Source organism: Erigeron canadensis, chromosome 5, assembly GCF_010389155.1.
Source record: "Erigeron canadensis isolate Cc75 chromosome 5, C_canadensis_v1, whole genome shotgun sequence".
In the NCBI taxonomy this organism is placed as follows: domain Eukaryota; kingdom Viridiplantae; phylum Streptophyta; class Magnoliopsida; order Asterales; family Asteraceae; genus Erigeron; species Erigeron canadensis.
In genome coordinates, this window is record NC_057765.1 from 30,732,222 (window position 1) to 30,791,987 (window position 59,766).

At 33.4% G+C, this 59,766-nt stretch overlaps 7 protein-coding genes across 12 annotated transcripts; 5 read left to right on the top strand and 2 right to left on the bottom strand.

Moving 5' to 3' along the window:
- Nucleotides 1-4,017: 4,017 nt before the first annotated feature.
- On the top strand, nucleotides 4,018-8,468 carry LOC122599581 (uncharacterized protein At2g24330-like). Its single transcript, XM_043772109.1, has 6 exons — nucleotides 4,018-4,240; nucleotides 4,351-4,601; nucleotides 5,360-5,504; nucleotides 5,667-5,776; nucleotides 6,639-7,035; nucleotides 7,799-8,468. The coding sequence occupies exons 2-6, from the start codon at nucleotides 4,368-4,370 to the stop codon at nucleotides 8,221-8,223; spliced, it is 1,311 nt and encodes a 436-aa protein (XP_043628044.1). The 5' UTR covers nucleotides 4,018-4,240; nucleotides 4,351-4,367; the 3' UTR covers nucleotides 8,224-8,468.
- A 1,643-nt stretch (nucleotides 8,469-10,111) lies between these two features.
- Nucleotides 10,112-12,833, top strand: LOC122599233 (transcription factor IIIA-like). 3 transcript variants are annotated; one of them, XM_043771710.1, is made up of 6 exons: nucleotides 10,112-10,306; nucleotides 10,641-10,778; nucleotides 11,348-11,624; nucleotides 11,720-11,955; nucleotides 12,231-12,374; nucleotides 12,452-12,640. In XM_043771710.1, the coding sequence occupies exons 1-6, from the start codon at nucleotides 10,169-10,171 to the stop codon at nucleotides 12,479-12,481; spliced, it is 963 nt and encodes a 320-aa protein (XP_043627645.1). In that variant the 5' UTR covers nucleotides 10,112-10,168; the 3' UTR covers nucleotides 12,482-12,640. The 3 variants fall into 3 exon arrangements, with proteins under 3 accessions (XP_043627645.1, XP_043627644.1, XP_043627646.1); XM_043771709.1 differs by having other exon boundaries at nucleotides 10,122-10,306; nucleotides 12,468-12,833; XM_043771711.1 differs by lacking the exons at nucleotides 10,112-10,306; nucleotides 10,641-10,778 and adding an exon at nucleotides 10,961-11,244 and having other exon boundaries at nucleotides 12,468-12,833.
- Nucleotides 12,834-12,957: 124 nt separating this feature from the next.
- Nucleotides 12,958-19,512, bottom strand: LOC122600141 (increased DNA methylation 1-like). 2 transcript variants are annotated; one of them, XM_043772808.1, is made up of 9 exons: nucleotides 19,293-19,512; nucleotides 16,570-17,977; nucleotides 16,120-16,240; nucleotides 15,845-15,927; nucleotides 15,229-15,473; nucleotides 15,063-15,149; nucleotides 14,722-14,821; nucleotides 14,137-14,326; nucleotides 12,958-13,483 (listed from the first exon to the last, which is right to left on the bottom strand). In XM_043772808.1, the coding sequence occupies exons 2-9, from the start codon at nucleotides 17,926-17,928 to the stop codon at nucleotides 13,182-13,184; spliced, it is 2,487 nt and encodes an 828-aa protein (XP_043628743.1). In that variant the 5' UTR covers nucleotides 17,929-17,977; nucleotides 19,293-19,512; the 3' UTR covers nucleotides 12,958-13,181. The 2 variants fall into 2 exon arrangements, with proteins under 2 accessions (XP_043628743.1, XP_043628742.1); XM_043772807.1 differs by having other exon boundaries at nucleotides 12,958-13,531.
- Nucleotides 19,513-21,746: 2,234 nt separating this feature from the next.
- Nucleotides 21,747-26,770, top strand: LOC122599493 (protein DJ-1 homolog B). Its single transcript, XM_043772018.1, has 8 exons — nucleotides 21,747-21,941; nucleotides 22,019-22,219; nucleotides 23,732-23,881; nucleotides 23,961-24,143; nucleotides 24,280-24,360; nucleotides 24,480-24,680; nucleotides 24,762-24,902; nucleotides 26,378-26,770. Exons 1-8 carry the CDS (start codon nucleotides 21,810-21,812, stop codon nucleotides 26,576-26,578), a joined length of 1,290 nt encoding a protein of 429 aa, XP_043627953.1. The 5' UTR covers nucleotides 21,747-21,809; the 3' UTR covers nucleotides 26,579-26,770.
- Nucleotides 26,771-29,304: 2,534 nt separating this feature from the next.
- On the bottom strand, nucleotides 29,305-31,113 carry LOC122598820 (ABC transporter G family member 10). The gene is made up of 2 exons (XM_043771308.1): nucleotides 29,502-31,113; nucleotides 29,305-29,441 (listed from the first exon to the last, which is right to left on the bottom strand). Exons 1-2 carry the CDS (start codon nucleotides 31,111-31,113, stop codon nucleotides 29,305-29,307), a joined length of 1,749 nt encoding a protein of 582 aa, XP_043627243.1.
- A 5,023-nt stretch (nucleotides 31,114-36,136) lies between these two features.
- On the top strand, nucleotides 36,137-40,096 carry LOC122600819. The gene is made up of 5 exons (XM_043773590.1): nucleotides 36,137-36,240; nucleotides 37,142-37,331; nucleotides 37,456-38,725; nucleotides 39,135-39,283; nucleotides 39,792-40,096. The coding sequence occupies exons 2-5, from the start codon at nucleotides 37,245-37,247 to the stop codon at nucleotides 39,957-39,959; spliced, it is 1,674 nt and encodes a 557-aa protein (XP_043629525.1). The 5' UTR covers nucleotides 36,137-36,240; nucleotides 37,142-37,244; the 3' UTR covers nucleotides 39,960-40,096.
- An 8,664-nt stretch (nucleotides 40,097-48,760) lies between these two features.
- Nucleotides 48,761-55,324, top strand: LOC122599571 (tRNA dimethylallyltransferase 9). Of its 3 annotated transcripts, XR_006323928.1 has the most exons (12): nucleotides 48,774-49,110; nucleotides 51,774-51,827; nucleotides 51,956-51,998; nucleotides 52,072-52,180; nucleotides 52,265-52,463; nucleotides 53,081-53,300; nucleotides 53,438-53,532; nucleotides 53,999-54,093; nucleotides 54,202-54,277; nucleotides 54,364-54,503; nucleotides 54,821-55,123; nucleotides 55,219-55,324. XR_006323928.1 is itself a non-coding variant. In XM_043772093.1 (11 exons), exons 1-11 carry the CDS (start codon nucleotides 48,826-48,828, stop codon nucleotides 54,906-54,908), a joined length of 1,404 nt encoding a protein of 467 aa, XP_043628028.1. In that variant the 5' UTR covers nucleotides 48,774-48,825; the 3' UTR covers nucleotides 54,909-55,324. The 3 variants fall into 3 exon arrangements, 1 of the variants encoding a protein (XP_043628028.1); XM_043772093.1 differs by having other exon boundaries at nucleotides 54,821-55,324; XR_006323929.1 differs by lacking the exons at nucleotides 54,821-55,123; nucleotides 55,219-55,324 and having other exon boundaries at nucleotides 48,761-49,110; nucleotides 54,194-54,277.
- The last annotated feature ends 4,442 nt before the right edge of the window (nucleotides 55,325-59,766 follow it).

Below are 59,766 nucleotides of genomic sequence, written 5' to 3' on the forward strand. Positions count from 1 at the left end.
GGAGGTAAAAGGATATGTAAGGACGTTTGTATGGTTGCAGATAAAATTATAAAATTTGAAGGATTTGTAAAGATGTATAAGGATTTGTAAGGATGTATAAGGATTTGTAAGAATATGATGTGGCAGCTCAAGGACGCCTAAGAGAGTTCATAACATTGTAGATAGCCTTAGTATTGGTAGTGATTGATCATACTCTCTAAGGTACTTACAGGTGTGCATACACAGAATTTCACATATATTTATTTATAGTTTTATATTTATATACTAGATTTTAGACTCGTGTCAAATACACAGGGCTTACAACATAATTATTAGATGTTACATATATATACTTAATTATTATTAGATCAATGGGGTTGGTGGCCCATTGGTAAGATATTTGACCTAGAGAGTATCTACTTTGGTTCAAGTCCCACTTCCGACATTTGTCGGGGTGGATTAACAGAGGATTTTTCAAAAATCCTGATTTTCATATATACTTGTAATTTAGGAGTAGCAGTAGAATAAAATGTTGTTAAAAAAAACCTTAATTATTATTAGATGTTAATTTAAACTTTATTATTATTATTATTATTATTATATGTTAATTTACAACATTATTTTAGGGTTGCGTATTTTTAAAATTTAGTTTACTTATAATATTTTTTATTCTATTGGATATCCTCATCTATTATATTGGAATTATTATCGGTTAAAATGTATAAATTTGTAATAGAAATTAAAAAAAAAAATTATTCTATTAGATATATTAGAGGTGCATAAAAAAATCGGTTAACCTTATCGACTGGTTCAAAATCCGGTTAACCTAACCGGTTACTAACCGATTTGTACTGTACCGGTTATAGGTTATTATAAACCGTAGGTTAGTAACCGATCATCACTTTCAAAACAAGAATCGGTTATTGACTAGTTAACCATTAACCGATTTTTTTCCAGTAAAATTAACCTATAACCGGTTAACTTATAGATTATTAATAATATTTATATTATTTATACTATTAATTAATGTTTATGCTACTAAGTATTTATTTGTTAGGATATTAATATCATGCAAGTTGAAGTATTATTTCATGCAAGTTTGTTGCCTGTTGTGAAATTGCACAATATATGTTGGATAGCTATCATAACTATATAGGTTGTTCTGTTTTTATGTTGTGATCCATAAGACCATAACTATTTCAGGTATTGTTATGTTTATGTTTGGATGATATCTAGATGATATCTTTTTAAGCTCCTCATTTGTCTTATATATTTTTATGTTTATGCTAAAAGTCTATTGCGATAATATACAGGCATTTGTTCATGTTTTCTTGCATAGGTTAATAAAAACCGAAAACAGGTTAACCTGTTTCGGTTAACCGGTTTATAATAACCATAATCGGTTACATAGGTTAAGGTTTTTTCCTCCAATAACCGGTTATTAACCGATATAGGTTAATTGTAACCAATTAAATTATAAAAAAAACCAGTTTCGATTATCGCAAATTATTAGCCTAACGGGTTAACCGATTGTTGCACCTCTAAGATATATATTGGTTATTATTATTTATTTATTATATTAGAATTATTATTGATTAAAAAGTATAAATTAAAGTCAAAATTAAAAATAAAAGTCAAACTTTAAAATATCGAAAGTTGTGATTGGTTGATTAGTTATTAAACCAACCTTGTTTTAGTATACTAAAAGAATTAAAATTGATACAGATTAAGATAAGATAAAAATAAATACAATAATAATTTACTTTTCGTTTCACACACAAACACACACACACATACACACATATATATATAGGGTAACACTCCGGTGAGAACACTCTTAAAATAAGAACGGTGAGAACACATTAAAATATATATATATATATATATATTATATATATATATATATATATATATATATATATATATATATATATATATAATATAGTGTTTAGATAGGACATGATTTTTTAAGGCTCGTAAGTTTACATATTAATTTATTTATATATTACGACTCATTATCGATTTTTTTATTAATAGATAATATGCAATTTTGTCACATGTTTAATAACTTAATTTAAAAAAATTAATTGAAAATTATGATTGGTTAATTGAAGTTAGATTAATTATCTTTTAATATATATTAAGATATCGAAAAGTTTTTTTAAGTTAAAACAAGTAAAGGGAAGAACTTTTCCATGGTTACTTGGCCATGACCTTTTCTGAACATTTCAGACTTTTTTTTTTTTTTTTTTTGACCACTCTCAAAATGTTTGCTTTGATAGACATGATGCTTAACCCATTATGACAGCTTGGTGGTGGTTATTGTTAATTTTAAATTAAAGTATTGAATTTTGATTGCATCTGTCCATCTGGATAATGAACAATAACAGGGCCCAAATGATAAGCCCAGGTTCTGGTCTTATAGTCCAAAATCGTAACTACAAGAAAAGTCCGTCAGCACTCAGCAGTCAGCACTAGCCTGAAAAAAATTAAAATTCTATATCCAAAAAATGTATACTTTATGTAAAATTGTTTAAGAAAAATTTAAGAGGATTTTGTTAGCCATATTTTCTAATTACGGTTAATATGCAGAAAGAACTACACAATAGCAAAATTAAATAGAATTCAATACTATTTTGGCTACAATAATATAAAATCAGATTAGATAAGCGTATGCGTATGAATGTATGATGTTCTGGTTGAATTTGATATTTTGTCCTTTCGAGAAGTACAGATTGAAGACTACATATTTGAGTTTAATTAGTGTCAACGGTCAAGTTACGGAATGTATTACATTCCTGCATTATAAATAGAGATTATTACCCATGGATGTAACTAACTATGACAAAATGTCTATGTTATGTAAATATCTTATTAAATGTCTATATAATGTAATGAACTTTCAAATTTTGGTTATTGGATATATCCGGGTATATTTGTCAACCATATAATCTGTCACGTATAAGTTTTTGATTCGTCATGTACATCTAATAACCAAAATTTGAAAGTTCATTACATGACATAGACATCTTATAACATAACATAAACATTTGGTCATAGTTAATTACATTCATTGGTAATAATCCCTTATAAATAACACAAATCACTTTCATGTTTAATTAATGAGATTGTAAGACTTGAGAAATTAAAACGAGCAGTTGTACGAATTATGAATATAAATATATAATAAAAACTAGTTTGAACAACATATTGGATTTTTTTAGCATGTAAGCTCCATTTGCTATTACACCATATCATCTTGAGTTCTTAACAACACTATTTATAATAAATGATTTTTCTAATGACACTCTTTAAAATTGTCATTAATTTGCGTCAACAAATTAATTTTTTATATCAAATCCTCAGCCATTGAATTTGATAATAAGAGTACAACTATGATCACATTTTGACATATTTTGAACTTATTGGAGCCCTGTTTGCCATGCCTACAATGGTAGAAATTATCTCCAACTGCTCAAAGTCGACAAAAAGTGTATTTGAACAAAACTTGAGTTAAAAATTATGTTAGCAAAGGGTGGAAAAATCTAAATTAGAAGTGTATTCATGTAATGCGTGATAAAATATTAAAAAAGGAAAAACCCGAAATGTTATGTAGAAATTATTTTTTAGGTTTTCATTTTTAATTTTCTAAAAAATGAAAAATGTTTTTATTTCATAGAAAATAAATAAAAATTTTAAAAACGCGTTCTAATTAAAATACTAAAAATCATGTTAGAGATGTGAGGGGAGGGGAAGGGAGAAAATAGAAAATGGAAAACAAGAAAAAGATGTTTTCAAGTTTTTTACTGCAAAGTCGAAAACATTGTTTTTTGTTTTCTTAGAAAACATTTTTCAAAAAAAATTTGATTAGATAGCGTTTTTTGTTTTGTATTTTTTAAAAACAAAAAAAAATGAAAAACAAAATGTGTTTTCTGCAACCAAACGCAACTTACATTTTACGCACGGGAAACAACTAACGTCACCGAATTTGCAAATCGGAATACTTGCAAAGTAAGAGACGTACATACGCGTTTAGACACCGTGCTTCTATATCTAATTATATCTATATACTCTTTTTTTTCCGACCATCACAACTCATCTCACCACCACTATTACCTCCATTTCACCGCTCATTATTATAAGCTCCCCTACCACCTAACTCATATAATTTTATTATTTTATCTTTTACCAATTCTGGATTAAATAATAATAATAATATTAGAAGTCACACGGATTTTACATTCATTGGCGCCAATTTCAGGTACGTAACCGCAACAAATATACACTTGTTTTAATTTCCTAGGGTTTTATACAATATCGATTGATTATATATATTTGATTATAATTGAGTAATTATTGTTATAATTATAGTTATTATATAAATAAAAATGGCGGAAGAAAAAGTAGATATAGATGAAGAAAAGAAGAATAAAAGAGGAGGAAGTATTTGGTCAAGAGTATGGAATGGAATATTTAGGTTAAAAAATAATGGTGATGATTTTGAGAAACGCTTGAAATATATATCTAAAGAAGAAGCTACACTTTTAGCTCGAATGAAAAGGCGATCCTCTACTTGGCGATCAACCGCCCGGAATCTAATCCTTTTCTCCGTTTTACTCGAGGTATATATATGTATTCTCTCTACCTTTGTTGAGAATTGTTTATATAATTGTAGGATTTTATGTAGAATTGATGTTATTTAATCGTCGATACTTGCGTTTGATCTGCATTGTCGAATACTGCGTGCGTGCTTTTGTTATTGTATGTATTCTATGATGATTTTTGCTTTTGTGTGTGTAAAGTATTTTTTTAATTTTTGCCGCTTGATGTATGTGATGTTTTATGGCTGTTTTGATGGTTTGGCAACTTATATGCTGTCAAAGTGTCGAGTTAAAATTATAGTGGTTCATAATGAAGATGTCGCTAGATACATATAATAGTAGTGAAGTAGAAGTTCGATGCATAAGAAAGCAAGTTTTTTAATGTCTCCCAGTCTTGTTTGAATTTCTCGTAATAGTTTTTATTAAGTGGACTTATTGAAATAAAGTTTGTTTCTAACTTGTCTATTGTTAATATTGCTCGATAAATGTGTTTTGGAGACACCAAAGCTCTTTATACAAAGCAGTTTCATGTGTTGATTGTATTTGAACCGCGCAAGTTATTGTAAAGGTGATTATACATCATTTCAAAGTTTGGTAGAAGGTGCTTTTAGATGATGCGAAATGCGATTTTTTTGTGTTAACTTAGGTTTGAATTGTATCAGTAAAGATGTGAGGAACGCAGTCCAAGGATTAGCAAGAAAAAATTGTTAGGTTCAATTGCTTTGTGAAAATGGTGAGTATTTATAACATATTAACATGTTGACTTTCTGTGGTTACAGTTCGTGGTATTGGCTTATGCTATAATTACAACAAGAACGGTGGGCTTGGACTGGCAAATGAGGGCATTGCGAGTTCTACCTATATTTCTTTTGCCTGCTGTATCATCGCTTTTGTACTGGGCACTATTTAGATTCACAAGAATGCGTAAGTTCCCAAACTTGTGACCTAGATTACCATAAAGAAGTTTTGTAATCTTATATTGTTTAATTCAATTATTTTACATCAATCTATGTGATGCGTTGTAAAGTTTGATCATGGTGCTAAATGACCATTTCATAATCAATTTTCTTCTAATCACCACTGTAGGCGATGGCAGGGATCAGAAAACTTTAGATAGGCTTCGGGCTGAAAGGCAAGCGAAAATTGATGAACTTAAAGAAAGAACTAATTATTATACTACTCAGCAACTCATTCAGGTATTTGCTTAGAGCTGCTTATTAGCATTACTTTTCTTATTCTCGATAATCCACTAGTATGCAAAATCAAAAATAAGATGTTCAAAATTAGTTTAATGTTCGTTGCAGTTTGAATTCCCTTTGTATTTGAGTATCTGGAAAATAGTTCTTCGGATAACTCGATGTTTTTAATTACCAAATTATGTATAGGCTGTGGCTTCCTGCCTTCCTGTTAATATTATCATTTACACATAATTGATGTATCATGGGACATCACCCTAGCATTATGAATTTATGTCTTTACCTGACTTGTTAAGTGATAAACGGGGAAAAGATTAAGAACCAGTGTTCAACTATTTAGAGCTTCTTTTCTTGCTCAACCATATGCATTGTTCACTGCTAAGTATTTTTGGTGGATATTGGTGTCATTTGGGCATTTTGATGTGTGTGTGCTCTAGTGGTGACATAAGGGGCGGGTTAGGATTCACAAGGATCGGGTAATAGGCCAAAACAAATTAGGCCATGCTGATTGCTGACTTGAATACTTTTTTGGTCCATATTATTATTTTTTTAAATTTATGCCTTATTTGTATATTGACAAAAGTTATATACCTTGAGTTAAGTGATTTAGAATCTGTATGCATGCATTTCAAATACAAAGAACCAAATACATTTGGCAACTTTTTAAACCCCTCTGACCTGTATGACTGTATCTTGTTTAATCCATATGACCTGTTAGAGTGTTAGAGAAAAAAACTGAGTTGAACCATGAAGAATCAAATAGGTTGGGATATGCCACCTCTTGTTTATATCCAACTTCCTTGAGAGACTGGCTGTCTTATTTGCTATTATTCCTTAATGACAATACCACATTTTCTTGCAGAAATATGACCCTGACCCAGCTGCGAAGGCAGCTGCTGCATCTGTACTTGCATCCAAATTGGGTGCAGATTCAGGGCCTAAAGTGTTTCTAGGAGATGAATCGCCACATTCTCCTGAAGCTACAGGGAAGAGCCATGATGTTGAGCCTTTGAAATCAAGTGGTCTTAGGAAACGAAATACATCAGAAGCCACATTTAAAGGAGGCAATGACATGGAAATGCTTTCGTATGTGGAAGATGAGGTATCTCCACATGGTCAGGTTGTCGTTGAACATCACAACCCTGCTGCTTTTGGATCTCAAGATGGGGGTTGGCTTGCTCGACTTGCTCAATTGCTTGTAGGGGAGGACCCCTCACAATCTTATGCACTTATATGTGGCAATTGCCATATGCATAATGGTAGGTACATCTCCTCTCTATGTTATGCCCTCCTGTTATCTAAGGAATTACGTAGTAATCGCATAAATCATGGCTACTATTGTAGTCTAATAGTTTTTGTTTTAGAATGTTGCATGAAGTTTGCAAGATGTCCATGTTAGAGAAGTTTTGCTGTTCAAAATTCTTTTCCTATTTTTTTTCCTGAAAACTTCAAATGCTGATTCGAATAGGTGGCAGTTACTCTTGTATGGAGTTGTCTGGGTTATGTTATATCTTGAATGGGTTAAATAGAAAAATAGATCTCAAAAGGAAATGGGTCAAATGGATCAAGTGAAAGTGAATTTCTAATGCATGTAAGTGTAAAACATTGTAAATTTTTTGTTTAGTACTGTGTATCATCATTGAAATAGTATAGATTTTTAACATTTTTTCACACCAGCTATTTGGAATAATATCAGTTTTTTTTGGCGTCAAGTATATTGGGTCTTAACCCAACCTGTACCAAGAAAGGACCCATTAAGAATGTATCCGATTCTGTTTTGACTTTTGCCACCTCTACTGATTTAGTATACAAAATTTGGATATCTCGTCATTGTTGACCAATACATTCATAGCATGATCTTTTACAAATCCTAAGCTGCAGTTTTCAAAGGAGGTGCGTGTTTTTGTTGTCTCAATATTACCCTATACCACACACTAGGTAGAAGAAAATGTGATCTAGTCCTTTCCTGTGTAACGAGGATTCACCATAATGATGGTTAAAGATGATATGTGTTATTTACAGGTCTTGCAAGGAAAGAGGATTTCCCATTCATTACATACTATTGTCCCCGGTGTCATGCTCTGAACAGACCAAGAAACTCAGTCCCCAGTTCTCCAAATACCAATACCCATGTTGTTACGTCTCCAAATACCACCACCCATGCTGTTACATCTCCAACAATGGAAGGATCGGATGTTAGTTTGATTAAACAAAATAGCGGATCAATGAAAACATCCCCTATTAGCAGTCCCGTAGCAGAAGCCCTGTATATGAGTGAGAAATTATCTGCTACCAACAGTCTCGTATCAGAAGTCGTACATATGAGTCAGAAAGTATCTGCAACCAGCACTCCCGTGGCAGATGACGTGCACATGAGTGACAAAGTATCTGCCTCTAGCAGTCTCACGGGTGAGATGGAAGCAAGCGAGAAAATAGTTGCTGTGTAGTAAATAGGGTATAAGTGGGGGTGCTCTCTCTTTTTTAGAGTTATGTCCTTGTTATGGGTGTCGTGGTGTGTGAAAGTGTTTGTATTGAGGGTTTTATTCTTTCTTTATATTAATTTTTGTGAATTTTGTAAGATACATCTTTGTGGGAGGACTTGGAGAGGAACAGAGGGCACTGTTGATATGCACGAGTCACACACGTGAATCTATTTTCTGTTAATGGATTGATATCACAAGTTTTGAGCAAATAGTTTTGGTATATGAATCAGGATATCTTTGAATATCCCCTGCCTCAAGTTACAATTTTTACACCCCTGGTTTATAGCGCGAGAGCTACGATACATATAAGTTTGGGCTCGTTTGATTTTACAGGCTAGTTCTTGGTAACTTAGTCGAGGTCCAAAAAGTCTTAACAATGGTTCTGTCCTTTTCTTCTCCCGTTGTAACTCGATTGTCGGTGGGTTGACAACAAAGTACTCAACTAGGAACTTTATTGTTTTGAAAATGATGCACTATCGACATGAATTGTTTCCTCGTTTTTACTTTGAGTTTTTCTAACGATATATCCTAATGAATTATTAGAGCAAGCATTACAATTAAATTAGGAACATCATAGTTGTATGTTTGATGTCGGTAAGTTCTCTGCACTTATCCCTCTAATTCACCCACAGACCCACTATAGTTATACAAATTAAGACTAGATTCGCCTCTGGATTTCTCTAGAGATTCATGATAGTTTTAGTTTCAGTTAATGCAATTTCTAAGAGAAATTTAAATAGAACAATTTGCACAATAAACAAAGACACAAATATTTAGGGAGGCCTAGTCCACAGCAGGAAGCCAAGAAGGATTTTATTAACAAATATGTCTTATTGAGGTCACATTGCATCTCTCACAACCTAGGGTCCGAAAATACCCTTGATAAGTATTGGGACACTCGACTAGATTTAGTCACTACCTCACTAGTATATAATTTCATAAGACAATCCTATAGACCTATACTACATGTTTCTTTCAACTATTACAAGAGCTTTTTATACTCTTTCTTGTTTTTGGGTCAGATTAATTCTTGTGATTTGTAGAGGAGAAATATAAATCCAAGTTGATTTTAAAGTCTATTCTTTAACAACTAAGCAATACAACTGACTTAAATTGGTTAATAGCTAAGCAAAACTAGAAACTTTCTGGCCGTCTTTATTGACCACTGTGAGAAATAAAGTTCAACTTGGATGCCAACTAAAAAAAAAAAAAAATTAAAACTTGACATTATCTCCAAGAAACAAAACTCAACTTGGACTCTTCAAACTAGCTGTCAGTTTAAACTTTGCAATCCACATATGATAGTCATTCTTTTTCCGCTAGTAAGATGACATCTAGAGTCCTTATTTGATTTCTATTTCAAATCCTTATATCTCATCGTTACCATAGTTTTCACAAATTTAGGATTCACATTACTGCTTAAATGACACTTTAGTTTTGATACATAAAAAATTCGAGAAATTAATATAAACTTTAAAGTTTGTAAGATGAGTCTTGTCTTTTGTACATTAGTATGATAAAATAGTTTAAGATTTGATCTACGCTAAATTAATGTAAACATGACCTGAGAGGTGAATGATTGCTTAGATTTTACGATAAGAGCATGTCGAAATTTATTTATGCATTTTTTTTTTAAAATTTATGTTTGATTCAATTACGCCATGACGTCATTTCCACATAATTCAAGCTTTAAAGTAAACACATTAAAACATTCAATACACATACAAGGCCCAAGGGCTAACATGATGGTTCAATTATTTATGGCCCAATAGTAAAGGCCCAGTTATTCGGTCTCATATTGAAAACCCTAGCACGCAATATTTAAGCTGAGCAACTTTGTTAAAATATCCAGCTGCCGCTGCTGCTATTTCTCCTCCACAAATCTTAGCAAAAGATAAAAAAAATAAAAATGGGGGAAGAAACAGAAATAGAGAAGAAGAATAGAGTAGTAATATTTAGAGATATAAGAAGATATAGTTGTGAATACTGCGGTATTGTTCGCTCTAAAAAATCTATTATTACTTCTCACATCCTTTCTCATCATCAGGTACTCACTCACTCTTCATTTTATTTTAACCTACTTTATATATATATATCTATATATCTGTATCTATCTATATATATACATAATTCTTTCAATCAGATTTTAGGTTACTACTAGTAATTCAATTGTATTTGGATCTTAGCTGTATATTATGTATAATATATATATGTATTTGATTATGTGTCTATATGTATTATATACTTATGCATACTTGTAATGATTTATAACTTGTGATGTGATTTGATGGTTTAGCTACTTATTATTAAGTAAGTATATAGAGGATAAGTAGGGGCGATTGTTCATGTATTTAGTATTGAAATATTGTTGATTTATATAGGATAAAATTGAAGAGCAAAAAGGCGATGAAGAAGAGTTGGAAAAAAAGGGTGGGAAGATGAATGTTTGTGAGGAATGTGGAGCTTCATTTCGAAAGCCGGCTCATTTGAGGCAACATATGTCAAGCCATTCATTTGAGGTATTTTTCAAAACTTACTTGTATGCTTTTAGTATATATATATATATATATATTTATCTTGTTATTGTTATTAGTTTTGTTATTAATGCATATTATTTTTCTGACTTAATAAAATGCATGTGATTGTTAAATTGCTTAACTTTTCTTAGTCTTGACACTTTTGCAGGGTTTAATAGGTATATATTAGGTATTTGATTTAGTGAAAAGAATGGATTTTTGTTGCGTGAGGCATTGGATCCCAACAGAGAACTCCAAAATGCGAGACCTTGATTGGATTAGTATCAGGATGGGGGACCTCCTGAGAAGCTCTATCAAGTGAACCTCAGTCACGCCCTTGATTGAATATTGTTGCGTGAGGCATTGGATCCCGCCAAAGAACTCCAAAATGCGAGACTTTGATTGGATTAGTATCAGGAAGGGGGACCTCCTGAGAAGCTCCATCAAGTGGTCTCCATCACGCTCTGAAGTATGAGGTTTACATATTTAATTGAAATATATTTCATTATTATATTTCTTACATATGTTAATTGAAGCGTTATTCTCATTAGTAAACGCTCTTTGTACTGCAGAGGCCCTTTACTTGTCAGGTTGACGGCTGCAACTCTAGTTATCGTAGAAAGGATCATTTGAATCGCCATATTGTCCAACACCATGGGGAAAGTTCTGATTCTCCTACTAAAAAATGCAAGAGCAAATCTTCTGTTCAAGGGGACAAAACAGAGCATGCGAGAAAAACACATGATGATTCTAACACGAACGATCATAAGCAACATGTATGTTTGGAACCTGGGTGTGGAAAAGCTTTTAAGTATGCATCACAGTTAAGAAAGCATGAAGGCTCTCATGGTAAGTGTTTGGCTTTTTGTTGCCAAGTTAATTTATCTTTCTTTTCTGATCATTAATAATTTCATTTTGATGGATTTATTTGTTAAATATTGCAGTTAGATTGGAAACAGTAGAGGTGTTATGTGGGGAGCCTGGCTGTATGAAATATTTTGCCAATGACCAATGTCTAAAGGCTCACTTCCAGACCTGTCATCAGCACATTAACTGTGAGATATGTGGCTGCAAGCAACTCAGGAAGAGTATTAAACGCCATCTCCGAACACATGAGAAAGCAGTTCCTAAGGAGAGGATCAAATGCAGTTTTGATGGATGTGACCTTACCTTCTCAACTGTAAGAATTATATTCGCTACCTGTGTTAAAATGGACATGTCTATGTGGTTGGGTTTGGTGGGCTTACAATGCTTTAAATAGAATGATTTAGGATGTGTTATGCATTAAAAGCAAGGCTCTCGATCTTTTTGATTTGAAATCATAACAAGAATTGCCCCTTTTGTAAGTGACTGGGCCGAAATTGTAGACTCTAGTCCTGTGCATTATTTCCTGTAATAAGTTGTCTATTAAACAGAGAAAAAGATGTGAACTTAAAAAGCCTCTGAAAATTGCAGGGTTCGAATCTTCAACAGCATATAAAAGCTGCACATCTTCAACAGAAACCATTTGTATGTAGCTTTTCTGACTGTGGTATGAGATTTTCATACAAACATGTGAGAGATAAGCATGAGAAAACCAGTCGTCATGTTTACACAGTGGTAAGGGCTCTATGCTTGAATTACATTAGAAGCTTATAATCGTTCACCTATTTTCCATCATCATCTGTTATGACCAGATTGTTGTTCTTTTAGGGAGATTTTGTTGATTCCGATGAGCAATTTCAGTCAAGGCCAAGAGGTGGTATGAAGAGGAAATTGCCACCCATGATAGACATCCTTATGAGAAAGAGAATAGCTCCGCCTGCCCAATCTGATCAATTACATGGCTCTGACTACATCTCTTGGTTACTTGGGGGAGATGAAGATTAATGGACATTTAGTATATTTTTGCTTATCTAGGACTTGTGATGTTCTGTAGTCTCAGTTCCTTGTAACGATGTCCATATGACAATCAGTATTTTGCATCTATTTTGTATTCCTGTGTTGGTTGTAAGTCGCTGAATATATATAATGTTATCTTAAATTTTACTCGGCTAATGAATTACCAGTCTGATCAAATATTTTCGTTTTTTGAATTCTGCTCTAATACTGGGACTTTTTGTATATGAAGTTATCAACATTCCTCTAATTCTCCAGGTGACATTCCTCAACGAAAATAGATATATTATCTGGTGCTTCTCAGTTCTCAATGCTGCTCCAAGCTTTTAATTCATATCTTATGTTGAATGTGTTTATATGACTTGATTGTTAGTGAACCCACATTAGAGTTTTTGATCAAACTGCAAAACTTGGCCTACGCCATTGGTGCACATTCAATTTATAAAAAAAAAAGAGAATATATACAACCTATCAGCTCATGTTTGTAGCTTAATCTATTTTTCTGACGTGGCTAACACAAGTTAGTGATCAGTTTACGCCACAAACCATTTCACTGGAAATTCTCTCAAATCTAGAATGTTCTTCCCTTGAGAGCTTCAAATCATCGTTTTGGTTTCGATCATCTCTAAACAACTCCTTGCAGCTAGTTTGCATCATCTTATCTTCACGCGAGAGCTTCAAATCATCATTTTGGTTTCGATCAATTTGAAACAACCCTTTGCAACTGGTCTGCATTATCCTATCTCCTTCACTCGAGAGCTTCAAATCATCATTTTGGTTTTGATCAATTTGAAACAACCCCTTGCAGCTGGGCTGCATCATCCTATATTCTTCATGATCAAAATTGTGATGTGAAGCTATGGTCTTCTTTGGAATACCTCCATGAAGAAGATTATAGCTTTAATATAACATAGCATACCTTTTGTTTTGAGAAAATCGATGGAGGGAATGGAGGGCAATCTCAAAGCATTTATGCGAAAATCGGTTATATATTAGATTATAATAATATAATTTGGTTACTAATGGATCAAATAGGTAAAGTTAAATACGAAATGTGCCAAACAGTCGAGTAACTAAAATCATACTAAATGGTTTATGAATTGGTATTCGTGGCTCTCGGGTTTCTAGCTAGAGTATGACCTACTGTGACAAAAACAAAATTTGGATGCATACCTAAATATTCTTTGGATTAGCCACCGACTCTAAAAGTAGTTTTTCTAAAGATATTTTATGAGTATTCTATTAATTATATTCAAAATAAAAAACTGAATATAAATCATGGTGGGTTAACCATGTTGGTGAGTGAACATGTGAAGATTCCAATGTCTGGATATATATTTGAATACTGTAGTATCACTTTCCGAAAACAATAAATCGGCCCTATATTAAGCTGGGTTACATTAACCATTACCCAAACCATCCAGGCCACCCATTTTGCAAGATACAGAAGTGGGTTATTAAAGGACGGTCATAAATAACTTACTCTGGAACGACCCTTGGTAGATGGGCTTCTTGAGCCATACTGTTCCTGGGAACACCATCATGTTGGTTTTGCTCAATGTTTTCTTTTCTTCAACTTCCAAGTGCATGAAACCAAAACTATTTGTCCATGTGTCAACTAAACTAGGGATGGCGGACAGCACCAGCTTCTCGATCTTTAAGGATTTTAGCAGCTACAAACAGCAAAGCAGAAGATGATCAGTCAAACATACAAATAGACAGGCTGGCCATTGGCAAATAAGAACATGTACAAGAAATGAAGTGCATGAGAACCAGACTCGGTTGGAAACACTCAAAAGCTGGATATTAATCATCTAACGTGAAAGAACAATTGTAATACTAGGCACTAGCTACACGTGCCGATTTGCCCTATTTACTTATGAATGGGTCAATCCGGGTTATGTTTTATCTCTAATACGTTGAATGGGTCAAACAGAAAATCTTAGCTTAGAATTAGACCAGTCACGAGTTAGATGTCACCAAAATTAGCCACTTTGACCCGTTACCTAGCTTCCTCAACCTGCCCATTTTGACACATCAAGTCCGATGACTAAGATAAAACGACTACCTCTTCAATAGCATTCATGAGACGCCTACACATTCCTTGGCGCTGATATTTGCTGCATGTTGCAATGAGGGGCAACTCTGCAACTCCTATCCCATGGATCCTGTATGAAAAAGCAAACATATCTTAAAGTGGAAATTGATCATATGGACTAAAGTAAATAATAGACGAGACGATCTGGCTCATGATCTATCTATAGATCAGTTAGCCAATGTGATCCAAATACTGAGATACCTACATGACAACAATACTATATCCATATTGGGATTCATGAAAATCACAACTCAAATTAATTGAAGCACTAAAACAGTTAGATTGTAATGATAACTTGATTGACGAGGTACCTTATGGATGCTACACTTAGTAGCAAGTCATCTTTTTCCAAGATCATTGTGTAGAATCCCTCATAATCAAGACGTGTGACTTCTGATCTGCATATAAATTAGGAAAGTATTCATGTTAGAATCTTGGTAATGTAAGGAAGCAATCAGAAAAGAAAAATTTACTCACCCTAGGTTGTATAGTACATGCGATATCATATCGATGCCAGTTCTATGATCCACCATGGGAAGAAAGCACTCTTCCATGATTGTGAGGGCAACAGCTAGTTTCAAATTGCATTCCACCTTGAGAGAAACAAAATGTTGAGCAGAAAGAGCCTTTTGGTCTCCATGAGTGCACCTTAAAAGCGTCCATGAGTAGCCATCAGAGATGGTATTCATAATTCCAACCCGTGAATCAAGTCCTAAGTGAACCTGTAAAAGATGAATGTAAAAGACAACCCCAAATGAATGTCCGAATGAATTCTGCCATTATTCGTAGATTTTAGAGGTGGCAATTTTGATTTGACACTAAAAAAACTGGTTGATTTGGGTACTGTCCTATTTCATGCGGGTCATATAAACTTCTTTAGCTCAAAGGAGAACAAGTCAAATTGGTAAATCGGATTGAAATGTGGTTTATTTTGAATGCATACATCCTCTTCAAACTTTGTTCAATAAATGATTAATATTAACCACAATATATTGTTTTTATCCATAATTAATGTACAAAAAATATTTGCGGGTCAACTCAACCCTGTTATCTTGCTACCTCTAGTGAATCAATTAAATATTACATACTGTACCTCCTTACAACTTTCACCACAAAACCAAGTAGAAGGTATTGTTCCAGTTCCAAGCTCCTTCATCCTCACACAGTTCTCGTGGTCTGTTTACAGGCACATAATTGTCAGCAAAACACATGGATTAATACAACAAAAATAAAGATATGTATACATTCTGAAAATTGTAGGCAATAGATACAACAAAATGACAAATTTAAGATCAGTTAAATTGCAACAAAAAATACAATTCAAAACGTAATAATACAAACTCTAGTGGCTAAGTGAAGAAAAGTTACATTTATGCCTGCACTGCAAACATTTCAGAACACCCAAGATTGAGGCTTCAGTATTCACAACCAAATCCCCACAACTCCAGCAAGAGCAACTTGAACAATACCAATCCCCTTCAGGTATATCCTAGAGAAGCAAAATCATAGACAAAATTAAGATGTAGAAAAATGCCAATCACATAAATAGGACTACTGGTTGTAACATGAATGAGTCATGACCCAAAACACTTTTTGTCTTATATTATGACTAATTAAGTGATAAATATGGTTAGAAACGTTATATAATCAAATATTTACTATAACAATCTAACTTCTAAATAATACTATCTAGATGGCCAGATGCCTTTAAATGCACTTTAGGTGAACTTCCGACACACTTCCATTTTTTAGCTAATTGTGACATGTTACCCATATGACCCGTTTGAGATAAAACATGCGTAATTAATTGCAGCAAACCTGCACAGCCAAGCACGCTTGATGAAAGGTTGATGGGCAGTTATCACAGCATATCAGCAAACCTCCATCCCCACACAGCCCACAACTATCATCATTTTTGTCAATGTCTTCAATATGTACAGGGTGTTTGATTCCTTTTTTGACTTCATATTCGGTTGACCAAGCTTCCAACTGGCACAAATTGTAAGCCTTTCCAGATTCCATATAAAGATTCAAACATGGACAATTTAAGCTAAAACCTGCATGACGCTTAAACTTAGAGACAGAAAACACCTTCTCACAACACCGACACATAATACCATCTCGGGTAATTAAACCATCCTTCACCACTGAATTGTCCCGGGGGTTCCTGTACTGGATAACTTCCTTGATTTGAATAATCCCAAAATCTATTAACCAAGATAATACCGTTCTGACACCATGGCAAGACCAATTCTCTTCCAGATCATGCTTACGTGGAAGCAACCTGCAACCACTTTTTCGATTTTTGTACCTTTTTTGGACATTTCTAACACGAGAATTCCCTTTTCCACCCTTTTCACGTTTGGCCGATTTCTTGAATTTTGACTTCAATTTCAACTTCAACTTCTTGCTACGGTTATCAAAAGAGTGAAAGGACAGTTTTCTGCGACTTCCATGTTTATGTATTGTTTTTTTCGATGTTAGGCGCGTGATACTCTCACTAAACTCATCTTCATCAAGTTCCAAAAAGGAAGAATATTTCCTTATTTTCCTGAAACTTTTAACAGGTTTTGGGCTGTTAACTAAAAGCTTGCTAACATAACTCTCTTGTGAAGCAGGTGAATCATTAACCTTAATTACACTATTTACTCTTGTAGAACTCGTGTCAGAACAGTATAACCTACATTTTTCGGCATCCCGATCCCCGATATGTCCTTTAAGCAAATAGCATCTGGATTTGACACCGTTAACAGATGATTCAACCAGGCGACATGTTACAATCGAATCCGGTTGGCACAAACAAGATTCAACAGAATTAACTACCTTCTCTAAATTAGATTTAGTGCTACAATCTTCTAGAACTGATACCTTCCTTCTCTTAACTTCAACAAACTCTTCGGTATGCTCCTCCCGTCTCATCGAGTCATGCTGACTTGTCATAACCGAACGCTCACTATTTTGTGGAAATGATACGTCTTTAGGTTTATTATCATCAGTTTCAAAATTGATTGCTCCAGTTACAAGGCACTTTTTACTACTTCTGTCATCTTCATGCCCCAAAAACACGTCTTTGAAGATGTAATTTTCGTCTAGTGAACCTTCGAAACCATCATCTTGCAATTCCTTGATACCCCGACTCAGAAACATCTTTATGGACTTGTAGTATTGCCCCATCATATTAAGTGTCCCAATCACATATGATCTCTACCAATGAACGTCACAACATCTGCAGTAACACAAGACTAATTACTTTTTAGATAGAGAAATGTGTAAATAACTTACTTACCCAGTTACATTTTTAAACCTATAGGTATTAGATAATTAACATGCACCCGGGCAATTTATTTATTACATACAGATATGTCAACTTGAGTAGATTACAAAATCTGTCATGCTACCTTAATCTCTAAATAACAGTTTTCTACAATGATTTCCAAAAATGGGAAGAATCTCTGAAACTATTAACTAAATAACTTTTCACGGAAACACTAGTTGGCAGAAGACGATCCCAAATCTTCCAAAAACGAAGCATTTAGCCACTAAGACCTAAGTACAAGTGCACAACCAAAACATAGCTCATCATGTGGATAAAAAGTCTTATCCAGCCAAGATTACAAACTTTTGCCAAAAATGAAAAACCACACTTTCCAAACAAGGAGCTATCTGTATGTCATGACATCAATAACATAGAAATTAAAATTGACAATAACCCAAAAAAGCAACAATATAGTGACCAAAAACAAGTACATTACCACGTAGGAACACAAACTAATTTACTTCTAGTTTTGTCTCGATACATTCAATGAGCCCAATTACACAAACTTAACAATATTTTTTATCCAGAAACGCTATAGCCACTCCTATGTAACAGTGTGGTGACACGGGTTGGGGTAATCATTTGATAACACAGTTTCAAAGACCAATGACCATTTCAGAAACAACATTATCACTCGCCAAACCAGAAGCCATTACCACAACAATTATATCATAACAAAATTTAAAATTTCAATCGCTACATTGGCACTTTGTTGGATTTCATTAACTACATTGGGTCACAACCGTAAGTACGTTGCTATTCTACATCTTTAACTCAAAAGCAATTTAGCGGATCGACTACAGCTCTACAACATTGGCACTTTGTTGGATTTCATTGACTACATTGGGACAAAATCGTAAGTTAGTACGTATTCTACATCTTAAATCATAAGTGAGTCGGGTAGACGCCGACATTTTGGATAGATAGATTGTGGGCCAGTCTGGGTTGCTAATTATCAACTTTTTTATTTTCCACAAATATACACCTCTAAATCATGCATTGAATCATTAAATTTCATATTATACAAATTGAATTAATCACAAATGATGCAGCATTTCATCCATTATTGATTTCTGAACAATCTCAATATCAATACACCAATAATAATAATAATAATAACTCAGAGCTTTAAATAAAATCCCATAATATAGATACACACACACACACATATAGCTTCTACCTTATTCATTTCCAAAATTTACTCAAAAAATGCAATAAAATTTACCTTCATCTGCATTCAGAACATTTGCAATTTTTTTATATAATTTAGTCCAAAAAAAGGAAAATAAATTATTTTGAGGATTGAAATGATCAAAGCACACACACAGTGTGTGAAAGTGCAAAAGAAGTGGCGGAAGGATTGGGGCTTTGGAATGACCAACCGAATAATAATCTAATAATTAATTAATAAAATTATGGATTTTTTTACAGATGGCAGGCATGAGATGAGGTGAAATGATGATGATGCTGTCAATTTTGTTCGGCCGATTTTTACAGTATTTTAATTGACAGTTTGTTAGTTTTTTTCACTATTACTCCTTTTTTTTTTTTTTTAAATTCCTTTTTGGTAATTTTTGTAACGGAAAATTGAATTTCTTTACTTGATATGGAAAGTCTAAAGTTTTTGGGATTACGGAGTGTTGATGTGTATTATTTTGGGGATTGTTTGATAAATTTTAAATGATGTCACATTCGTGTATGATCTTATCTTTACTCCTATATAATGGAGAAAGTTTTTTTAAATCTTAAATTATAATTTTGAACTACCAATATTTTTTATTTACTAATTTAAATATTTCTATCTAATATATTTATAATATCCTTAAATCTCAACTGATCATCTTTTTTCTCTTTCCACAAATCTCAACCACTCATTTTTTATCTCTCCACCATAAATCATTTTATTCTTCTAATTTATTCAAAATCTTTTATCTTAAAAATCGTATATCGATAAATTATAAAAATTATATGGGTGTTCTTAAAATTTCATGTTCTTTCATTAGAGATGTCATTCAATATACTTTCGACGAATTTTTAAATTCGCGGGAGGAGCCGTACGGCTAAAACATTTGGCTATCACACTCTATGACTTATCACCTCCTATGACCTATCACCACCACCATCTCACCGCCACATTGCGCTGGCACTATGCTCGTTCTTATATATGTATTTTGACAAATTGTAAATTTTTTCCTTTTCGCTTGTTTAATAATGATAAAATAAGAATATGTAGCTATTAAATATTAATTTAAAATGAGAATATGTGTCTGTTAGAGTGTTAGATACATAATCTTGAACGTAGAGCCCTTCATATCTTGATTTTTTAATCCATAAAAAATATGAGGACCAATCATTTATATATTATATACAATAAATATTTATAAAAAAATAGTATATAAGGAGTTATACACCAAAACTTAAGTATAGAACAGCTACATACTCACTTTTTTCATTATCTATTAGTGTTTTTGTGTTGTTACTACAATTGATAAATCGTTTAATATGTTATTGTTTGTTTGTCAAAGTCAAACCGTGTTTTCAAGCAAAATTTAGATGAGACCTCTCAAGAACATTCAAAAACATGTCCATTTATCAATGTAAGAGTTAAGAAGTCCATGATTCATCTATGTGTAGACAAATTGTAGATGAAATTTACACAAATGCTTATTTTTCAACTTGAGGGAATTGATGAATAAACCCCCCTATTTGATATAATATGAGAAAAATATATAAATACCAGATATATGAAGAAATATAGAAGATACTAAACAACAAACTAAATAATCAGATTTAGATTAAGATTGATGATAAAAAGTTTTAAACAAGAAATGATTCAAATACCCAAAAGTGGGATGGATCCTAAACTACACAAATACAGAAAACTCATAGTGAGGTGAATTGAGAAATAAAGAAGACACAAAAAAAGGCTATATAATGGCGGTTGTAACAGTCCAATAATATACTTAAAACAGGTTGCAAGAGATATAATATATAGCCGTCAATGTTCCCATTTCAACCTTCAACATTTTGACAACCAGTCATTCTCTTCCTTCTTTATTCATTTTTTAGATATAGTCTCTTATCTATGACACATTTGTCTTTTATCCAAATAATATCAAAGTTAAGATTGAAAGCCAACATATATTCATTTCTTAACACTATCAAATATCTCAAAAGTAACAACTTCATTCTATAAGGCATAAGGTTCATCCTTAAAAGAAAAAGAAATATTTTTTACCCACCCTCTCAACACATAAGAATTGAAGAAATTAAAAATATTAAGAACATTATTCTTAAAGCATACTACATAAAAATAAAATTAACTTAACTTATATATTTAAAAATAAAAATTTGACATATAAAAGAATTAAAAAATAAAACTAAAATAAAAATTAATAAAATTTACATGTTAAATTTTTTTAAATTTTAAAATAATTTTTAAACTATGAGTTAGATGAATTAATCATTTTTTTTTATGAGAAAGAATTCTCTCAAGTTGCTTAACATGACTAATTATATTAAATAACTTTTAACCTTTGGATTAAAATCACATTGTTAGAAAACAACTTGGGGAATGTACCCACATACTTTTAAACGTTCCATGGTCCGTAAACCTGAACCCGGTGGACTCACACACTCACTCACTAGAACCCACCGCGATGTTGTGATTCTGCTGCACCGGTCACGCACTCACTCAACGACTCACTCTAGAAAGCCCCAAACTCACTCAACTCCTTAAAAAATGGCACTACGTTTCCTCACTCCACTCTCCCCTTTCACAAAACTCACTCGCCCTCCTCTTCCTTCATTTCACTTCCCTCACAAATTCTCTCCATTTTCATCTTCTCTTATTATGGCTTCCGCTTCAAAAAAGGTAAAATTATATCTCTCGTAATTATTATATATATATATATATTTTCCACATGTATAATAATTATATGATACTTACAGGTACTTGTTCCGATTGCTAATGGAACCGAACCGATGGAGGCTGTGATTACAATCGATGTCCTCCGTCGAGCCGGCGCTGACGTTACCGTTGCTTCCGTCGAAAAACAGCTTCAAGTTGATGCTTGTCACGGTGTTAAAATCGTCGCTGATGCTTTTGTTTCTGATTGTGTTGATACAGTTTTCGATCTTATTTCGTTGCCGGTATATGCTCTTTCTGTTAAGTTTGTTAGTCGTTTGCCTATTATATTGTTTAAAAAATCGGTCATTCTAAAGGTTTCGTTGTTTTGGCAGAGTTCTAGTTGACAAATTGTAAGGTTTTGTTAGTGTTAAGATAGCCGGAAATGGATTGATGAAAGGTTGAATGCTTTACGATAGCGTATTTTTAGGAAACTTTGCTCTAATTTTAGTGTGATTTTGGATTAGGTTACTTGGTTGTACTTAAACGATGATGTTTATTCGTAAGCACATATCTGTTGGAAAAAATAAGCTGGTACTCACTTGCGTATAAGAAAGCGCTTATTATTTATATAAATAAGCAGATAGGCGATTTTTAAAGAGTGTTTGTTGTTGCTTAAAAAAAACAAGTAGTAGTAGATTAGCAGAAAAAAGAACAATGCCAAACATCTCCTTAATCACCTTTAGTGTTTGTAAAATATGTGGTTTTATGTTTAGGTTTTATTGGCACTTGTGATTTCACGGTATCTGCAACATAACACGCTTTTCTGAGATACCACATTTTAAGCATCTCGAAACTGTTTTTTGTTATTCAAGTGAAATACCAATAAATAGATACACAAAAAACTACATGTTATACAAAGGATGCATGTGACTAATATCATGGTTCAAGTACCAACGAGAATCCTTAATTAAAAAAAATACAATAAATTATGATGAATTTGTGCAAAAATGGAATCATGTTCATTGGCAAGCCATTCAGTGCTTAAACCTTTACATATCCACGTTTTGCTCACCAGTTTGTTTCTATCCTTTCTTTGCACGTATGAACACCTTAAAGTGTCTCCTAGTTAGAGAAGAGCCCTATTACACAACACCCCGTTCTCATACGTTCTAAGTGAATGACTTTTTGAACATCATCAACTAAACTTTTTTCTTACAAGAATATTATAAAGAAACTGTCTAATATGCGAAAACTAGCGTTTTTGAAACGGTTTTGACATTTACGGCCTCGGGAATGTGTTTAAAAGGTTAATACATGCATAAATGCTTTTGTACATTAACCATGACCACTATGTAAGTCTACAAATTTTAATCATAATTATCCTTTTTGCATGTAATAATCTGGGGCTATTATGTTTATCAAAGCTCAATCTCAAAATGTGTTTACAAAGAGTTGATGATGAATCTGATGGACTTATAATACTTCAACTTTTGTGTATTACGCAGCTAATTAGTGCATAACGTGTAGATTCATCCAATATATTAGCTTGGCAGTAATAATTCAATGTTGCAGTTCATGCTTTCTTCGTCATTGCTGCTTTAATTCTCTATAGTCGTATGCTTGGATGAACATGCTTTTTTTTTATGTATGTAGTGCTTGTGGACTGACCTGTTGTAGTATTCATCTTATTGTGTTGTTGGGTTGCGTAACTCTACATGAGTTCGTTGTCCTGTTTTCTGTGAATGTTATATTCTCTTATAGTTCGTTACATTAGTTTGTGGCGACTATCAGCCTTTCTAAAAATCTTTGTATAGGGAGGGATGCCGGGTGCAACCACTCTTAAAGACAATAATGTTTTGGAGAGCATAGTAAAAAAGCAAGTGTTAGAAGGTCGATTGTATGCTGCAATTTGTGCAGCTCCTGCTGTTGCGCTTGGATCATGGGGCCTACTGAAGGGATTAAAAGTAACAAACGAACTATGGTTTCTTATAGATCTTGATCGTGGTGTGCTCTGTTGTTACTTATGAACTTTCTTTTCTGTAGGCAACCTGTTATCCAGCCTTTATGGAGCAGCTATCATCCTCTGCAACTACAGTCGAGTCACGAGTCCAGCAGGATGGAAAAGCTATAACTAGTCGAGGCCCAGGAACAGCCATGGAATACTCTGTTGCACTGGTAGAGCAGCTGTTTGGGAAAGAAAAAGCTGATGAAGTTTCTGGACCGCTGGTTTGTTCTGGATTCCATGCTTCAAGTTGTTTATAGTTCAAATTTTCTGTTAATTATGCTTATGTATGTATGGTACTAGGGCATAAATTTTTCCGATTAGGGGATAATCTGAATAACTCTTTCATACTGTTTCCAGCTGATGAATTCTAAGCATAACGATCAATTTATTGCTGCTGAACTAAATAAGCTGCAATGGACATCTAGCTCCGGACCTAAGGTGAGTTTGCAATCTTTAATGATTTGGTTAGTTTGCATTAAAATCTGTTAGTTTAGCTTGTTTTAATCCAAAGTACATTGAAGGATTTTATTGATATACCTGCTTCCTTGTGCTTCTAGATTCTAGTACCTATTGCGGATGGGTCGGAGGAGATGGAAGCTGTTATGATCATTGATGTTCTTCGAAGAGCAAAAGCCGAAGTTGTGGTTGCATCAGTTGGGGATAAACTAGAAATTGTTGCTTCTCGTAAAGTAAAGCTAGTTGCAGACATGCTCCTTGACGAGGCTGCTAAACTTTCATATGACTTAATAGTGTTGCCAGTAAGTTTATATGAATTTATCTCATAAGCTATCACTTATCAGCACCATCTACTGTCTGTTTGATGTTTTCAACCTACTTAGGGCGGACTTGGTGGTGCCCAAGCATTTGCCGACTCACAAACACTTGTGAATTTGCTTAAGAAGCAGAGAGAGTCTGACAGATTCTATGGAGCAATGTGTGCATCCCCGGCTCTTGTGCTGGAGCCCCATGGATTACTTAAGGTATCCACCTCTATGACTACTGCAACATATTTGTGCCATTGAACTTATCTGCTATGAACATGTTTGCTAAGTAATACGTGTGAAAGTAAATATCCTCGAGTTAAGAAAAAGGTAATGTCAAAGAAGCACATAAGAATCAAAAACAACTTCTGACCGGCTGACCCCTGTAAGAGACAAATTTAACCTGATTTATTTATGCTTGGATTGATTTCGGTTTTATTTTCTTTCCATATCAAACCGGTGAATAAAAAAACAGCTGCTAATGGGCGTTGGTCCTAGTGGTATGTGTGATGATGACCCATTAAACAATAGGTCGTGCGCTAAAAGGTCATCATTAACAGTATTACTCTAATAATATAGTTGTCTTGTTGATGTCATTATTAAATGTATTTTTTAAGAATCATTTTTGGGTCAATACATCCCATTTTAACCAGCACTGTATGAAACGAGTCCTTGACCCATCTGACCCAATTTCATTTTGACCCATAACCTCACAAATCCTCTGGACTTGTTCACCTTTCCATCTTTCCGTTGTTGACAATCAGATCCAAATGATGTACATGAAAAATAAGTAACTCAAACTTTGGACTTGGTGAAAAAGGATAGCCATAACTTGTTGAACATGCCAGGATGTGAACTCTTATAGAATGATTTGCATGTGACAGAGATCCTAAGTCTGTTAGGGAGTGCTTGGTATCTAATTTGATATCGATGTAGAGAAGATTATTTAATGAGTGATATTGCTTTCTTATATTATGTTTTGATTTTTCCATTCGAGCTTATCTATTAAGTACAGTTTTTGTCTCAGTAATACACATTTACCAATTTCTTCATGCTATAAGATAGAGGTGGCAATTCTGACATACTTTTTTACATATTGGTTGATTCTAGTTGTGTTTTTATCTCAGCAGTCAAATGTGTAAATCCTTAAATAAGTTAGTTAAAAAGGTAATGGGTCGAAAGTTATCTGAAGTGTGTTTTCAATGTATACAACTATACAAGCTTCTAAATTGCTATATATTATTATTGTAACTATATAGTAGTTAAAGCTTGGGATGGCCACCAGCCGCCACTCCCTGGGGGGAAACCCAGGTTCGAATCTTGCCAAAGGCAAGATTAAATTGTGGCTGAATTACCTTAACACTATCCTTGTTGGGGGTTATGTGGGTACCAAAAAGGTACCTGGGCCTAAGGGGTTCCCATCAATTTACCCTTTTTTCCTATATAGTAGTTAAAGCTGGACTACTTTTTGTAAGGATATATTTTTATTTTCATCATGTTCAACATAAACTTTTTATGAAATGTGGGGAAATTGAGTTATGGGTCAACCCAACCTGCTCTGAACAAAAACTAATGACTTGACCGGTTACCAACCATATCCAGCAACCCAGTTTGCCATCTCTGCTGTAAAAATGTCGCTCATAGGTGTGGCTCAGCTTCATTGGGATTGACACATGGTTTATGTATCTGACTAGGGAAAGAAGGCGACAGCTTTCCCAGCGATGTGTAGCAAACTGTCAGACCAGAGCGAAGTTGAAAACAGAGTTGTGGTAGATGGCAGACTTGTTACCAGCAGAGGGCCAGGGACTTCTGTGGAATTTTCGTTGGCCATTGTAGAGAAGTTTATGGGTCACGAGAAAGCATTAGAGCTTGCTAAGGCCATGCTTGTCGTGTAAGTGTTTTAGTTCTAGCTTCGTGTTTATGTGAATTTCAGCTGAAAAAAAAGTAAGAATGAGAAATGTGTAGCTTTTATGTATTTTTCACATAATCTAGTTGTATGCTTGATGGTAACACAAAATCTCGATTATAATTAATAAATATCCCGGTCACTTGAGGTCGGATCAATGTGCTGGGAGTTTTGTATGTAAGGTCAATGGTGTTAAACTAAATTATTGGTTTGCTGTCTTCTGTCAATTCTTTATGTATATTTTTATTTTTATTTACTTTTACTTTTTTTAAGAACGGCCAATTCTTTATGTATTATGTATACATACATGTGTGTATATACTATATGGGAAAATGATTTATGATGTTAACATCATCTATGTTGGATGATGTTGCTCTCACAAACTCCCTTAAATCAATTTCTACACATGTCAAAAAGCCCCCCATGATTTTAATGGTTTGTGAGAGCAATATCATCCAACCAAAATAATGTTAACATCATCCAAGTTATCCCCATACTATATAGGGTGTTGCAAATGGAGTTTGAGGTTGGTATGAGGTTCACTTGGTTGATTTGGGTCATATTAACTTATATCCAACTTGGAATTGTTTAGAAGTTTACTACAGATTGAAGGCGTTAAGCAAGTTGACAAGTTGGATTTTGTTGTAAAAGTTTCAAACACTGATAACAGCCGTGTAAATAATCAAATAATTTTCACTTAGTTGTTGTCAGTGGCCCTGCAAGGAGGGAAAAGGTAATGGCCCTGCAAGGCTGCAAGTAGGAGGGAAAAGGTAATTGGGCCGTCACAATGAGGATTGGGGGTAAGGCGAGTGACTGCCAACCGTGTTCCTGTGCTGTTGACAAATAAAAAGATGCACAAAAGGTTAGTCACAGTTGAGAACTCTGATGTCATGTAGAACAATGGAAACCCGTAAGAAAGATAGGTATATGTACAATTTAGCTAAGCAGTACTTACAACCTATATTCGAAAATTGAAAGTACATAAAAGCGTGCTGCAAATATTTTATTCTTTATATTTTTTTCGTAACATTAGTCCCTTTCGTCAAAAATCTTGCAATAATGGTCCCTATTTTTAAAATTTTTTACAAAAGCTCTAACAATCATTAACTAGCATTTAGTTATGTTTGGGTTTTTAACAGAAGTTGAAAAAACTGTCTCTTTCCTAACAGAGTTACGTCCCTATGTCTGTCTAACGGCCGTTAACAATTGTTAAATGCTATTTGAGTGTCTAATTAGGAGTATATATATAGTATTTGTTTCAACTTAATTTGTCTATCGGCCGCCTAATCTAATAGTTTAGAAGTTGTATTTGGCTAAGAGGTTCGACCAATCTCAAAGGTATATGCCGTTTATGAACAACGACATTATATGTTACATAGGTTATTTTAGGTATAATTTTTACATGTAATCTCACACAATATATGTAACGTCTTCTGAGGTAACGCCCGGGTGACAACCTTGTATATATATATATATATAAAACACGAATTATAAGCCATATAACTATTACAGGCCTTAATGAATTATTAATATCAGCCTATAAAACAAATTATAAGACTACACATATACTACTACAGGCCATGACGGCCGTTAAGCTCGATAAGTGGGTTTAAGAACCAAATGAATCCTAAGTCACATCTTCATTAATGTTAGGTCAAATCGGGCTTAGCACTCGTTACAACCCATATTCGATGTTTTGAAACTGAAACCTGCCTCTGACTAGGCCAGGCTGTGGATTCAACAGTCAGATTGGACAACCAAACCTGATTTAGTTTGAGAAGAATGGAGGTCTTTATTCTTGTCAGAGAAATGGAGGTGGTCGAATTGGGTTCTAGATTTTGACATAGGTAGCAACACACAAGGTAAACTGAGCGGCTTTGACTGGAAAAAGATTTAACCCTTGTCAAAATTTGACTCAAACACCTGTTCCTGGTTGAACCATCCGGGCCTGACTGGTGTTTCAAACAGGGGCTATAAAGCTGATAAGTTGATCTTCCAAAAATGAATTAAAAATTTACAATGACCAAGTATCAACTAAATGACTAATTAAACGTTCTCACGGAGTCACGGTTATGGGACTCCGACACCTTAGAAACAACGATGATAAAAACCCAACCAGTGAGGAAAAGATCTTGATTTGAAAATTTGCTGGAACTATGCTTTGCCGAACATAGTCGTCCCACCACCCCTTGTAGTGTTGACGGAGGATGAACACCAAACGAAGAGCTTTCCTCCCTTTTCCGGCAACTCTTTCGGAAAGATACGAAATCCTCATCATTCCATCCCATCCCATGTTCTTCAAAACCTTCATCTCTTAAGTCAATAAGAAAATACTATTTCATGCAAAATATCTTTATTTAACAAGAAAGTAAAGGAAGAAATGAGTATTGCAACCTGTTAATACCATTTTTACTAATCATTATTCATTTTGACCCATCTTGGTACATATTATCTAGAATAATAATATGTTAAGATAGACAACTTTAAGCAATAAAAATGAAAACACAACATGAATGGTCATATTAACATGTCTTTCCAATCTATTAGATGAAAACTAAAAGACCTCAGTAAAACTAATTGTCAATATGATTACTAATATCAATACAATTATGCATATATGAGAAAAAAAATGAATAATAGAATAAGTAAAATAAATCATCACCTCTGTTCTTTATGCATAATGCTTTCATTTATGTTATGACAGAAGAAAAATATTTAACTTCTGGTTTTATGACATCTAAACCACAAAATCAAGAAACATAACACTCTATATCCAGTAATAAACCCCAACATCACTCCCAAATTACTCCATTTTTGTGTCTCCTTTATTTGTTGTTGTATCAAGAATCCATCTCCATACATTTTGCACTTACCATCTTGAGTTTCAACACACATACTTCTTCCATTTATACCTCCATACTCATTTATCATAAAACATTCAAATGGATACTTGAATAAACTCATGTAATGCATGAATATCCAATACTTAGGTATGCTATCTTTTGCTATAAAGTAGCCCGAAAATAGAAAGAAACAACCCATCAACCCTGATATCACTGATGTCCCCATGATGAAATTTGGCACCAATGCACTAAAACAAGCTGTGAATGAATTTGACATCAAGATTACCATCCATACTATTAATCCAAAGTAGAAGAAACTAGTGATCTCAGTGCGTAACCCGACTAGCCAGTAGACAGGTATCGTGTAAAGAATACCTATCATTAGAAGAAATGGAAGGAAAATGAGAGTGTTTGCGATTACGTATGATGAAACTCTATATGCACCTCTTGATGTTTCTCTCATCAATATTCTTCTTTCTTGTAAAAAAATTGGTAGTCCTTCTGTTGATGAAGAGAGTAAGAAAGTGAGACTAAATGCAAAGAAACCTAGTCGAGCTTGTAGCGCGAGTTTCCCTTTGTTGTTTGACATGTTTACAAAGATGGTTCCAAGGATTAGGCCTGAAAGTATAGCTTGTATGATTCTTGTGAGGAATAATTGTTTGGTTCTGAATATGTTCTTGAAGAATCTTTTACTAAGGATTGTTATTTCTTCGAAATGAGTATTTGGGTATGGAAATTTGATTGATTTTTCGTGTTTTTCTTGGATCTTGAATGTTTCGGTTGATGTAATTTTCGGGGTTTGTATGACCAAGGTATTGGCAACATCAATGGCGAATTCAAGAACATTGACACGAGGTGGGATACAATGGCCAGAGACTTTTAGCCTATGTTCAAGTGATTTTAGTGATCCATTATGGAGAACAAATCCGTTTGAGAGCAAAATGAGTCGATCTAGAAGTTCCAAGATCCGAAATCCTGGTTGGTGGATTGTTAACACAATTGTTTTACCTCGATTCATTGCCATTGATTTAAGGAGGGATATAACACCAAAAGCCGAATTAGAGTCTAACCCTGAAGTTGGTTCATCGATAAGAATCACGGAAGGATCATGAACTAACTCGACGCCAATTGATACTCGTCTCCGTTCACCACCTGAGATCCCATGGTTCGAACCCTCACCAATTCTAGAGCTAGATACGCTGTCCAAGCCAAGCTCGTTTATAAGAATCTTGACACGATCGAAGGCTTCTTTTCGACCACATCTTAGCCTTAAAAAAGCACTATATAAAAGTGTTTCTTCAACGGTTAATGATGGGAATAAAGCATCATCTTGAGTAACATATCCAGCTAGTCTCCGGAACTGTTTTGTATCAATAGGGTGGTTATTGATCAAGACATGACCAGAAACCTGGCTGGATGATATATTTCCAGCCAGAATCTCTAATAGCGTTGTCTTGCCGGCCCCACTTGGGCCGGCAATAGCTGTTAGATCTCTTGGTTGAGCTTCACAACTCACATCATTCAAGATAAACTTTGGAGGTTTCTTGAAATATTTTTGAAGCAAACCACAATTGAATTCATCATAAAGGTTGGAACTTTTGTATGCAAGATTCTTGGTTTCAATCTTGTATGAAACTTTCATGCCACGGCCGGTCACCGGTAATCTGACCGGCAGCTCCATTGTTGTATATGTCTAAAAGAGAATGGAATGATGGAAAAAGTATGTTATTGGGGAGAGATGCATAAGTTAAAATAAGGAAGATGAACTAACACAACCAACTTAATGTTGTGTGTGTTTCCATGCAAAGTTTGGCTGACTATTTTGCCATTGGAATAAATAAAATTTGGTGAGGGTAGGGTGGAATTTTGGTTGATATATAGAATACAAACAGAGAGTGCATATATATGTGTGTGGTTTTACTAGGTGAACTCCTGGTTGACCATTTTGTAATAGTGTTTGGTGTGGTTGCTATCACCCAACATTTCCTGCTTTAGCAATAATGTAGGTAAAGCCATAGATATTTGACATGGTGTTTTGAAAAAGTGCATATATATATGGTCACTATAATACTTTTCAGTTTTTATTTTCTAATTTTTTTTTTTCTTGTGAACATTTTCAGTTTGAATTAAATCAATATCTAAGTTTTACGTAAAAATACAAGTTCAACTAAATGGAGCTTGACTAGAGTTATATTAATTGCTGAGTAAGTTTTCTGGTAAGCAATATGTAAGTTACTATGAAATCACAGAGTTGATCTTTAACTTTAGGGTATTTTTGAGCTTCAATATCTTTTGAGTAGAGTTTGAGCTTGATAAAAATATAGTTAAAGTTAATGCATATCGATTTCACTCTTTACTACCATGGACATCTACCAATAAATTAAAATAAGATTAAAATGTTCTTGAAACGACACGTGACATAGTCCTTAATTGACACGTGTCCTTTTAATTAATTTATTATATTAAATTAGTTTTTTTAATTGTATATAAATTTAATTTTCTTATTTGACTTAGAACTAAATTTTAACTCTTAGCTTATAGATACAAAAACACATTATAATCGTATTTGATTGATCGTTTTCACATTAATAAATTTGTCTGTTTTTCTTTTTCAATTTTTCAACTACTATCACTTATATTACTTATAATAAGTTAATAACATGAAAACTTCAAAAAATTGAGTTTACGATCCGAAATCACAAGGCTATTTTCCGTCATCCACTATGCTTACAAGTACCGATTTTGATGTAATTGTAAAAAAGTAAGGTAAATCCAAAACTTTAATTAAACATATGTTATATTTATCATTACTGTTTGGGATGTTTATTATAACTTAGTTTTGATCATCGGTTTATTTTAACCATAATATTTTATACTCACAAATCATATATGAGACATATTCAAATTTCTTTTTGATACACTCTATATAGCTACAGTATATCATACAAAATTAAGACTAGTTTAAATAATAAAATACCAATTGACCAGGTGAAACGGTAGAACCGGTTCAAACTAGTCAAACTTGTACATCCATTGATATACTACAAGGATTTAAAATACGAGTAGTAAACAAGGCTAGTAGTAGTAAGTTTGTTATCATCTAATGAAAATGCGATTACAACCCCCAAAGAAGAGTTACAATTCAACAATGGTATTAACTTTAAACTTATACTCGTATATACTTGTTAAAAGAATAAACACCCGTTAAAAGTTACAGGGAACAAATGTCAGAAATACCTGCCATTAAAACAGCACACCTTAAGTACAATACACCCTTACCTTAAATGAGATAAATACACGATCAGTCCTTCAACTTTTAAGATAACTGTACAAACCATTATATTAATTACATTTACATAAACATGCGGATACCATGATAATTAGTACATAAAATCATCAAATGAAACAGTAACAATAATAAATAATTAAATACAACAATACAAAGCAATAAAAAGAAGATTAAAAACTTGAAATTATCTTTAGAAAAGGTTTGCCTTTTTATAAAGAAAAACCGGTTTTTACTAACTCAAAAATTAATCCAACTAACCGGCCGGTGTAATGTTTGCCCTTATAAAGTCCACTTATAGTTAAATAGGTCGACCGATCGGGTCCTAATATAACCGATTGAACTCGCTATTTCAAACACCTATGCAGCATTGGTATGACCGTACTTAATAGTTAATATAACACAATTTATTTGTATGGGTGTTTAATGTTTAGGTGTTTAGTCGTTGCCTTTTGCTGGATCAACCTTGGGCCCAAAAGATGTTGGCCCAAATACACTTGGAATCCATCATGCTATCAGCTAGAGGTGCAAGAAAAAACCGATTAACCGAACCGGTTCGATTTGTAACCGGTAACTGAAACCGGTTAATAACCGAAATAGTAAAAACCGATTATAGGTTACCAGAAACCGTCGGTTACTAACCGATTACTCTTTTCAAAACCAAAACCGATTATTAACCGGTTAACCTATAACTGGTTAATTATTCCAAATAATAATCAGTTAACCGGTTAATCACATATTTTATATATATATATATATCATATTATATATACATACACTGGTATATAACCGGAAAGATCACACATTCGTAAGCTTTCAATATATCTTTACTATATATAGATTAGTGCTTCTTTCATTAGATCCAACATCAATTTTTGGTTGTTTTTGAGATTTGGAATGATGAATTTTGTTTTATGTTGAGAAAATGATGTTTATTTGGACTATGAGTTTTATTGGAATATGAGTTTGTCGCTCAGACTTGTCGGAAATGATTGTTTTTCCCATTGTTCACCACTTTCTCAATATTATATTGGGCGGTTAAAAAAACCGAATAGGTTAACTGGTATCGGTTAACCGGTTATTATTAATCGAAATTGGTTAGATAGGTTCCAGTTTTAAAACCTAAAAATCGGTTATTAACCGGTACAAGTTAACCGTAACCGGTTATTACTATTTCAAAAAATAACCGAAACCGATTATTAAAAATAATAACCAAAATCGGTTAACCGCTTATTGCACATCTACTATCAGCTATTCAGAATTCCAGATTGGTTTTAATGCTTTATGGACTTTATGCCCTAGTCTTACTTGATTTGATGGAGTTCACCAGCATAATAAGCAAAAGGTTCACGAAATAAAAGCGGTTGGATAACTAGTTCATTTATGCAACAATCATTTACGAAAATGTTATACTAGATGGCACATACAAATACACATGCACATATTGCTTAATCATCCTACATAATTGACTACGATGTTACATATAAACATACTGGATGTTATACTCATTCGATCCAAAGTTTCCTCAGTAGTCAACCCCCACAAATCGAACTTAAGTTACATGGAGAGCTCTTTCTTTCCCCTATTGGAACTAGGGTCATGTTACTTAATTTTGTTAAAACAGATGGCCTCTGAAATTGCACCAATGTGTAACTTCTTGTTATTAATACTAGTTTTTAGATTCGTATGGACAATATACAATTAGGATTTATATATATTTAAATGATTATAATTCACATAACTTTTGAAGATTTTGGTTACATACTTGCATTATCAAAATTGGGATCTATATCACAACAATTTGGTTGTCGGATGGTCAAAGCTAAACATATTATTGTAAGTTTAACCGTTTAGAGGGGATAAAATTGTATAATGACTTATAAGGGACATCTAAGAAAGTACAATATATTAGACATTTAGACCACAAACACCATTATATTTATGTGAGGTTTTTGACTTAAATGTAGATGATATTATCGTGACGACGTTATGTTAAGTCACCTTAACATGAGGAGTATGTTTTCTTTATAATATAAGTCATCTTAACATGAGGAGTTACTTTTTTTTTTTTAAAACGAAGTTAGTAGTTACCCCCCTAATAATCCACCCCTATAAATGTAGGAAGTGAGATTCGAACCCTGGTGGATTTTCCTAAGGTCAAAGACCTTACCAATGAGCCACCACCCCATTGGTAGAAGTACTTTTTTTAAATATTTTTTTAATGTTTTAATAAAAGAATATTATATAAATTTAATATTATGATGCTATACTCACATCAATTTTCACATTTATTTTACCATCCCTTTTGTAAAAAGAATATCATAGAATTATATGATATGAACATCATATAATTTATTATTATTATTTTTTTTTATAAATTATAAAAGATAAGTTGTTATATAACATCTTCATATATACTAAAAGACAACTGACCTAATAGCTTATTGACCAATTATAAGGCTCGATTTCATCGAATTGAAAATTGATGATGTCATAATTATAATTACAAACAAAATTAAAATCTAAAATTTACGGATATCAGTATCTATCTAAATCAAAATTTTAATCGTTTAAAGCATACGTACTAATATCCAATTCAAATTACATCTAACCCCAACAGGCCTAGGCCCAATTCAATTAAAAAACATACGTATGATTATCATTGTACTTATTAGTTTTGGATTCTAATCTAACTATATTATTATTTTATTACTATAATCATCATTGTTGTTAACCAAATAAAGCTATTAAAAAAAATACCGTTCAGGTTTCATAGAAGACAATTCCAGTTGGTCAAATCTTTTGTAATGACAATCAACAAAAGTCAAGGCCAATCTTTCGACCGTTAGTTTATATCTACAACGTCCGGTTTTCACGCACGGACAATTGTATGTTGCGATATCTCGGATTAAGTAAAAAAAGGGACCGAAGGTATTGATATGCGACAAAGATGAGAAGACAAAAAACATTACAACAAATGTCGTCTACAAAGAAGTGTTGCAAAAGATGAAAGAAGATACATGCTTCTAATATTCAAACTGTTGAATGCCTTTAATTTTATTTACGTTCTTAACATTCTTCAAGGTTTATTCTTTTTTTAAAATATTTTTCATGATAGTTTCTTAGCTTTTTATCTTTTAAATTAATAGAACTTTTTAACTTGCGTATTATTAAACTTTTAAAATAATCTAATCTTTATAACAAAGTAAACCCGTATATTTGACACGGGTCTAAAATCTAGTATACATCACTATCAAAAGTATTATGTATATTCCTTCCAATTACTCTTCGGTACATGTGATTTACATTTAATTAATTGATTACTATGAAATATGAATCCTAATCCTAGTCATATATGCATACCAACAAAAGTACAAACACAACATATATTATGAAGTCCTCGACTTATAATAAAAAGCAAAAACCCCATTTGCCGCGGACGACTGACTTTCTTTCTTTCTTATCATCTCGGAAGACGATCACCGGCGAGTTCACTTCGCCGGTCTCTCATCTCCGGTTCCAGTAAGCTTTCTTAATTCATCATCTTCACTTGTTTACTTCCTGATCAGATTTTAGGCAATTTTTTCTTTTGATGTCATCGATCACGTTGCTTTTATTTTTTAAATATTTATATTTATCTATTCATATATTATATATGAACATATGGATTGTCAGCTGTTGCTTATTGGAATTAGGAATTGGGAATTCAATATATATCAAGTAGACGTTTTTGGAATTTGCGCTTTAAGTTTTAGGTACTTGAAAACATGTTCAGATATATATATGTTACGTATTTAACTTAGAATGCTTTTATGGTGTATATGTAACTTTCAAATATTGTTATTGTATGTGTCTAACGGTATATTTGATGACATAGCAACTTTTTTTTATGCCCGTGTCAATAATGTGGATATCATGTCAACAAAAGTACTGTCACTAGATACATACAATAGATATGTACCTTGGCTACATATAATGGAAATATTCAAAAGTTGGATACACACAATAAAAGTATTCTAGGTTATATACTTGCTATATATATTTTGGACTACTATCTTATATGTTGATCTAGTGGTGTTTGTTTATGTACATAACTTGTAATCTTGTATGTCTTTTGGCTTATGATGCATCACCAGTCTTGATGATAGATCAATGAGAGGGTTGATTAATAACTAACTAACTAAGAGTTGTTCTTTATTTTCGTGGGTAACAGGGGTTTTACCCTGGTATATATGTGTTGTATTTTTTACTGCCTTTCGTGTTCATATGTATCGCCTTTTAAATGGGATGTGATTTTGGTTTAACTCTATTGGGTTTTCTTTGAAAAACAGTTATTTTGATGGAAATTAATAGTTGCCACATATTAACATTCTTGAATCATATAATTTTGCTGTTTCTCATCGGATGACTTCTTTGTACATAGGCAGCCACTGAAAGCTGGTGCAGAGTACATAGGAATACTTGTTGTAGTACTGGGAAGCGGATGCACTTTGAAATTCAATTTCATTTACTCGTAAATATTTACAATGGAGGAACTGCATAAGAATGAAAGTTGGGTTGACAACTTGTGCCACAAGTTTGAGACTTTTTGGAACGGGCTTGAGGAATTCAAGGTAACATTTTTATGATTTTTTTAAAGACATTTATGCTGTTATATGTGGCAGCAGTTGATGGTTTTGATTATCTGTGTAGCTAAAAGCTCTGCAAGATTCTCATGTAATTTCCTTGCCTTTGCAGGAGCCGGCTGCATATTATGAACTTGTCGGTGATAGTGTAAAGAAGTTCTGTTCTGATGCTTTTGAAGACATGATTTGTCCTCTTTCAGTGCATCCTGTACTAGATAGTGCGCAAATAATACCTTCAAAGTTGAATGATTTGGTTGAGGCCTCCACAAGTTCAGCTGTAGCCACGAAAGAAAACTGTGTTGATAATAGCACAACTAAATTAAGAGAGTCTTCGTTAGTCCCAACAGAATCATATGAGGAACCTTTAACTGCTGGTCCTTACCATCCAGAGAAAATCACTTCAGAAGTTAGTGGAGATCCTGTTGGAGAAGGTGATGGTATGATAAATAAGACTTCTGATGATGACATTCAAGTTCAACTAAACTCTTGTACAGAAAGCCAAGAAGATGTTGGTTCTCCTGAACATAAGAATTCTTCTGAATCATTTATGTATCATGCAAGTTCAGAGACTAATGCTTCAGTTTCTGAAGATGAAGCTTGGGGCTTGCCATTTTCAGTTGATCAGAGTTTGGTTGTTGACAAAAAGATCGAAGACGATTCATTGATGAATTTTAAAGAAAAGAAAACGCTTCTGAACAGGTCCATTGATGAATTTGAATGTTATTCCAATACCTTAGCCACCCACCAGTCATCTGAATTAGAAAGTTGGATTTGTTGCTCTGAGAATCAAAAGGAGGCTGCCGGTGGTATCTTTGATGGTGGTTTAGTAATTGAAAAGTGTGATGACGGTCATTTAGTTAAGATCTCACATGGGTCTATAGAGAACCCTCTTGATAACGAATCAGAAGAAGAGGGAATTCTTTCTGATGCAAGCTCAGAGACTTCTGCTTCAGTACTTGAAGATACTGATTGGTGGGGTATAGTTGACGAAATGAATTTGTGCATTGACAAAAAGATGGAAGAAAATCCATTGATAAGTCTGAGAGAAAAAAATATGCTTTTGAACATGTCTAATGATAATTCTGAGTGTGATACAAGTGCTTTTACCACTAACCAATCATCTGAACTGGAAAGTTCAGTTACATGCAATGACGATAAAGAGAAGAATCAGAGTTTTATCTTTTTGGGTGGTTCATTACATGAAAAGTTACATGATTCATTCGGAAGTTTCACTTCAGAACCAGATACAATCAACTATAATGCTACAACATTAGTGGACAATTTATCGACATCCTCACATGGTGTCTCAACTTGTGGATTTTTCACAGTTTCTGCCAGTAATAGCAATAATGAAGCTTTTATCACGTCTAATACCGATTATGGTATGCTGCCCTTTCATTTAACTAAAAATTAGTTTAATTAACTTTCTACTTTCATTATGCAAACTTTTGTCATCAGTTTCAAAATCATTTCGATAATGCTTATTTTTTAATGTATACTTCCATTGGCCTTAATTCATATAATCATATTATTGATTGAGAGGACTGGGGGTATTGTAGAGATAAGACATTCATATAGTATTCTGGTAGTGAATAATAAAGTAGCTAAATTACAATAACATACATTATTTGCAAGAAACTGAATCAGTTTTAATATTCTATAAACTTCCCCTGTCCCAGTACATGGTAAGTTTAAGTAGGAGAATTCAGTTTCTAAGACCGTTTTATAAATTCTATTCCATTTACTATTAAGATTCTATCATCTTGTTGCTGATTCTGGAAACTTTAACAGGAGATGCAGATGGATCCAACATTGAATTTGAAGACCTCAAATTAGATGACGTTTATTCTCCTACAAAAGATCAGCTTGTTAAAAGTTGTATTAGTGTCGAAAGCATAAACCCTCTTGAGTTTCCATCAAAACGAAGCAAGTCTTACAAGGTATGTTCTCTCTCATTCTCCAAAAAATAATACTAAGTATAGTCACTAACCCATATTTTGTTGACATACATTATGATGTATGAAACCATATAAACCCGTAACAAAATTCTGTCATCCAAGTTTTGTTTTCACGATCTTATCAGTGACATTATCCATATCAAGTATACTAGCATGAACCCGCGCATTGCGGCGGATCTAACTGACACCACGTAATGATGGTTACCGTCAACAGTACTATGTGTTGTGATTTTTTGGAGAAAAGCAATACTATGCGTTTTGTGCGTGTTTTCGTTTCTAAGTGGTGGGTTGTGTTTGTTCAAGGAATAAGAATAAGGAGGGTAATTTCGCCCTGTGTAACTCTCAACATTTAGGAGAGAAGACTGCTATTCTTTTTATAGAGTATAGATAATTATATACTCGTTATAGATTTGAACTATGTGATTGGTATTTATTTTTGTCAAAAATTTACGGTCATTATTATCTAACACGTTTTTATTGTCTCTGGCAGAAAATAATAAAAGATGTTTTCATGTCGAGAAAGAAGGTAGTAAAGGATTACTTAGAGCTGCCAGTATTGTATGTAGATATTGACAATGAATTAAGCCAACTAACAGACAAGAACACACAAAAATCAGCAGCTCAAGATTCACCCTATTCTGATTGGGAGCTCTTGTAGACGATTATGCTACCTGTAAAGCATAGTTGTTTCACATTTCTGCAGATAAAGATGAGATAAGTGTTGATAGTTATGTTTTGAATGCTTTGCTCAAAACTCATTGATAATTGAAGTTTTTATCTGTATTTTCAAGCAAAGCTTGGAAATTCCGATTTATCGGTACAAAGGACACATCTCTATATCTATGTGACTATGTTTATATTATTATATAAAACGTTTTGCTATTTAAGTAAATATAAATTACTATATAAAGCATTTTGATTTTGATGCACAAAGATTCAAAGAAAGTAAATATATGTAAATGTAATACACAATACCGTCTTCTACGGATTTTAAGTCTCTTTACCTTATGACGGTATATGAGAGAGATTGATATGTAGACAACTTTATCTCTACTAAGATAGAGAGATTGCTTTCAGATCTATCTAAATGATAGAAAAAGACCACTAGCCTTTGCACCCTACCAAGATAGAGAGATTGCTTTTAGATCTATCTGAATGATAGAAAAAGACAACTAACCTTTGCATGGGGTGGGTGAAAATTGACCAAGGATGTTAATTACTTAATTCAATTTACATAAGTATCCATGCTTATACATTAAGGCTAAAAGAAGTGTCACATTAACTAATAATTATTTTTTATTTTTATAACACTTTAAAATTAAATAGAAAACCATCATATTTCTATAAATAAACTAAAAGACAAGTCATATCAATAAAAACTTTTTCATTGATTAAAGTTTAAAACCATAAATTAATAATGAAAAATAAATACCAATTTGTATAGTTAAAAAAAAAAATGAGGGGTTTAGCTGTTAAAAAAAAAACTTGAGAGTTTAAATTGACAAAGGCTATAAAAATACTATTGCAAAAGACAAAAGTGTATGACTCCTTCTTCAATATTGCAAATATTTGATCGATACTGTATATATATATATATTCTATATCTATCTATACATCACATATCTGGAAAAAAAAATCAAAAACATATAGGATTTTGTTCCTCATGCTAGCCAATCAAAAACAATAGTCAAAGTTGTGGGAGGCGATAGATATCGGCCGCCGTCTTCAGTTTTTTGGGGAGATCGCCGTTCGGGGGTGGTGTACCGGGCGACGGAACCGACGAATTGGGGGTGGGTTCGCCCAACTCCGTTCAGTCTAAGTGGGAAAATATTAGCTACATTACAATGAGGCGATGAGCCTATTAACTACATTATATCAATAATAGATTTATCTACTCTTAAATATTTCAATAATAAATTTTAATGGTTAGTTTGCCATAATCTCCTCTAGGTTACCTCATATCAGGGCCGACCCTAAGTAATTTTCGGCCTAGGATGAGCAAGGAGAAAAAGACCCTAAGCTAGTTGGGACGAATTTGACCCGACGACGTAAAAACAAATATACATACGTACGTAACATCTTAATCACCCGGTCCAAATGCTTATAGTTAATTATTAAAATTAGCGATACTATATATCATATAATGAACAAACTACCATCTCTCTTTTTCAACTCTCTACCTTTAAAATACCCTTAATTTTCAACACATTTCTAACTCACACACTAAATCTATCCAATATATCCCCAAAATATTTTATACTCATATTTATCCAAACTATCTATCTCCTTTATTAATTAATTTAAATACTTCCACCCAGTGGCGGATCCAGGAAAATGAGAGGGTGGGGGCGAAAGAATTATATCTTCAAAACATTGGAATAGCCTCACGGTAAAATAGCCTCATCGTAACCTTAAAATAGTAAGACTTACTTGAGCAAAATAGCATCATGGTAAAATCAAAATAGTCGGTTTTATGCATACAAAATAGCTTGTTAACATGGACCAAAAACAACATTTTCAGATGAACTAACCTCACCTAAATAGCCTCAAATCAGCAGTTTCGGGCCAGCCCTAAATCTACTACAAAAAAACTTTTAATAACAGCAAAATAAGCTGTTAAACAGCCTAAAACAGAGCAAAAACAGCACTAAAAAAAACACTAAAATAGCCTAAAACAACACTAAAAACTGCATTAAAACAGCAGTAAAATCTGCATACAAACAACACTAAATACAACCTAAAATCAGCATCCAAATAACACTAAATATAGCCTAAAACAGTCTAAAATCAGCATACAAACAACACTAAATACAACCTAAAATCGGCATCCAAAAACTAAATACAGCAGAATCAACATCAAAACAATACTAAATATAGCCTAAAACAGCCTAAAATCAACATACAAATAACACTAAATACTATAAGCCATATTTCTAGTTGAAGATTCACTGCTAATAACATCATCTCTTGAAGAAGATAATTTTCTTTTCAAGTATTCCTCCATGTCTCCTAATAAAACAAATATAACTAATAAGATTAATAATGTTTTACATAAACAACTTAAAGAAATATAAACTAGCATCTTTCCAACTAGAGTTGAATCATAAAAAAATTCATAATTTATGATATTCATAATAGAATAATCAAAGATTTATAAAATTATGACCTAATACCAAGAAAAATTGGGGATTTGAAATAAATCATAAATAAAAGTTTACCAATACAAAATTCATAATATTATGACCTAATATCAAATAAAATTGAGGATTTAGAATACACGTTAAATATCAAATGTAAAATAATCAAATAGTTGTTGCTGTTGTTATTAATCTTGTACCTTGAAAACTCTCACCAAATCTCTAAAGGCTAAGACAATGATACACTTATACATCCACGTTTTTATTTTAATTAGTTAACTAGGATCTTGGAATTTTTTTTTCTAAGAAGCATTGGGTTTTTTTAAGTTGGGCTGGGTTCATTTGAGATTTTGGGCTGGGGTCATTCTAAGTAAGTCATCAAAATCAAAGCTATTGGGCTTGAGTTGGCTGGGTTCATCAGCCCCCCCATTTATAGTGTTGGATCCGCCCCTGCTTCCACCTAATATCTCTATGATATTCTTAATAAAGTTATTTACAAAATATGTCCCTTAACCATAAAATAACTACACTACTATTTACGTCAATTACTTTTATATTAATAACCACATCGTTACCACCACCGCCACTAGCACACTCTCGTATGTAAAACACAAAAGGTTTCTTTCATTTTCTGAACATAATTGAATTGTTCTTTTTTAACGCCAAATTATTACTCGCATATATTCTTATTTTTGAATTACCAAAAATAACTTCTTTATTCCACCTCATAAATTTAGGGAAGTGATGTTCGTACCACTAACTTTGATTAATGTATCACAATGTACATATTGTATAACTGACAGTACAAGTCGGTAATGCATAGTTGTAGTACACCAATCAAAATAAATGGTACAAATATCACTTCCCTAAATTTAAGGTGTAAAATTTAGAACCAGATGAAAACCCCAAAATACAAATAGCATTAACTCATAGGTCACAAACCTCATTTGGTTGAACACGTATATTTATTTATATAAACAAACTAACCCCTTAAATTTTAATACTGTACCTTTAAAATCCCTAACTTACCCTTTTAATCTATACTACCATCAAACACTTTATTCCTCAAAATTCCAAAAATACCCTTTAAAAAAACCTTACGCGTGTCCCTTCCCTCCCCGGAAGTTGCTCACATAGTATACCAAAAAAACACACATGCGTTACCGAATGTAATAATCAATCAACATAAACAACGCTCACTCTAAAATAACAACGGCGGTTTGCACTTTCAGCCGGACTAAGAAACACTTGAGTTGAATCATACATTCATGTAATAACACGGTACAACTACTTAACCAGCGTTTTTTCCTATGCCCCGTCGCATCGCACGGATACAATGCTAGTAATTTAAATACATATATACAATTTTAAATACGGTATATATAATTTTAAAAAAAGGGCCCTTAAAAAAGACAGCCCTGTGTAGTCACCACTTCGCACTATGCCTAAGCCCACATGCCCATATTCAAAGAAGATGAAAGATTCTTAGGGCGCGTTTGTTTCGCGGATTTTGAAGGAATTTGACGGAATTGGAATCACATTCCATTCCATTTGCTTGTTTGGTTGCTAATATAGGAAGGAATCTAATTCATATGGAATGGAAACATTCCATCCATTGTATGAATCTCATTCTTTAGGTGTATGTGATGGATTATGATTCCATCAAAACTTGAATCTAAAAAGACTATATTCTCCTTACAAATATCACCCTCTTCATCTCTATTAAGCACCCCAACTTCTTGTTAACCTCCGGGTAACATGTAACCAAACTCCGGCCAACCTTTCTCTGCCACCACCACACATGACCGCTTCTGTCCATAAAAACAGCCATTTGACCTCAACTTAAACACTACAAAAAATTAATAACCATAAAGTAAAGAGGAAAAATTTGTACACACCAACACTGTGATTCCGACCAGCAAAATCTCCGGCCAGCCACTCCGACGTTTTCAGTTACAGTCCTTCAATTCCACTGCCGCACCATCGTCGTTGACAACCACTCTTGAACCGTCGTCCCTCTTATCCATAGCCTCTTACAACCACCACAGTAAAGCCATTAATATATGGGTGACTTAGCATTTGATTTAATTGTTTCTAATCTCCATACATTGATGGGAAAAAAAAGACGGAATGAAAAATGGAAAAGGGGATGAATGATGATGATGATACGATGGAAAGGTCATAAAAGCAAAGCTAGAAGGGTTAGGTAGGCTCATTTTTTATTTTTAAATAAGAGGGTTAATTTGTCATTTCATAATATGTGATTTATGATTCTTTGAAGAATTTTACATACCAAACATACTAAAGCAATTAAATTCAATTTCATCAAATTTCATTTCATTAGATTCCATTCCATCAAATTCCATTCTTTCAGAAAACATTCTACGAACCAAACGCGACCTAATCTCTTTTAGAATCCTATTTGCACCTCAAAAGTATTACCGTACTATGGTATCCTATCATTTCCACTTGACTGTTTTTTTCTAATATTTTTATTTTCAAAATTTTGTGAATTATATTTAGCCCACAACTTACATACAATATTACATTGTAAATGTACTTTTACCACTTCCACAAAATGTACGTACAGACCACACATTAACATAGAAACAATAATGCAATAATATTAATACTAAAGAAAATAATAAATCCTCTTAAAGATTAGCATAAAAATGTTTTTTAAACTATAAGAAGTTGACATTGTAACATCCACTAATTCTCTTTCCTATTTCTGATTTTTCTACATGTCACGATTTCATCTTTAAAGAAAGTTTTAGATTATTTAATTAGGATTATCAATCATTTCGCTACTACTAATGATGCATAAATGACCAATTTTTGCGTTGTCCCTCCCCCTCCGGACCACATGATAAATGGAACTAAAAAATTAAAACAGCAAAATTACATATGGGAGTTTTTGCTGGAAAATTACCAACTAGATAGGTGATTAAATCCCAAAACAAAAATTATGGTTGCTAATTTGGGTGGGAATCTTGGGATGACCCTACTTCATGGCTGAGTTTAATATAAGCTTAGTCAACCTTGATTCTTTTATAATGCGATGTGATATTTGTATCATATAATTTGATTACTTTATCACTGTTGTGCATTGTATACTTGTACAATATGTTGTGAAAAAATGGATCAAAATATGTGGTATGATTATCAGTAGCCTTTTACTATTAACATGGCCAAGAAATTTCTTTGTAACCCAAAAACTTAGCACAAACCTCTTCATTTCGAGGAGAAATTTTACATGAGCCGCTAACCATGTTGCCGTAAAATTATTAATCAATCTATTTCGAATGGATAATCTTGATTTTTGATGTGATTTAATTTTGAGTGAAAATATTTTTTTAATTTGTATCATATATTATTTGACAAAAAATTTATCAATAAAACTTATATTTAAAAAGTATATCCATATATTTATTTATTTTTAATTTTAAATAGTACTTATAATTTTAATGGATCAGGCGATTCCTATCAATCTACCGTTTTTTATATTTATTTATTTTTAATTTTAAATAGTACTTATAATTATTTATATTAGGATAGGATATTACACATATTAATAAAAAATATTAATTTTGTTTATTTTTTTTCTATATATCTCTTATGTTTATTCCTTGTTTTTCCAAACAAAATTATAATTCTATTTTCAAATACTCATTTTCTTTTCCACTATTTTTAATTTTTGTTGTAATTTTATTATATATGATTCTCTTGTACTAAACACTTATTAATAAAGTGTTACGCGTGCTATACGATAACAATGTGATGATGATGTAATCGAATGGTGTCGGGAAATATGTGATGAAGGTAATGAATCTTAATCTTTTATTATACTAAAGCTAAGTTACTCTAACAATTTATTAACTAATCACATCTCTCGATTTCACACAATTTTCAATTTTGATTTTCTTTGACTTTTTAATATAAATATTTAATTTATTATAACTTTTAATATTCTAATTTCGGCGATATACCTTGAGATAAATGTCAACCATATATCTTGAGATAACTATTACATAATAACTTAAGTATAAATTATTATATATATAAATATATAATTTATTTAATATATTTAATTATGAAGTTTTAATCGGCAACTCTCTATTTCAATCCCAAAAGCCCAAACACAATACAACATCTCTATCCTATTCTAATCACAATCACAATAGGATAATATCAAGTCACTTAATTTCATTAAATTGATTATCGTTTATGTCATCATTTAATTTAATTTTAAATATAAAATCCTAATAACCATTATCAAAATATATTGTTATAATAATATTTATATTAATATATGTAAAACTTGTCATTAATTTATAAATTTTTTTGTTTTTCATCAATAATTATACTTTTTAACCCTGACTACTTAATTTAATTTATTTTTAGTCATCAACTTGAGAAGATTGTTTTATAATTTTTTGTCATTTAACTAATTAAAAGAATTTTAACATATGAAATATTTTTTATAAAAAATTATTTCTATACAATATATGTGTTCAATATTCTAGAAATATATTCTTTAAAATTTGATTTTACTTACAGTTTTTACATTTAAATTTATATATTTGATAATTTATCTAATCTTTAAAATGTTATAAATAATATCCCAAACACAATAACAGATGACGATATACAACATCATTAAGAATCACAGCACCTGGGATGATCATAAAACAAAGCACAATTTACAACAAATGGTTACTTGAATAATAAATCCAATTCAATATGAACTCCATTCATAATTCATTTTATCTCTCATTCAAAAAAGTATAAAATTTCCTCCTTTTTTTATATATTAGTTTTGCTTATTAATGTTTAAAGTTGCAACTGTCACTTAAATGAAGAGTCTTAATTGTTATCATATGAAAACAATCCTAACGGTTATACAATTAGCATAAGACAAGTGATTGAAAATAAACTTACTCGTGTTATGAGGCCGCATCATGATCAAAGACATATATTTGAATGTCAGTACAGGATCACAAATATGTTTATATTTTAATTATTAATTATCTTTCGTATAATTGGTTTCAAAAAATTCTATAATAGTGGAATTATTGATGCATGTGCTTTGTGAAATGACTACGACAAACAATTCCATTAAAATATTTCAACTAATAATGACAGTGATGAACCTGTGATTATTGTACCACAACTTATAAAGTATAGCACTTAAAACCGTATATCTTCAAAATTATAAGTTTTTTTGACTTAAATGTATGAGGATCTAATATTGATAATATCGTAAGTCTTGTGTCCAATGTTAGACACGGGTCTAAAATCTAATATATACTAAAAGGTAACTGACCTAACCTCAATTGACCAATTAAAACTCTCAATTTCTCTAAATTATCAAATTAAACACGTGACTAAATTTAATTTCTCAAAATCAAGTCATGTTATATAAATTAAAAAGTTTGTCGATAAAAATATAAAAACCTTTATATAGTAATGCTTCTAAATGATAGATACAACACAACTATTAATTAAGTTATCTTATTAAAACTACCTGTCGATTTTATTTTCTTTAAAAAAAAGGACAACATAGATAAATACAAGTATTAAAAAAGTGGCTATCTAACATACATAAAAAGCACATCTGCATCTTTTTTTAGTTTTTCTGTAAAAATTTCTTTTTCTCTCCTTTTCTTCCATTCTTAAAATTAGTATCTATGTTTTCAAAAAAGAAATAGATTATAGCTGCATTGTGTTTAACAAATTGGGTCTATTGCTATTAGCTTTATCCCATAACTAATTCATGCATAAATTATGACCAAAAAGTTTGTACATGACGAGAAACAATTGTTAACATTAGCATAAAACGAGCTTAATATAACAACATATTAGCCTACTAGAAAAATTATCTGGTAACTTTTTACATTTTAACGTGGTATAAGTCTTTTTGTGTTTGTAAAGTCAAGTCTTCTACTTTAAACTTTGACCGTGAAAATATTTGTCTATATCTTATAAAAATTCATATAAAATATATAGATGAATTGAGTTTTCAATGTACTTTTCATTAATATAACTTTCGTCAACTATTATATAACAAAAAAAAAGATATTTATGGTCAAAGTTGCAAGACTTGACAAGTCAAAATTGGACATTTAATATGGGACGGATGAAATATCTTTTACATGAAAAACGATTGATGATATAAATTAAGATAAGATTATAAAAACATATATTCCATAAATTTTGGTTAAAATTATTATAAAACAGGATAGATTTCACCAAGTAGAGTTAAAAAGTTTGATATCTATAAATTTAGTTATTTACCATTTTCCTTTTTTAAAAAAAAGTTATTTACTATTTTTTCCCTTTATCTAATTATCTAATAATTTGATGATAAACTCAATTGGCGAATGAATGAATATCTTCATCGGAAAATTTAGCATGAGTTACCTCCGGCTATCATCTTCACCGGCGGAGACATCTCTCCTCCGTCCTTCCGCCCTCTCATTCTTTACACACCGCCGCCAGACTATCCGGAGACACCTATTTACTACCACCGTCCAGTGCTCTGCTTCTACACACTCCAAAAAACAGAAAGTCATTGTTATTTCCGGTCCAACCGGCGCCGGAAAAAGTAGACTCGCGTTAGAACTATCTAAAAAACTTAATGGCGAAATCATTAGCGCAGATTCTGTACAGGTATAAAAACATACATATATATATACATATAGAAATTAGTTTTAATTTTGTTTTTAGTAGAAAATTATAATGATAGAATTGGTATTAAACTTTCAATTCATTGTTATTATATGTATTTAAATTCATATAACTTATTAAACTGGTGACGTGGCACCGGGTTTTGATGATGTAGTAATGACGTGACAATTTATATGTTAAGTGGATATATACTGTAGAAATGAGTAGAAAGTTTGACACACAAAGGGTATATTTGGCAAAATTAGCTTACGGCTTTAACTGAACGCTTGTGGCGGAAGCTTTTCAGATATATATATTTAGGTGTTTGCACTTTGCAGAGCTAAAACCAAACCATTAATAAAAAGTGTTAAATGACAAGAAGCTAGAAGGAAAAGAAAGGAACTGCCCACTTCCGTCTTTCACGGGTTTTGGGTCCCAATATCTCGACGGTGTATGGCTGTATGTGGGAGGTTAGGATGTAGACATACTTTACCCAGGTAGAGAGGCTGCTTTCTGGTCCCACCTAAATGGTTGAAAAGGACCTCCAGCCTTTGCATGAGATTAGGATCAAACCTGTGTACCCTGTCTACAGAGGCCAGAGTGTTTATAATATGATCCTACATCGGCCAAGTATGGGATTGGTTGGTGGTTTATAAGCCTATGTGTCCCCTCCTCCTTTGAACTAGCTTTTGGGAGTGAGTTCTACACTTAGCTTATGGCACGATACGAGCCTATTATGGGATGGGTTCGTATCAATTGGTATCAGAGTCATCCCTACCTTTCGAGGTTCCAACGCTCGGAGTGGTGGCTTGGACCCAAGGAAAAGGGTGCCAACCGTGACCAACATAGCCGTGACCCACGAGGACGTTGGCTCTTCAAAGGGTGGGGTATTAATATGATCCCACATCGGCCAAGTATGAGATTGGTTGGTGGTTTAGCTTAGGTGTCCCCTCCTCCTTTAAGCTTTTGGGAGTGATTTCTACACTTAGCTTATGACACGATGCAAGCCTATTATGGGATGGGTTCGTATCAATTGGTATCAGAGCCATCCCTACCTTTCGAGGTTTCAACGCTGGGAGTGGTGGCCTATGGACCAAGGAGAAGGGTGCCAACCGTGACCAACATAGCCGTGACCAACGAGGATGTTGGCTCTTCAAAGGGTGGGGTATTATATGTGATATGAATCAAAGCCAATAACCAAGAAGAAAATGAAGTTATATGATAGATAAGGTGCTGGATTTTGAGCCCCAGTAGCTCCACAAGTCGAATACGACCACAAATAAACTCAATTCCTAATACCCTAGATGGCACGAAGGCCTTATTAATAGATACCCTAAACTTGGCCAACAAGATATTGCCAAAAATAACATAACCTAATAATAAAAGCCGACACATAATTAATTAAATGGTAATTATTACTTAAGCCCTTGACCCACTGGACCCATTCAGCCCAGACTACCCATATCAATATGATCCCACATCGGCGAAGTATGGGATTGGTTGGTGGTTTATAAGCCTAGGTGTCCCCTCCTCCTTTGAATACCCGTGACTCGGCCACTTTAGAGTGAAACGATGAATCCCCACTTACATGAAAACCTTCTGTTTTAGCTGGCCGAAAATACTCATACCTAGAAAACCCTCCCTTCAATCCAGTAGTATCACCAATTTTCGGTTCCCCATTCAACACGTCACCTCCTGAAAGAGCAGGGTGTTCTGTTTCGAAAACCGGAGGTGCAGACGGCTTAATTACAGAAGTGTCAAGTGGTTGAGAAGAAAACTTCAGTGGTGCCAAAGCAGCTAATTGTTGTTGTATACCTGCCAACATTAATTCCGGTTTTGAAAACCTAGCATTCGAACTCGACTCCATCTTAGCAAACCTTGACTCTGTTTTTAGTTGACTTTGCGCCGTAGCCAGTTGAAATTCGTTGGTAGCAACCATGAATTTTTGCAATTCAGTAGGTTCAGTAGTTGCAGAAACTTCAGATTCTTTTCTTGGACTCATTGTTTTTTTTCTGTTTTTTTTCCCCCGATGAACAGTAACCTCGATGAACAGTGACGGATGAACAGTGCGACGATGAACAGCATCCGAGGATCGAACGTCTCTGATACCAATTGATATGTATTAAACTAGAAAATAAAGAAAGAATAAGAAAATTGATAAATTTCTGGATTAATGCCCCAGTAGCCCCTAGTTCCTAAGAACAATGATAATATTCTCCATACCTAAAAGACGATAGCCTAATGCCCTTATTTAAATAACATAGACTCTTAAGCTAACTTGTTCATCAAGTCACTAATAATAATAATAATAACTAAAAATAATTATTATCACTTAGCCACGTGACTTCTTTCTGCTACTCAGGAATTTTTTTCAGATATGACGGAATTGATATCGCCGTGAAATATACGGCCCAGCCCACTTATTCTCTTGATCCGTATCAGTTTACCACTGATCTAAACCACGTTGCTTGACAAGAAGCTAGAAGTTTTAAGCTAAAAGCTTGTTAATGTTGTGTACATACACTAACAAAACGTGATAAGTTGGATATGTTTCGGTGCTCTTATCCTAAGATTTATTGTCATGTATATCATAATCTACACTCGGTTCATTTTCGTTAAGTTAGTATGGTTTTAGTAGATATGGTTAATTGTTTATGTCATGACAGGTTTATCAAGGTCTTGATGTTGGATCTGCAAAACCTTCTATGAGTGAAAGACAGGTAACGTTAGGAGTTAAGATGTGTTCACAACCCGTAGCTTCTTGTTCATTCTTCTGACAATGTAGTTTTACTTGTTCTTTAGTACTTTCATAAACCATTATCATGTATTGCGACTTTTGTTTTTGTAGGAAGTGCCTCATCATTTAATTGATATATTGCACCCTGCCGAAGGTATATCTATATCATTTGAAATAAGTTGTGGGTCGCTGTTTTAGTTTGCAAGCTAACCACCTTATTCGACTAGATTATTCTGCTGGGAACTTTTATGAAGATGGAAGGCAAGCTGCAAAAGATATTCTTAGTAGAGGTCGTGTTCCTATAGTTACTGGAGGGACCGGATTATACTTAAGATGGTATGTATTTGAGTCTTTAGACCTTTAAATCCTATTGATACTGGGTTTCTGGTTCATGACAATTTATGATTAATCATGTGTAAGGTTCATATACGGGAAACCTGATGTTCCAAAGGCTACTCGAGAGATTAGTTTGGAAGTGCACTCTGAGCTTGCTAACTTTGAGAGAAGCTATGACTGGGATGCTGCAGTGCAGTTGGTTACCAAAGCAGGTGATCCAAGTGCTCAATCTTTACCTGCCAATGATTGGTATCGTTTGCGTCGCAAGCTTGAAATCATCAAGGTCAGGTTACATATTAGTCATGTAATTACAAGTTATAACAAGCCTTATCTTATGTTTCATCATGCACAATGATGATAATGTCTATCAGTGCACATGATGTACATAGGTGAAAGGCATTACGTATGATATGTGTATATAGTAGAGTTACCCAAATGGATATTGGATTGGTTGGGTAACAGTGGAAACACTTAATTTTATTGGTAGCGGATGGAGTAAATAGAACCATAACACTTCTTCCTCGGGAAATTTAGGAGGTGTTAGGCATTAGAAATACTCTTTTGGTGACTTCAACATGTTCCACCCATTTGACCGACTTTTTTTAGCTAAGTATGTTGATCTTACCTGTTAGAGATAAAAGATAATTCAAATCGACCCATTCATAAGGAAATGTATTTTTTTTGGCACCTCTTACCACATGATATGTGTATCTGGCATAATCAAGTTGATAAAGGTTATGCCAAATTATTCTTCAATGTTATTTATTTAGCTATTAGGTATTTTAAATATGTGAGCAATCAAAACATTTCCAACACCTACAGCTGTGGGTTCACTTGGATGTAAAATACTGCGTGAAAATTTTAGAACATTATATTGATAGGTCAACATTGATAATGCAGTCTACCGGGTTACCTCCATCAGCGTTTCCAGTGCCATATGATTCTTTTAAAGGAAAAGTTGATTCACCTTCTAAAGAAGACAGCATCGACATCTTGACTAATATAAATCCGGATGTAAAGCAGAAGGATTTGGATTATGAGTTTATGTGCTTTTTTCTTTCAACGTCAAGAACAGATCTCTATAGGTCAATTGACTTGCGTTGTGAAGATATGATTTCAGGTCAGCATTGGGCATAACATTTACTACTTGGAGCAATGTTATCCATGCAAAAAAATCTTTAGCTGTAGGTATATTTGTAGCTCGTGTCTTTCTTTAGGTTTGTGCTTATATGTTTAGTCCATATTGTATATTTATAGGAGATAAAGGCATTTTGTCTGAGGCAAGATGGCTCCTTGATATGGATCTTCGGCCTAATTCAAATTCTGCTACACGAGCAATAGGTTATAGACAGGTATTGTCTCCCATCTTATGTACTGTATATGTTTTTCATGTAATGCAGTTATACTGCTATGTTCTTGAGTTTAATTTAGGATAGAAAGGAAAGGATTTGGAAGGTTTTTAAAGTATGTTGTCTTCTTGAGTTTTATTTAAAGAACGAAGAAAAAGGTAAGTAAATGAAAGGAAAATCTAATAGATTTTAGTGTAAAATCTATCATCCCGGATGATTACAAAGGAAAGAAACTTGCCCCTTTCTTTTCCTCACTTTTTTTAGCTTTCCTTTATAAAACAAGTCGAACACAATATACGTCTTTGTTAGCTCATTCTGTTCTTATTTGTTCCTTATTTCAGCTGCTAAAGCATTACTACTATTCATGTTTATTAGATCATACTTAATCTTATAATTTTTCAGATTTGATTATTTACAAACCAATGATAGAACACATGATTTGCGATAAGGATTTAATGGCAAACTGCAGGCTATGGAATACCTTTTATATTGTGAAGAACAAGGGGGCAAAAGTTCACCTCGTGACTTTTATTCTTTTCTATCTGAATTTCAGAAGGCGTCAAGGTGGCTCTTTCAATATTTCTGTTACCTTCCAATAGTACAACATATCATTGTGTTAAATATATCTCACTTATACTACTAGAATTGTCTGATCACAATATAGTGTTGCAGAAATTTTGCAAAACGACAACTGACATGGTTTCGCAATGAGCCAATCTATCACTGGATTGATGCCTCAAGACCCCTTGTATGCCTTTCGTTTACTAAACTAAAGCTGTATCCCATGTCTCTAATCTCATATTCTCCAAGTTTAACAGCTATACCTACTTGCAGGAAGAGGTACTCAATTTTATATGTAATGCCTACCATGATCAAAGTGGAAAACTGGCAGTCCCTCGACCACTTGCAATGGAAAAAGATATGTCAGATCGACGAGAAATTGCGCAGCTAAAAACCTATCGGACTAAACGAGGGTATGCACTTCACAGTATAATAAAACCCAGTTGTTTTTCTGGTATCTTTTTACGCATTTACTTTTGAATTGGTTGATTTGGGTTGTGCTATATATATCAAACGGGTCAAATAAGTAAATTTTGAAAGAGGAACAGAATAAATGGGCCCAAACAGATTGGAAATCACCCAAATTGTATTTATAATACATTCAACCTCCTAAATTGTTTTACTAAAATATTTTGATTGTTGTTTTAATAATTTGTATTTGGACCCATCTTGCCATCTCTTGTTTTACCATCTTTGTTTTTTGGAATAAACTGACCTTATGAATGTACAGGGTTTTCATCAGCCAAGAGGATTGTTTGGATGTTCTTAACTGGATAAGCAATAGTAAAAGGCAAAAGACCGAATTGATTGCTAAGTAGCTTGTACGATCATTGAGGATAGTCTTTTTTAACTGCTTCAACTCACACTTTGAAGGTGCACCCTGAATTCATTGGCAATTGGCGTTCTGCTTTAGTACATTATCCTCAGCAAGCCTGAATATCTCTTCTGCTTTAAAACGCCTGGTGCATCAGTTTGTGCAGTTAATCCGGAGGTCAAGTTTTTTCATGACAAACAGTGTTATACAACAGGAAATGTAAGTCCTGCACCTTAGAACGGATGCGTTTGATATATGTGCCAAGTTTATAAAGCACATTAACTGATGACTATTGTGTTATTGTTGGATTATAGGTACTTGGTTTGTAGGTTACATGGCTTTGATGTAGCATATAGTTGTTTTTGTTTTGTACAATAAAAGAGCACTTGTACACTGTAATAAGTACAAGTACTTTTTTTCCTTCTTTTCTTCGAAAAGTTCTGTAGAACTGTAGAAGTTAATGCTTAATGTTTTCCAACTACATAAAACTAAAGGACATAATTTGTGGCTATTTTGAGGTTGCGTTGTCAGAAGAATCTTTGCAATTTTAGGAGAACTTCATATATGTTCCTCTTTTGCTTCCCCTGCAAAGAACAACAACCTTCTTGCAATCCTGATTTATAGTATTTTAAACTTCAATCTTGTAATGATTTCCGTTAAAGTCGCCGTGGCTATCAATGTGACGTTGCCATTTTCAATTGTGTCCCCGGAAATAGTAGGATTCACCAGAAAAAAGTTGTTCTAAAAGATTGTGTAGGTGAAGATCACAATGTATCGGCTCTTGTGAGTTGTGACAGCTAACATAATAAGAATGTGATTACATGGCAATTGTTTACATCTTAAAAGAGAAATTTAATGAACCCGTTATTGAGTTCAAATCATCTGTAGCATATAATTTTATTTTATCTTTTAGTTCATTGAGAGTTTTTGTTTTATTTCTCAGAAAAGGTTTTTTTTTTGGGAGATTTCGATTACTCGAGAGTTGGCTCAACAATCACCAAATATTCAAGTGGAAAGGGAGGCTTGTTTTCGAGTTCTCGGGTTCGAGTCCTACACTATACATATACATACTAGTGCTTAGACCCGTCCATTGGACGGGTAGTCTTAAGATATATATAAATTTTATAATAATTGTGAAACAAAAAGTGTATGACCAATATCTAAGCTTAATGAATACGAAAGCTAAACAGAAACATATGAAAATTAACTCCATATAAATATTCATTTCAGTTATCCTTTTTTTTCTCCAACTTTAGTTAAATAAAAAGTGTATGACCAATATCACAACTTAATCAATACGAAAGCTAAAGAAAAAACATATGAAATTTAATTCCACATAAATATTGATTTCAGTTTACCCCTTTTTTCTCCAACTTTAGTTAAATAAAAAGAGAAACAAAAAGTGTAGAGTATATAATTTGAAAAATACATACCAATTTATCAACAAAGATCATCTCGAACATTTTGATTTTCTTCGGGTTGTTCCACTCCGAAACAATCCATACATGCACAACACGGAGTCGTAGATGATGGTTAACATGTATTGGCTTAAGATCTTCAAGATGAACTAATGTGGACTTATTTTTTTTTTTTGTAGAAGAAGAAGTCATAATGAACCTATAATTGACAACAAATTAAATTAAAAGAGATAATAATAACAATAACATAAGAATTCAATGTTAAATAATAATAATAATAATGATTAAATATGGACAAAATATATAAATAAAAAATACTTTTTGTTAGTCGATCGTATTTTCTTTTTTCTTTTTTTTGCCGTAGGTTTTTTCTTAGGGTTGAGAATATGTGAGGGGTTTTACTATATATATTGATAATAATAATAAAGATTTTTTTTATTAAAGGCCGACCATTTTTTATTAAATAAATATTAAAAAAAAATAGAGGATTAATAAGGAGAGAGTATTAGGCTAAAGGAGGAGGATTAGGGGTACCAAGTGTATCCCCAACCCCCTCTTTTAGTTATATTACTAGTGTTCAGATAATAAAAAATTTATAGCTTCTTATATTCTAAAAGTGTAAACTATATAAGAGTATAATTAACTATTTTTAAATTGGGTTAAAGTGTAAATTGGTGATGAAAAATCAAAAAGTGTAAGTTAATTATTTTAAATTGGGTTAAAGTGTAATTTGATGATGGAAACCAAAAAGTGTAAATTAATTGTTTTAGATTGGGGTTAAAGTGTAAATTGGTGATGGAAAACCAAAAAGTGTAAATTAATATTAAAAAATTAAAGGATTAATAAGGAGGAGGGATTAGACTCAAGGAGGTGGATTAGGGTACCAAGTGTACCCCCAACCCTCTTTTAGTTATATTATTATAGATAGATTTGATGACCCGAGTTTTCCCCTGTAAATCAGAGATCTCCGCGGACCCGATTAAAAACTCTTATACCGTTATTCACGAGTAATTTTAAATAGAAAAAAAACTTACTACAATTGGCCCCCTTTTGACTTATTGCTTTGAGTGTATATGTATTGATGGCGTATCCATATTATACTACGAAAGGCCTGCCAAACGGACAAGTGCTAACCCGCAGCGTTACGAAGGAACCTGCGTGGGAAAGGCGCCCAGCTGGAAATAATACCCAAATAAGGAAGAGATCACCTAAATCTCTTCTTTCCTAAAATAAGGACAATCGGTTACAGCTGATAAAGAAAGGTAACCTGATCCATAATTAACGGATAAACTCAATGAGGAGGAAGTTTCCTTAAAGACTCTCCTTCCTACCTAATCACACATCTCCTATATAAGGAGACCCAAAACTTGACAAAGGGAGATACAATCGATCACTCAACAAATATACATACTTCTGACCGTAAACATCAATGGCATAAGATCATGTTCATAAACACGATCGGTCATTCATATATATAGTCCGATCTTAATCGGCTACACCACAAACCCTATTCAATTGGCGTAAAGAGGCTTACACTCTACCGTATGGGAATCGCCAACGAATAGTCCAAAACCCCTCAAACCCCTTTTCTAACCCTAGCACGATTTTGTGCACAAACATTGGCGCCATCCGTGGGACCACTCTCTTGAACTAGAAAAACCCATAAATATACCGTTCTGTGCATCTTACGCCGTAAAAAATGGTAAAGAAAAAAGATAGGATGACGAGAGGAAGGAGGTCTGCTCTGGCCATTCAACAAGCAAGAATCAGCAATTTGACCGTGACCAAAACGACACCAGGAGGTTTTTATTTCCCATTATTGGGAGAAAGCGAACCTTTAAGTGATCAGCTCATCATCCAAGCCACCGTATTCAACGTTGACGTCCGGAGGGTATATCTGGACGGTGGAAGTGAGTGTGACGTTATCTTCGAACACTGCTTCCTCAAAATGCCAGAATCCATACGAGCCCGAAGGACGGATCCCCGGGGACCATTGGTAGGTTTTTCCGGAGAGCATGCATGGCCGTTAGGAGAAGTCGATCTAGACGTGACCATCACAGATGGGATACACGAACGGACGGAGACGCTGGATCTCTCGATAGTACGATCTCCATCCCCCTACAATATAATTTTGGGAAGACCTGCGATGCAAAGGATGAAAATGGTCCCCTCTGTCATCCATAGGGTCATTAAATTCCAATCTGAAACAGGGATAGGATCGATCCACTCCTCTTACGAACCAATAAAACAAATCAATGATGTGAAAAGGGTGGATGACGACGTCCCCCCTACCCCTATGGAAACGCAAGAAGAAAAGGACGCAACAAAGTTGGTAATTAATCCAAACTTTCCCGAACAAACGATCTCCATAGGTGCTCAACTTTTAGAAGGATGCAAGCACAAACTTAAAAAGCTGTTACAGGCCAATGTAGATGTCTTCGCATGGGACTATTCAGATATGACGGGGGTTTCAAGGACCCTAACGTTGGAAGGAAAGCCCTTCGTCACGGAGCATCGTCTGAAGGAACACAAGCATATAGAGCCTGTTCCCCAGAAGAAACGCAGCCTTTTCGCCGATAGAGATGAGGCTGTTAGGAAGGAGGTAGACGAATTACTCAAAGCTGGGATAATAAGGGAGTCCGTCTACCCTATTTGGATCGCTAACCCGGTAATGGTCAAAAAAGGAGACGGGGGGTGGAGGATGTGTGTTGACTTTACAAATATTAATAAGGCATGTCCAAAAGACTGTTACCCCCTCCCGGAAATCGACTGGAAAGTAGAGTCGTTAGCAGAGCATAAGCTAAAATGTTTTTTGGATGCATACAAAGGATACCACCAGATACAGATGGCGGAAGAAGATGAAGACAAGACAGCCTTCTACACTAGTAAGGGAACCTATTACTATTGAAAGATGCCCTTCGGCCTTAAGAACGCAGGAGCTACGTACCAAAGGTTAGTCGACAAGGCCTTCGCTACACAAATAGGAAGGAATCTAGAAGCATACGTCGACGACATGGTTATCAAAAGCAGGGATGAAGAAGGACTCATTGAAGATATCCTGGAAACCTTCGGGAACCTCAGGAAAATCAACATGAAACTCAATCCCAAAAAGTGTTCGTTTGGTGTGGAGGAAGGCAAGTTCTTAGGATACTATGTAAGTAATAAAGGCATCCACGCAAATCCTTCCAAGATAAATAAGTTAAAGCAAATTTCAGCGCCAAGGACAATCAAAGAAGCCCAAAGCCTAAACAGCAAGCTTGCCGCCCTTAGCCGCTTCCTCTCACGCGGAGCTGACAAGCAATTACCCTTTTTCAAAGTATTGAAAGGATGTCTCAAAAATAAGGATTTTACATGGACAGAGGAGGCGGGGAGAGCTTTGGAAAAGACGAGAAAATATATTGCAGACCTGCCAACGCTAATAGCCCCAAAGCCAAAAGAAATACT

Bases quoted from the DNA above. Each gene is read 5' to 3' on its own strand.
- LOC122599581 (XM_043772109.1), top strand. From the start codon at position 4,368: ATGGCGGAAGAAAAAGTAGATATAGATGAAGAAAAGAAGAATAAAAGA. The intron at 4,602-5,359 runs GTATATATATGT...CTGTGGTTACAG, and splicing joins TTTTCTCCGTTTTACTCGAG to TTCGTGGTATTGGCTTATGC. The intron at 5,777-6,638 runs GTATTTGCTTAG...ATTTTCTTGCAG, and splicing joins CTACTCAGCAACTCATTCAG to AAATATGACCCTGACCCAGC.
- LOC122599233 (XM_043771709.1), top strand. From the start codon at position 10,169: ATGGGGGAAGAAACAGAAATAGAGAAGAAGAATAGAGTAGTAATATTT. The intron at 11,625-11,719 runs GTAAGTGTTTGG...TAAATATTGCAG, and splicing joins AAAGCATGAAGGCTCTCATG to TTAGATTGGAAACAGTAGAG. The intron at 12,375-12,467 runs GTAAGGGCTCTA...TTGTTCTTTTAG, and splicing joins GTCGTCATGTTTACACAGTG to GGAGATTTTGTTGATTCCGA.
- LOC122600141 (XM_043772807.1), bottom strand. From the start codon at position 17,928: ATGATGGGGCAATACTACAAGTCCATAAAGATGTTTCTGAGTCGGGGT. The intron at 16,241-16,569 runs GTTTGCTGCAAT...TTGCTTCTCTAG, and splicing joins AAGCGTGCTTGGCTGTGCAG to GATATACCTGAAGGGGATTG. The intron at 14,327-14,721 runs GTAGTCGTTTTA...TGCTGTTTGTAG, and splicing joins TCATGAATGCTATTGAAGAG to CTGCTAAAATCCTTAAAGAT.
- LOC122599493 (XM_043772018.1), top strand. From the start codon at position 21,810: ATGGCACTACGTTTCCTCACTCCACTCTCCCCTTTCACAAAACTCACT. The intron at 24,144-24,279 runs GTTTGTTCTGGA...TACTGTTTCCAG, and splicing joins ATGAAGTTTCTGGACCGCTG to CTGATGAATTCTAAGCATAA. The intron at 24,681-24,761 runs GTAAGTTTATAT...CAACCTACTTAG, and splicing joins ATGACTTAATAGTGTTGCCA to GGCGGACTTGGTGGTGCCCA.
- LOC122598820 (XM_043771308.1), bottom strand. From the start codon at position 31,113: ATGGAGCTGCCGGTCAGATTACCGGTGACCGGCCGTGGCATGAAAGTT. The intron at 29,442-29,501 runs GTATAAATGGAA...AAATGTATGGAG, and splicing joins TATGATAAATGAGTATGGAG to ATGGATTCTTGATACAACAA.
- LOC122600819 (XM_043773590.1), top strand. From the start codon at position 37,245: ATGGAGGAACTGCATAAGAATGAAAGTTGGGTTGACAACTTGTGCCAC. The intron at 38,726-39,134 runs GTATGCTGCCCT...AAACTTTAACAG, and splicing joins CACGTCTAATACCGATTATG to GAGATGCAGATGGATCCAAC. The intron at 39,284-39,791 runs GTATGTTCTCTC...TGTCTCTGGCAG, and splicing joins AACGAAGCAAGTCTTACAAG to AAAATAATAAAAGATGTTTT.
- LOC122599571 (XM_043772093.1), top strand. From the start codon at position 48,826: ATGAATATCTTCATCGGAAAATTTAGCATGAGTTACCTCCGGCTATCA. The intron at 51,999-52,071 runs GTATATCTATAT...TTATTCGACTAG, and splicing joins TATATTGCACCCTGCCGAAG to ATTATTCTGCTGGGAACTTT. The intron at 54,094-54,201 runs GTGGCTCTTTCA...ATAGTGTTGCAG, and splicing joins GAATTTCAGAAGGCGTCAAG to AAATTTTGCAAAACGACAAC.